Genomic DNA, 71,789 nt, shown 5'->3' with positions numbered 1-71,789 from the left:
GGACTGGAAAAGACGAAATCGTGGGCAACTGAGGCGGATTAGCAGGTAAGCTCCACTATTATGGGTGCCTCTGTATGCGTATTCATGGCATGGAATATTTATGTGGCATAGCCATTCATGCAGTCACGTGTGTTCAAATCGTCAGGCAGACAATTGTCAGACATGACATTTATTCATTGATGTTGTATTTGCTGTGTGTCAGCAGCAGTGTGGTGAGGCCCAAGTCCATTTAATGCTTCATGTGCAGCTAATAGGCAGACTGCTGCAGACGTGTATACAGCTGGGATTGCTGTGGTCAGAATGAAACCCTCGTGTTTGTGTGGTTGCTGATGTTTCAGCTGCAGCAGCTGGGATAAAGGCCACACCGACGCTGAGGCTGGCAGAGAGAAGCAGGAGCCTGCGTTTGGACTGGGTGGAGGTGTAGCCATGCGCTGCTCCACCTTGCTCGCCATCCTAACAGGGGTGCTTCTCTACTTGGTGCTGGGAGCGGTGGTGTTCCGTGCCTTGGAGACTTCACGAGAGGAGGGCAAGTACATGAAGCTGCAGGACAAGCGTCAGGAATTCTTGTTGAACTTCACGTGCATCGACCCAGACAACTTACAGGAATTTATAGAGGTACAGCAGAGCCACTCATCATCTAGCTTTAAGATTGTTAATTTTCAAGATTTTAACAGATAAACAACCACTTAACAGTGTAGTCTCTCTAGGACAGCTTACAATTTTCAGTGGGTGGGGCATATGGTGGATACATGAAAATGGGCTTGAGCATATTTGTGACACACCACAGCCATCTTTGTGTCACAGTGAGTTTCCTTATCAGATCATGTCATTTGAAAGATTTCTTCAGGTTAACACTTAATCATCTTGTGATACCATAGATTTATCCTCTATCCTCAGGTAGCGAGCCACTGAAAGTAAGCTAAATTAAGTTTTTGTGACGGACTATAATGCTGCAGTATTTCCTTCAAATATGCAATGTGACAGCTGTTTGATTTAGAGGTGACTTTGCAGGCTAAAAAGGTGCTTTTTAGTTACTTTTGTACTCTGCAAAAACAAAAAAAACCCTGAAATGCCATGAAATTAATATGTGAAAATTAAATTAAAGCTAATAATTGAGACTGGCATATGTGACAAGCGATCCAGACCATCACAGAAAACAACAGCAACAAAAGCAAGAGTGCCACCTTCATGTGTGAGGCCATGTTGCCAGGTGAACATTTTACATACACTTTGATCTCCTCAAGAAGAAGTCAGCTGTAAAGTTCACTTCACCACCAGAGGACTGGTCTCTGTCAGTATCCAAAGCTACTGGACCTGATAGCGTCCATGCATGGGTGTGAACTATAAGCATGTGCCAGCCAGCTAGTTGATGTCTTTAACATAAAACTGTCAAAGGTGGCTGTTCCCACCTGCTTCAAGACAGCCACCATTGCCTTAAAAGTCCGCAGTGTGTAGTCCAGATGACCACTGCCCTCTGCTCAGTTTTCACACACCATAAAAACATTTAGGCTTCAGCTCAACATTCTACACAATCTCCCTCTTGAAGCTGATTGGCAAACACTCTGAACACTCTGGGCTTGAGTACGACACTCTGCCACTGGATATTGGACTTCCTCATAAATCGACCACAGACAGTTTGGATTGCAGTCACACCTCCTCCACACTAGTGTTGAACATTTGAGTCCCCCAGGGCTGTGTGTTCAGCCCCCTCCTGTTTATGCTGTGTACACCTATGACTGCTGACATGGCGAGAACTGCCGTCGTCGGTCAGATTTCAAACAATGGTGTGACTTCATATCAGGAGGAAATCAACAGTGTTGCAGAGTGGTGCACAGAAAACAACCTACTGCCCAACAACAACAAAACCAAGGAGCTGATTGTTGATTTTATAAAAAAAAAGGGGGGAGGGGGGGGGGGGGGTAAAGAGGTACACCCCTGTTTACATCACTGGAGCTGAGGTGGAGCAAGCAACACTTTTAGCTTCCTGGAAATCAACATCACGAAGAACCTGTCACTCAAAAGAAGTTTCAGAAACACCTATATTTCTCAAGGAAACTTAAGAAGACAAACTTTCCGTACCAAGTTATCATTAACTTTTACAGAAATAGAACAAAACAGAAATAGAAAGCAACCTGTCAGGAAACATCACAAACTGGCATGATTTGTGCACAGTCCAGGACAGGAAGACTCTACAGTGGGTCATAAAAACTGCCCAGAACATCATTTGTACCGATCTTCTGAGCATCAGTGATATCAAGGAGGTGAGGAGCCTGTGCAGAGCCTAGAGGATACTAGAAGACAACACCCACCCAGCCTGTTCACCCTGCTGCTGTCTGGCGAGAGATGCAGAAGTATCCACTGTCATACAACCAGACTGAAGAGCAGCTTCTTCCAGACTGTGAGATTCCTCAATTTATCCTCAATACTCCACCATAAAAAATATGTTTTCTTGTGTAGCATTAAGGGACTGCAACTTGCACTGCATTAAGCAATCCTGTTTTCTAGAATGACAAATAGATGAAACTGGAATTTTATGGATATATTTATAATATCATAGGGAGGTGAAATTTTGTGTTAATTTATTTTTGGTTATCTGAATCTGTCCAACACACCACGGAGGAACTTGTACATGCAAAAGTGATTCTGCCAGTGTACAAAGTCACAGGTCAGGTTGTTGTGTATATATAAACAAACTCCAAAGAGGATCTGAAGCTTAGAGCCTGGCCACCTCTGGTAGCTAAAAATATATTTTGGCCTGGTGTCTGACAGATATGTCTCTGCTTCATATTTTATATACAGTGGGTTTTATATTAATTTGGAACTTGGTTGACTGACAGTACAATTTATCAAATACAATCAGCTGTGTGAGTCCTCAGAGTAACCTTTTAGATTTGTATACTGTTTGGGATTGGTCAGTGAAGCTCTCTGTGACCCTGTGGTGTAGTACAACACAACTATCAACTAGAGAACAGGTGTGGTCCGAGCAGCTATGTAAGGATGGGTCAGTCTGGACTAGTGTGTGTGTGTGTGTGTGTGTGTGTGTGTGTGTGTGTGTGTGTGTGTGTGTGTGTGTGTGTGTGCATGTGTGTAAATGTATGAAAGCTGATCCATGCATAGGTTGAATGTTACGAGCCGGGTTGGCACCCCTGCTGTGATCCTAAGATGTTTGTCCTCGCTCCAGAATGAAAGTTGTAAATTACTGTTTTAGCCTGCAAAGTGATCTATAGATGCAGTGGCTGGCATTTGCAAAAAGGTTACAGGGACCGAAGGACATGACAGAAGTAAATGGTGCATCCTGATTATTATTCAATCGTTGCTTATTAAATGAAAACACTGAAAGACTAATGAGGACTCGTGTATTATGGTTCAGAGTATCAGCAGTACATGGATAATTAATATAGGGTGTTCAATATTAAATAAGTTAAAAAGGCATGTATAAAATACTGTAAATGAACCAACAATTTGTAAAATAATGATGAAAACTGTTAGAGCACACCTCATTATTATGAAATGTTATTTCATAACTGAATTCTGTTGTCCATTTTTATTCAGTTATATTAATGAATTAGTAGTAGCTTTCTCACCTTTCAGCTAATCATGTACCCCAGCTGTTGACATCACTGCTGCATTGCATTGTGGGACATTTATGCCACTTATTGTCCAGTCCTTGCATACCACATTATTTCCCATAAAATAGTATGCACCTTGCACACTATTAATTTCATACTAACGATGGAATTTCAGACTCACTTCTGTATTTTTGGTTTTCTTTATAGAGTTGTGTTTCTCTCTCTGGGGAACATATTTAAGATTGAAAAACTGCCAAGGTATTTCTGAGTTAACCCGCTGATATTAGCTGCTGCAGTTAATTAGGGTGACCAGATTTCTGAAATGAAAAACCAGGGACATTTTCAGCTTGGCAGTCAATTCATCGTTAAAATATCTAAAGTTCAGGTATTTTGATCATGGTAACTGTTGTACTGTAATAAACTGTGGTGCAGGCTGACTGATAAAATTATGTCTTCCTTCTCGTCTCATTCTCGTTCTTCCTTTCCTTCCCTCTACCTTTCCACCTCACTCTTCTGAAGGAACCTCACTTCACTCTTTTTACTCCCTTCATTTTCCCTCACACTTTTTCTTCCTCCTCTCCAATCTTTAGTAATGAATAATACACTATTAAATAATTTACTTTTGATTCCCATTTCTGCTCTTATGTTTCTATTTTATCTCAAAAACATCGTTGTAATACCTGGGCAGCTACCCTTCCTCCTCTGTCTCCTTCACTCTTATTGAGCCTTCCTCCTCTTCTTCCTCTCCACTCTACATGTGGTGATGTTGGAGCTAGCAAGTGTCAGGTGGATTCACCTGACACTTGCTAGCTCCTGGCCAACTTTTCCGCTGCAGTTTTTCCTGAAATAAGCGCAAGAAAATACTTAATAGAGGAAGAAGATTGAGATGAAACTATTTTTAATGCGTGCTAAAAAAGGGGACATTTCCAGGGACAGCTTCAGCCAGGAACAGGCTACCAAAAAAAGGGACTGTTCCCAGAAAATATGGACGCCTGGTCACCCTATAATCAAGCTTATGACCCACCTAGCTAGTTATCCAGCTAGGCACTTAGCATGTGCTGTCCTGTAAAGCTAAATAAATAAAAGACAATGTTAGTTTCTGTGTCAGCGCTTATCTACAGCAGCAGCTGGATAGTTCAAAATAACTTTAACATTGTTGTTGCTCCAGCTAACAGAAGCTAACTAGCTAACTGTGGTAGCTGTTGTTGCACTTGCTGTCTTGCTGAGAGATGTGTGTGTGGCTAGCTGAAAGATGAGAAGTGGGAGGAAATGTCATTGTCATAAAAAATGACATTATAGAAAAAAAAGTGCTGTTATAAAAATGTGGGACGCAGTGAGAAAAATTTTATAGATTTTTTTTTTTTTTTTTGCATGTTACATTAAACAGCTATTTATGATTAAACAGCATTTAAACAGCATCCTAAGGTCTGTTATTTCTGTATAACGGACCACTGTTATAATAAACAGACCATTGCTGTGGACACATTTCTGATCATAAACTCTGGAGAAACAATAAAATCATTGTTAAATTACTAAATATCATTTTAAAGTTAATATTTTGTGTCAAATTAAAAAAAAAAAATACAAAGAATCTGTTGGCTTTGAAACAAAAGTTTCCAGTAGCAATTTTCCACATTATCATAATAATAGACATACACTCAGAGAATAAGCTCCCAGTCATTGGAATGTATCTATTGTTAGATCCAAACATAGAGGTCATTAGCATAGTTTATATGAGCTTGCACTATAGCACACTTATAAAAACTTGAACACATGTACACTTACTGACAGCTTGCATAAGAATTGAAGTCATTTATTTATGAGTGAATGAGGCAGCTGTTATAAAGTCATTCTTTAGATGTTCTGTTCAACAAGCAGCATTGTGGGTCCGGTTTCACTGCAGTGTGTCAGCTGATGTGTCAACAGGTCTTCAACAGATTCAAAGTTCCTTCCGACTACAGTGTGTTTTCAGCCTGGGGTACGTGAGACGTCACACGCCACATGATGCCACTTGTAACCCTTGTAACTTATCAGGAAATTATATTCATATGATTAAATAATTCATAAAAGTGACCTCAGAAAGACAATATAGAGCCACTGCAGCATGCAAGAGCATGTACAAAAGTCTTTCATACCAAACACAATAACTTTGCTAAATTCATAAACATCATTCACACTGAAACCTTGTCCATTATTGTTGTCTGTTCTGTGTATAATGTGTTGTTTATTATTGTATGTATTGTGATTTACTATGTTGTATTTGAACCTTTATCTGATAAGCCGAAGGCAAATTTCCACATTTGTAGACAATAAAGATTGTTTTTATGTTGCGATAGCTGTGACACAGCTGACATGCAGGTATGATTACGTCCTCTACCCAGTCTTCAGTGCTGGTCCTCCTGCTGTATGTCAGAGGATGATGCACAGTAGATACTTCAGACACTGATTAACTTACAACTGAAAGTGAAGATCAGTCTCACTCCTGTCATAAATAATTTTCTGTTTTGAAAAAATTGCTTTTTCATTTGTCCTTTTCTTTTACTTTCTAGTGTTTTTGTTCTTCGGTGTTCACTAAAAAACACTTACTTAGATTGAGATAATTAAATCTATAGTCACATGTGATGACTGTAGCTGCACAGTCAGGTATGTCAGTATATGTCCATGCAAACCTGAAGTGCACTGCTGTCATTCATGGCTAGTATTTCTTATTTTTTGAGTTGTTTGATAGTATTGTATCACTGAAATGCAGTCAAATGGTCAGACAGCATAGAATATGAGACAGTATTGGTTTTATTGGCTCCAAATATAAAATCCCCTCCTGTGGTGAACAGACTGCACTGAGGTGTGCAAGCTAACCTCATAATTTACCCTTTGACCCTGAATTCTTTTAATTTAACGTCTTTCAGCTGAGAAGTGAAAGTAGCTTTCGTTTCCACATTTCAAGCTGTTCTAGCCACAAAACCAAGGCCCTATTACCTAAAGTCTTTACCTACTAGTATTACAATCAATATGATCACTATGGCTGCCAGGTCCCACCCAGTAAAAATCAATGGATTACTCTTTTTTTGTTTGTTTGTTTGTTTCTCTGCATACTAATAGAAGTGCACTTTTAGCCATCTGCATTAAAGTGAAGTATATTTTTGATTAAACTTTATATGAGCAAGAACAATCTGAAAAACAATAAATTAAGCACTTTTCAAAGTTTAACAACTAAATTCACAAATCAAAATGGGCTAGAATTGGAAAAAAAACCCCAAACATTTGAAATGGATCGGTTTTCCCAAATGATCTGGGACAGGCAGATACAGTGGCACTGGTGCAACAGACAGCTTCAGCCAGACACAGTCGAGTCTCTGTGATCATAAACTTCTAATTCATTAGCAGTAATAATGTCTGCAGACATTCAATTAGCGCTTCATCATAGTCGGTTTTAAATTCAGAGCTAACCAATGTGTACAAGTAGCAACAGACACAAAACAGATAATTAGATCAGGGAATTAGATTATCTGTTCTGGCAGTGGTTCGATGCACTCGGGACAGAATGGAGCCGTCATGGTTTTTCGTCTTTGTCGCTGACTGCCTGTTACTGATGCAGTGACAATGCATTTTCTGCTCTACAGCATTTGCAATATTACTGGAGGGCCAAAAGCCCTGCAACCAACTGTAGAGTAATAAATAGATTGATATTTAATTAGATAATAAAAAGAAACTCTGAATCATGTAGTTGCATAATCGATGTGGTTAATTTGCTAATGTTTAAAGTTTTTCTGAGCCCTCTTGTTATGGTCAAATTTAATGTTGATTACTGAAGTGTGTCATAAACTGACCACTAAACTCTCCTCTTCTCTACCGTCCCATCCCAGGTAGTGGTGGAGGCCGTTGGCGCAGGTGTAGATCCCAGCAGTAATGTCACCTTTGTCAGCCAATGGGATCTGGCCAGTGCCTTTTTTTTCTCAGGGACAATCATCACAACCATCGGTGGGTGTCCGGTAAATCATTTAGACCACCAAAATCCAAATCCAAAAATCAAATTGGATCAAATATTTGTAACTTGAATCTGTTTGTCCATGTTTAGGTTTTGGAAACATCTCCCCAAAGACAGAGGGAGGGCAGCTGTTTTGCATTTTCTACGCACTGGTGGGAATCCCAATGTTTGGTATCCTGCTGGCCGGAGTCGGAGACCATCTGGGTACTGGGCTGAGGAAAACTGTTGCCAAAATAGAGACTCTCTTTCTGGTCAGACCCTAAACAGTGCTTTCAGTGTCTTCTTTGCTTGCACTATACACATGCTTCCCTTCATTTGTCTCATCTCACTGCATTGTTTGACAGAAATGGCGGGTCAGTCCGACCATCGTGCGGGTGATCTCAGCCGTCCTGTCCATCCTGCTGGGCTGCCTGCTCTTTGTTGCCGTGCCTATCCTGGTTTTCCAAGAGGTGGAGAAGTGGACTCTACTGGAGTCGGCCTACTTTGTCGTCATCACCCTGACAACAGTGGGCTTTGGAGACTATGTTGCAGGTATACGACAGTTAATCACCCACTAAAGGGGCCCATAACAATTACCCATAAATTACCCACCCAGTGTTTCTTAACATACCCTGACAGACAGAGGTGTGTACAGACTGTCTAAGGGAAACCTTTTGTTGCAAATGGGCTTCACTATCAAGCAAAGAAGGCAACTGTCTGATACCTTGAAATAAGAAGGCCCCTAATGGCTGAACTCCAGACCCTAATGCTGTGGATCACACCAGCTGCAACGCCCGTCATCATATTGACGTTCCAACCCATTACTACTCATTAGTAGTAATTATTACATGAGTACTCAACTGCGTGCCTGTAAACCTGCCAAAGTACATATTTAGCCATGGTGACACACACACACACACACACACACACACACACACACACACACACACACACACACACACAGATTCATAAGATAAAGTTTTACCTAATGTCTTAGAGTGGACGGGAATGACTAAAACTAGGATACTAGTGATTACAACAAATGTGGACCAGGGGCGTAAAGTGTTTCCTTCCTTCCACCTTTCTTCCACTGTCCCTCACTCGGGCCACACCCATCTTTGAACTCAGCCTTCACTTTGATCTCAAATACACGCTTGTAAAGTTTCGTGACTGCATCTTACACGATGGTGAAGCTATACTGTTGACAAAATCTGCCAGCAGACAGACGGATGTAAATTGTTTTCAAATATCATTGCTGTCCTGTGAAAACCACTTATCTCCAAAGGTGGCGATTTAAAATTTTTTAAAAACTGAAGGAAGGAGTTGAGAAAATTCTCCCATTTCTCAGCCATCATCTGAAAAATGCATTGCCACAAAGCTGACAACACTGCTGTTTTTCCGTAACTGCTGAAGAGTTGACATCTTGGATATAAGTGGTTTTCGCTGGACAGCAACCATATGCACTAAAAACTTTATCCTGAAGGACACTATGCAAATTTACCCTTTCACACATGCAGCATGCATTAGGAGATTGTCCGTGTCAGATGTGTTCTCCCATGTTGGACATTCTATGTGTAGTTAAGCATGAGGTAGCACCAACCACCGCAGAGTGGGAGGAGAACTCATCCATAATTAGGACAGTTTTTGCGTTTATATCAGCACAAACTGAGTCTCAAAAAGTGATGGAAGTGAAGAAGGGTTACTGACATGGAAATCAGCTGACTCCAGTCTTCCTGCCAGCAGGGGAGATGCTTTGTGGTGTGCTGCTTGCAGGATGCACATTTTTACTTCTTCGACTGTAACCTGGTGTTTTCACATTACAGATGACAAAAACAAGCACTAAAACATGAGATGAAAAAAAAAAAAACTCATGCAGGCAGGTAGTCTGACAGGAATAAAAATGAACTGAAACAAAATGGTCAGTAAAAGAGTGGAAAGTAATATAGAGGCAAGCAGAAAAGAGATGAGGCAGCAACACACTGTGCAACATCATCAACACGCCCACTCATGCACTGCAGACACTGAGCTGCCCTGTTCACACGTGGATGTCAGACTAGGAAGCTGCCACTGTTAAATTTGTTAGCGTTCACACATACAGCTCCTACAGGTCTAGATAAGTGCAGAGAGTGAGAGGGGACACACTCCTGGCAAAGTACTGAGAGTGTCTCCAGGAGCACACACACACACACACTCGTGCCTCAGTCCCAAAATCACTGAACCTGACCTTGTTCTGTCTGCATGCAGAGATGAGCATGGGGTTTATTTTTGCCCTGAGGTCACGTCAGAGTTGAACTTGAGCTGACGAGGGGCACAGCAGAGGCCAGGGTGCATAAAAAATGTCTAATAAGTGTACTGATACATCCCTGTTACATATACTGCAGTCCTTAACCCTGCACACACCTCTGACAGCTTGTTACCTTGTTTTAAAATACAGATCAATAATACTCAGCACATTTGCCTGTTTGTGCGTAAGGCAGCTGCAGTGAAAACACTCTTTCTGTTTCAGCCAATTTTGTTAATGTCTGACTGGTGCTTTTGCATATTTTTTGCTTTTTTGTTGAATTTATTGATCTGTAGATGAGTTTCTGGAACAAATTAATTAGTCATCCATAAATATACCTGTCAGTTTTAATGCATTAAGTTCACTTAGCACTGATAATTTTCATTTAACTCATAAATTATTCAGGATTTTGTTCTTATAACATATGAATTATTGATCATCTAATATGCTTTGTAGTATCTCCTATCTTAAATGTTTATTTACTCCATAGAAATGGATGGATGGATGGATGGTTGGTTGGATGGATGCATTCCCTTTTTCCACTGATACTATATCCTGTGTCTTTGTGTCTTCCCAAAGGTGACTCAGGTATCGAGGGGAGTGACCACTGGTACAAGCCTCTGGTGTGGTTCTGGATCTTACTGGGTCTTGCCTACTTTGCATCTATCCTGACGATGATTGGTAACTGGCTTCGGGTTCTGTCTAAGAAGACCAGAGCTGAGGTACTTCTTCTTCACTCGCTCAACTTTAAAGTTTATTGTAAACAGCTTGCACACAAAACTTTAAACGTGGACTATAAATAATTTTAAGCTGCATCAACCCAAAAATGTAAGATAACCTAACCCCTAAATAATTAGTTGAAATTCTGAAAATCAACTGAATTAAGTTAATTTAGCCTGAGAAAACATGTTCAATAATCTTAAAATATTCAGATTCAGTAACACTGATGAACGTTAAAAGCAAACTTGATTTGATCTGATCTCAGTCTTAAGAATCAGTTAACCCTCACCTAATGCATGCTGGGAAGTCTGCTAATATGCTGTGCCTGCACTTTAAAAAATAAACATTCAAGTGTGTATGTGTGTATGTGTAGAAAATAATAAGTTGTTAAAAACACAGGAAAATACTGCAGTTTTGTGTCAAGAAATAACATTTTTTGTTGTATTTTTGTGTTGCAACGCTTATTGTAATAATGTGTTGTTATATTAAGTAAACACAAATTAGTTGATTTATTGAACAAGGAAGTGACTACCTGTCATATGAAAATAAAAGCTTTTAAAACCTTTTCTTTTGTTCTTTTTGCTTCTTTTGTCCTAAACTTTTGTGTGCACTCTACACTAACATTTTTTCCTCTTCATCATCTCTCTTAGATGGAGGAACTTCGAGCTCACGCCACTGACTGGACTCAAAACATCCAGAATATGTCGGTGGACTTTCGCATTCCAGGAAAAATTGATGACCCCTTCAAACGGCGTCGGAGAAAGCGCCGTCACGGCCCTCGCAGCCATGGTCACAGCGTGTCAGCTAACGGGGAACCTGAGGGGAAAGAAGAGCAGCAAGAGAGCGGATCAGGGTCTGGATCTTACTCCTCTTCCTCCTCTAACGAATCAGAGTCAGGATCAGAAACAGACTCTCAGGCCACTCAGACGGACCGAGTGCCTGAAGAAAAAACTGTAGAGCCTGAGAAGGAGGAGGCTCCTCCTGATCCCCACCTGTCTCAGCCTCTGGACTACTTTGGGGAGAACCTTGCATTTATTGATGAGTCTTCAGATGCTCAGAGTGGAAAACTGCATCTGGATCCTCTGCTGGATGCATCACAACCCAGCTCTGGGCGCTCTCGTCAGCCCAAGAGGAGACGCTACAGGAGACCTGTCCCACAGAGAAGCCCCAAAGTGAACCGCTCCACCCCTAACAAGAGGGAACCCAACGGGAACCCAAAGCCAGTCCCAGCTCTACCAGTGAAGCCTTAAGATCAAAGCTGAGTAAAGAAACTGCACTGCTAGCACAAGTATCTACTTGAGAAAGACGCAATTTATTTGTGTATATGCACTGCTTGATAATGTTGCCGAAGCCTTAGCCACTTGTGGTTTGCATTTAATGCGCTTAGCATGTAAGTGTGTATGCCTCAATCACAAATGATAAGTGATTTCTATGCCAATCTTCCCATTACTCTCTGAGGAGTTGCTGCTCTCTGCTGGGCCAACACAGAAATGCACTACCACTCTCTCAACATGAGGACTCTCAGGCCTTTTACTAATCCAAATACTGCAGAGAAAGAGCAACCAAAAATCATGTGGTCAGAAACCTGCCACAGCAGCGTGGCGCTCATGTTGCAGAGAGGCTGCTTTGGTCTGAGACAGCCAGGCTGGGTCGCACCAACAAGGATTCATTTTTAAACCTGACTAACTTTAGATCATGTTGCAACTAAATTTAAAACTCCAATTCAAAACGTGGTCCAGTATTAACTTCAAACTTACACTTAAGGAGGTCTTTTTTTTAGATGAACTGAGCAAAATAATCAAGTTCCTGAAAGAAAGTTAGTTGACAAACTCAATCCAACTGAGTTTTAGTCTCTTCTTTCATTTGCAAGTTTACTTAAAAGGAGGAGAAATATGAACTTCTCTGCCAAGACATCATGAGTAAGCGAACTTACTTTTTTAGCTAGCTAGCACAATGTGACCATTTCTTTTCAAAAACTTTCTAGCTAGTTAGCAAACAATTTGACATTTTGATAACCTTTTAGCTAGCTAGCAAACAAAGTCCTGTTGTTGTTTTACTTTTTAGCTAGCTAGAAAACAATTTAACATTTTGTTACGTTCGTAGCTAGCTAGCAAACAAACAACATTTTATGAAGGACTATAGGACAGCTGAAAGTTGATGATTTTCCCTGTTTCATACTTTCTAGGTCCCAGTAGCACTTATATTTATTTATTTTTGTAAACCATTAAACTTGGATTTACTGAGATTGGTTTTTAATTGTGCAACAGATCTATGCTTAATTTAAGATCTTGATTTTACCAAATTTTTGTTGGTACAACCCAGTCATACTCTTGAATCCTGCCAACAACTAAACGGGTACTAAACAGGCTCTTATACATTTTTGGTATGTAACAAAACTTTTTTTAAACACTGTCTACAACAAGAATATTTGCATTTTGATGGCCAAATGCATTAATCCTACTGTACTGCATATATGTAATAAAGACTTTTTTAAGTGAAATCAGCACTGTAACATGTTTAAGAAACTTATTAAAAGAGGCTGTTCCAGCCCATGAGCTAATTTGAGAAATATGGTAATAGCTGTTAAGCAAACATGATTTTTTTTTAGTGTTCTGGTGAACTAAGACAGACACATTATCAATTTTCTGACATGTAGAGACCAAAATCAAATAACTGAAATCACTGAAAACCAGGATCTGGCAACAATATGTGTCCAAAGCAACAGTTTTCACAGCACCCAGCATACAGTGCCACTTCATAAGGATCATCTTTTGGAATATGGGATCAGGTTTCATACCATATTCAATTATTGATGTCAAATATCTTTTTTTTTCTGGTGGGTTGAAAATGTATTGCTCACAGAATGAGTCCCATTACTGAGCTTATAAGATATCCCACACCAGCGTGAAACCAAGGACCCTGTCTTTGTCATCATATCAATGTCCAAGTCACCACTTTTTATAAATGTTCAGTGTGTAAACTTTAGGGGAATCTAGTGGTGGAATATGACAGAAATGGAAGTATGTTTTCATTAGTGTATAATTACCTGAAAGTAAGAATCATGTTTTTGTTGTCTTACTGTGAACCATTTATATTGACAGAGGGCACGAGTCTTTTCACTAAAGATTTCCAACTAAAAACCACCTCAGTTGGTGATAGGGGAAGAGGAATCACTTTCTAATTTATTGAGTTGTTTTTAAAACATTATTGGTATTAAGAGTTGTTAAATTCAGACAAAAATCAATCACTTAATTAGAGTAAGAAGATGCTAACAAGTTCACACTGACCATGCACTACGCAAAGTCCAACTGAGGCAGATGGAAATGTTGTTAGTTTTGCAAGTATGGGAAGTATAAATATAAATTTTGATCTGATTATGGTACTAAAGAAAAAGTCAATAGATGTGCTGGAATATTTCAGCACATTGTTATGTAATTTTTCAGGTAAAATAAGTAAATATTAAAAGGCCCATAACTCATCTTTCTTTGAAAGTTTTTATTCTCAGATTAACTAAGATTTTACTGCATTTAATAACTGCAACTGTATTGTACCTGTAAATTCTTTGGTACTAACTAACTTTCATCTTTTTTCGTAATGTTTTCATTGTTTTGTGTTAACAAACAACCATGACTTGTCTTCAAATATACAAGAGACACACGGTAAGTTTTCATAATACATAACATTTTCTTCAAGCTATAAAAACAGGAAGGGCGTTGGCAGTTTTAACTCTTGCACGCAGTGTATGCTGGGAAGTACATTCATTCAACTCATAATTCCATTTCAAAAGACTTCAAGTTAGAAGAACTCATGTCTGTGATCTCTGATGTGTTCTGAAAATAAATATTAGAAATGTGAAGTCAAATTAACTTGAATGAATTAAACTTGTATATATTAGTTAATTCCACTGAAGTTCTGTATGATTTTTTACAGTGAAGATTCTATACTTTTGTTACTGACAGCCTAATTTATCCCATCATACAAAAGTGGCATATCTGTCACTCCCTCATCAGAAAAAGTGCAAATTTATTTATTTTATTGTCAATTAGAAAATGGTTGGAGAGCCACCCAGCACCAAACTGGGGGCCAGATTTGGTCCATGGGCTGCAAGTTGAGTACCACTGCCTTCTAGCCACGCCAACGCTGCTAAAAACGGCAGAACCAAGAAGCAAGTACCACGTTTAATGCAACTGATTCCAGGTTATAGTTGCTTTTAACTTCTCCAACATTTTATCATTAAACTGAAATACAGGCCTTCTGAGTTTAATGCTGACTGTAGACCAGCTGAAGTTGTTGCAGGCAAGTCAGACATGCGCTGCAGGGTTTGAATAGCATACATACTGTACTGTATTGTTTAGGTACCATATAAATGTCCTTCAAGATGTCAATATGGCTCCTCAGTTGATTCATGTAAGTGATACTCCTCTGGAAACTCTACCTTGGTGTTCCTATTTGAAAATGGCACCAAGGACAAATACGGTGCAGCAGCTAACTGTGGCTAGAGCTCTTTTGTTGTCTGTATTTTATTTTATTTTTAAGAAAAGCTGATGTGCATTAATGTCATAACATATTTGATACATTAAGGTTTTTTAATAATTTATAATAAGGACCCCCTGTTCTCTAAGCAAATTCTTCCCTCTTTGCAGACAACCAGCAGATGGCACACACTGACACATTTGTCTCCCTCTGACAGTCCAAGACCAACTTATACAGCATACATTGATACATATAAGGTCTCTGACTGCAACGGACTGGCATGTGCTTGTTAATGACCATCTGAATGAGCTGGAATGAGGCAAACTGCAGTCTGTATTTTGTCATCCTGCTATGATGTTTTTAGGGTGAATAAGCAAAATGTTTTAAAGGGGCAGAATGTAGGTGAATGTTAATCTGGCCTTTAGAAATGTGACACTTTCCTGCAGGATATGTAAAAAGAAAAGGCAGCACTGTGGCGTGGCGATCAGGAAGTCAGCAGGCAGTGATGATGAGCTGTGGCAGTGGGTGACCTTTTACTGGAGGACACACGCTCAGCTCTTATAACGTCATCGCTGCCGCTGCTGCAGTGTCCCTCTGCTGCCACTAGAGGGCAAATAGTGTGTAGTGTTTACAGCGCTGATGTAGGCTGCACTCCTGACCTGGAGTTAAAGGAAAAATACACCCTAAATCAGAATCCAAATATATAATTTCTGCAATTTTGCACATTCCAGGTTTGCTCAAGTATTTTGTTCAGCTGAATTACAGAGACACAGACTGCAGAGATTGTGTCATTTAAAGAGAAATCCTGCAGCTGCTCCATAATGAGGACATTTTATATTTCACAAATGGGTCTGTTGGATGAGACAGCTTAAACAAAACCTCAGAGTAAGTCAAATCAGTGGTCTGACACCCTGTTAAAGGGATTCTTTAAGTGGGGTTGTGTGAGGTATTTATCCAATGTCAGTGTAGAGTAGATGGAGGTCAGCACACCTGTGGTTTAGTGAAGCAGCAAGAGTACCAGTGTAGGAAGCTCAGCAATGTGCTGAGATTTTACCCACCTAAAAAAAGCTCCACATAAAAGAATCAATATCAGTTTTAGTGTTTGCTATATTTAGAATATATTCACTGTTTTACGTTGCACCAGACAGGAAACTGATTTTATATAAGCCACATACAGCTCACTCTCACTCAGCCAAACTCCACTGGTGAAATCAGTGATTCAGGAGGAAAAATTATTGATTTGGCCAGTGGAGTTTGGCTGACTCATAAAATTTCAGTTTGGAAAAGGCTGTCAGATGGCAAAGCAAAGCAATGAAAATTATCACATACAACCCCACTTCAAATAATCTGAAATATCCATTTTAGCGTAACCTGATGATGATATCAGGTAAAGATGATCTGATTTCTGTCTGAAACAACTGCCTGTAATTGTCCTTATTATTAAAGATCATTATCCATAGGATAAGATAATTTAAGATAAGAGAGAACTTTATTAATCCTGACAGAAACTCTTGAGCCAGAGATTGCTCAAAAATTACATTACACAGAATAATAAGTGAAACACAAATTACAGTGTATAAGGAGAAAATGCAAAAACAACAGTGCCTAATAAAAATAATAGAAGTAGGTTAAAATAAACTCAAATAGAAAAGTAATATTAACACGCACTATGAAAAGAAATTGCAAAAGCAATACTGCACCTGATAATAAATATGATATTGCACATCATATCAAACATAATAATATGCATGATAAAAATAATGAAAAATGAAAACTAACTTTGCACATGACAATATGTGTAATATTGCACATGATATTGACATGTATAGGCAAAATCAAATATCACAATATTTGTGACTAAATACTTCAATGAGATTTTTGATAAATAATGATCAGTAATGTGGATATAATGACTAAGTGTTTAAAGACAAAAAAAAGAACCATTACAATAGTCTGGTTAGTTGACTTTATTGTAAGGCAGCCTCTAAACCTAGGAACAGACAACACATATACGCAGTTTAATGGTACGCAAAATCTAAAACACTATAGTCTCGTATCACAGTATCCATGTAATGTTTGATGTCTTCCCCAGCCCTATAATATAATGCAATGTAAATCCTGTGAATTTTCTTGTCAGACTTAATATAACTTCAGTTAGTTATAATAAGAGCATGAATGTAACAACACAGATGCTTTTGTTAGAATTACATGGTCAAGTCATCTGATTGCTCAGCTGTGGACCAGGACAAATGACTGAAGACCACCGTGCAACACGCTGTTTATAAGGTAAATCCTGAAACCCACTCTGCATTCAGTCTACTGCAGGCTGCTATTACTGATTATATATTACCATTTTTATTGTGTCAATACATATCATTGATACATTTCCAGTTGTTTAAACGTTTTGACCCAATTGGTTTTTTTTACATTTTTGCTTTCAGAAATCCATCACCTGTACACAAAATAAGGTGCTTGCATAAATGATACATAATGCAAATAATACATAAATAATAAAATATGAAGATGCTGTTGGTCATAGTGTCACACCTAAATGACATATTATGAAATGTGTATGCATATTGCATCCCTCCATGTTATACAAATAATTTTACAAACAAAGACAGACAGACAGACGCAGAGAAAGAAAGGTCAAGCTTTAATGTTTCATTATAGTAATAGAGCTACTGCTGTTATAGTTTTCACTGATTATATGGTGATGAGGGTGTTTATAGTAAAGGTGGAGACTTTTCTCCATCAGTTGTGTTATCTATGACTCACTGATGCAGTGCCCGCTGCTATTTGTGTCCCACAGCCACCATAGTTTAGTATTCATGTAGCCTATCAGCTGACACCTGTCTGGGGTCATGACCTGCTGTAAGGAGCACCCCCAGGACCCCAGCTGGCATTCACAGTGTGTTCCTACTTCCTCAACTCCACAAAGCTCCCAACACACACATCCTCACCAACCGCACACTGTCACATGCAAGACAGCTGTGCTTATAACGTTATAACGCAGGGAAATCTCAAAACTTAAACCGTTTAAATGAAATTTCTCGGTGTTTTGCGCGGATCTAATGAATGTGGCATGACGGGCTTCGCCTGTGTAACAGGATGATAATGCAGACTCTGCAGCAGTATGATGCAGCCCCGCAGAATTGCAGTGTCTGCAGCACAGACTCAATGACCTTGATTCAAGGTCGCAATGACACTGCCGTCAGTTTTTCCTCTCATGCGCTGCTGTCCCGAGCCCCGAGCCCGCTGCATACATGTGACCACATCAAGACACACACACACACACACACACACACACACACACACACACACACACACATTGCTGTCCTGCACTTTTGACACCGACAATGTGGTTATTGGTTTAAACAGACTTACGTTTATATTGGGTTATAATTAGAGGCAGAAGCTGCTGGAGCCTTTACGGAAGCGCTCACTTTCCCAAACGTGTTCTACTAAATTTTCTTTTAATTCTTTATATTTTTGGTGAATTTGAGAACTCCTTTGTGGCACCTTCTCTCCTCTCTGTGCCAGCTGTTAGCAGGCATGTTGGAGAGTCTATTTCTAGCAGCAGCAGGATACAAAGTTAGACAGAAAAATCGTCTTATTGTTGCTACATTAAACATCAATAACACAGGAGATCTCTGGGTCAATGATATAATTTCATTGATAACGCATCTGGCAAACTGTACTACAGGATACTGTACTATCCCTTCATTATTTCCCTTTCTTATCCCATTGATCTCCTGCATGATCTCCTCTTCCTTGGCTCCAATCCAGATAGTGTAGTGGTGAAGAGAAGTGAGCCCGGTCAGTGTCACAAGACCGACAGCATGACTACATTTTCCATAGAGGTGTGCTGTAAGGGACTACAGCCTAATCTTTTGATGCCTTCTGCAGTCATCAGTTCTGTATATCTTGTGGCATAATTGAAACAAAAAAAATGACATAGCGTTAATCTAATATTGAATTGTGCGTTATTTTGGGTCCAAAATGCCACGACAAAATTGCTATATGCGGACAATAATGTATAATAGGGCCAATAGAGATCAACATTTCTACATTTAGTAATATTTAGGAAAATTTAGCAATTTACGTCCCTCTGGGAATATAATCCTTTTAAGAACATATCCAGATGTTGCCACCTGATTTGTAGACAGTTCGTGTGAAATCAACACTCTAAATAAACATACCTGGATACCACATTAGGATTATAAAAGTAGACTGGGTCATATCTTTTTTTCACGAGTTGCAGGCCCTCATTATAATGCCGATGACGCTAGTGGAAGGTGCGTGCGGACGTAACGGAGACACAGCGGACGCAAATTGGAGAGAGGGGAGGAGAAAAGGAAAAGGCACGGGATAGAGGCTACGTCACTGAGCTGCGTCAAGCTAGCGAGAAAAGGCACGGGAACAGGAAGTCACTTAGTTCGAGCACTACACAATAAAACCGCCATTTGCGTGCTACTGGCAGTAATCATTGGGGTGCAGCCCTCATTTACAATGACATCAAGACAATTACAAGAATAAAGAAAACAATAAAAAACAACAATTACGTATATTAACAGAGAAAATGCAAAACAATTAGATAATAGGTCAATTAAAACTTCCAAATTAGGGAAGATAGTCTTATGGCTAAATTAAAATAATTAACAGGAAAAATACAGTAAAAAGCCCTTTAATTCTAAAACAATTACAAGTAGAAGTTGGGAGGTTAAAGATACATTTAAAGTGTATTGATTTAAGGATGCGCTATTATGTTAGTCGGGTACACTTAAATTTAAAATGCTCTGGGAGTTTTATTTTGAAAGTTTTCTTACCGGATATTCAGCATTCCTCCTCGCTATAGCCTTGACGCTACAACCTCGGTTGTGGCAGCCCGAAGACGAGAATTTATAACACCAGTGTACGGTATCGAACAGGCGGATAAGACAGAGTGTCGCCGGTTGTCGTTATCACCTTATTACACGGTAACGTAGTGATGCGATGTGAGACACCCTGCGAGGCTCGGACAGCGCCGTTAAACCGGTTAAACCGACTGTGGACTTCCCAGCAGCCGCAAAGACTTGACTGACTTCAGATAGAAAAAAAAAAAAAACAACAACCCTGCGATGTTTGTACATTTCCCAGTAAGTAGCTGTCTTTACCTTACACTGCAGAAACAGACGTGGGTTTGATGAAGCTATTATTAATCCTTTTTATCTCATTATTAACCTATTTGTGGAGATGTCAGTTGCTGATGTGCATGCACGACTCGCCTGGCAGAGCTAAGTTCGTGTGGCCACGTTATTGGGGGTAGGGGGCACCGAGCTGCTGAATAAATATTTAGTACATTGTGTAATAATTTGCAGTACAAGCTTAATGTCCCGATTACAAGACACTCATAAACTCACCCTGACTAAATCACGCGTTAATAAATGCTATGAGACTCTTTGTAATGCTATAATATCCCACAAAATGTCTTAATAAAGGAATGCATGGTCTCTCATTAAGTAAATTGAGAATGCAGGGACACGTCTTAATGCAATGCAGTGAATAAATGTCCTCGTGTGGCTCACAGCAGGTCGTCCTGCGTGTCCAAATAACACCCCGCACTTCTTCAACTGTACAGTGCACACTTCAGCTTTTCTTTTAACCCTCCAGAGTTCTTCTTCTTCTTCTCCTCCTTCTTCTTCTTCTTCTTTCGGTCTTAACACACTGAACTATGCAAGACACCGAGCCTGCTGCTGGACCGGGATTGAGGTCACTGATCTTAAGGCATAATCCACTATGGCAATTAACCTTTCACCAGTCCGAGATCAGTAGGCAAGGTCACCCCTGGGTGCTGTTCTCGCCGCCTCCACAGTGCGCCGCATTTAAAAGCCTCAAACTGAGTTTTATGTACAGTACAGTCAGTGTGATGCATTATCAGTGTCAAAGACCGCCCGTGTCCCCTAAGAAAACTATGATAAGAGGACAGCTTTAAAACTATTAGAAGACCATGGTGGGACTGATTTATGAGCTGTATCATTTGACTTTATAGATTTATATGGAAAAGTATTCAGAAATAACATTTAGCAAATAACTATTTGAGTTGAGGCTTCCAGTTTGTTTAAAATGTAAATTTTAATTCATTGCCTTTTATTTTGATGTCACTTTTATCAAATAAAGTTGTCATTTCTGCTCACTTCCAAATAATGTGAATCATTTTGTTTCAGCAAAATACAGCCTCATTGCTCAAGTTTGATGTTGCTTAAAAAAAACCTCTTTGCTAGAAAATTTGGCACGTAATGTTGTCAGCTTTTTTCCAATGAGTCATATTTACACTGAACGTATGTACGTGACTCAAATGTATGTTCCCTGTATTGCTTTAGTTATTAATGTTCATTAAAACTGGGCTCTTTAATTATTTACAGAGAGTTATCACCAAACTTCAGCTTATGACTTTGTATGAGTGAAAGACAAGGTGTTGGCTTTACTCTGTCTGTCCTTCAAGCTTTCCTGTGACTGTGACCTTTGGAGTGTGTCACGCTGCGTAAGGGGGAGGGTACTGTAGCAGCATGCAGAAATCTGGATAGATACAGTGGAATATGTATCATAGGAAGGAGAGGTACGATTATAAACATTACTTGCCACAGAGGAAATAAAACTATGGCCAACATATATCTGTTTGGCACTTCTATTATTGTTAACATTCTTGTAATGATCAGATGTGCACCACTAGTTTGAGGCTGAACAGTATGTGGGGTTGTGACCAGTAAAATTACAAGTGGCAGGTGGGAAGATGAAAAATGACTTTGCTGTAAATTTTGTGATTGCACTCAAAAACCTTTTCTTACTTTGCAGGTGTCCTGAGAACTGCACACTTCAACTGGAAAGCAATAGCACTTCATTGAACCACCACTGGGAGTCACAAATATATAGGCTTCAAACTCCAGCTCAGCAGACAGGTAATCTGTTTTCACATCACTTTTTATGCTGATGAAATATTACTCTACGCTTCCGCCAGGGTTATGCCTGTTATTTGTGTTCTGTCGCCAAGTGCCTCGTCTGCCTCACAGTTCATCCTTGCGTGGCTGCGATGGACCTTTTAGCTGGAAATGTTAATGTCTTCTTCACAAAATACTCATAGACAATAGGGGGGTGTGGAGGGTGAAAAAGGGAACCGTTTTGAAGGTGATGGCTTCTCCTTTCACGTTCAGAATATTACGAGTGGCTGGTTATAGCATAGTTTGTGTCATTCTGTTACAATCAAGCATCTCAGAGGGCATGTTGAAAGGGTGGGCTGTGATGGCCCTGCAGATCTAAAAAGGATAAATGAAAGACAAGTAGTGTGTGGATGGGGCAGAAGATTGCTCTCTGTTGAAAACTGCTACAAAGAACTTTCACATTTTGTTAATTCTGCAGGCCCTTGGGAACAAAAGTAGTAGTGTTGCCATCATCATAACTTGAAAAACAAAATTATCTATATAGAAAATCTCCTCCTGCTTTTTTTTTTCAACTGGCTAGAAACTCCTCACTGCAAATTAGCCTGGGAAAATGTAAACATCGGCTGTTCTGACCTGCATGCCCACCCGGTGGCTGGCATCAGGAAGAACTATAAAGAAACAGCAGATCTTTCCACTGATGTTCTTGTTTGCTTATGTAGGTCATATAGAGGCATCAGTATTAAACTTAGACATTTTTATGAGCAGTTCTAAACTCATTGTAGTAAGTTTAAGTTGTATAAATCATTGTGAGAATTTCTGAAATCCTGTATAAGGAGAAAGGAGCAACAAAGACAGGCTGAGGGGCTCAGTAATGCCATAATTTTGACATCCTGTGTTTTTGGGACACTGTATGCAGCCTGGGGGAAAATAAAAGCTTTCTGCAGCAATTTTTGTTGACCAGGATTAAAATTTGTCCCACACACGATGTAAGGCCATATAAAGCGTGTCATTTCGTAATTTTCAGTACAAAACAAATGAAGACCAATAAAAGGACCAGTGTGTAGGATTTAGTGGCATCTAATAGTGAGCTTGCAGATTGCAAACGCCTTGACTCCATGCACTCTGTAGATAAGCCCCTCCGATATAAATGCTGTTTAAATAATTTGCTCACAGTAACCAAGCAGTCTGCTTACAGTCTTTATTTTGGGTCTTTTCACAAAGGACAACATATGGAAAACAATTTTAAAACTACCAAAGGCTAATTCTATGATTTTTACTTTACTCCCATGATACTTTGCCTCATGGTAACCCATTTACTTCTGCAGACAGAAAGCAATTTTCTCTCAGGGAAAAAACGTTCTGATAAACCACTAAAAACGAGACAATGACATGTAGCAGCAAAACTACAGCAGTACAGTTCTAGTACAGTAGTTTATAAACATTACTGTGCTGTATTAAAGTGTTTTACAGTGGAGTAATCGAACTTTTAGAGTAATTAAAAAATCAATCGAAATAGCTGCATTTTCAATAAAGCAATAAAATAAATAATGAAGATATTTAACAATTCATATTTTCAACTGATTATACCCTAATGAAAACATATTTCTGGATATTAAATAAAATTTCTGCCATATTCCATTAACAAATCCCTGTTAATCTGGACCTTTAAATTAACACCACTCGCTAGTAAATGTCATTCAAACTTTGCTGTGCATCATTAGTAATCTCATTTGTGTTGTGTTGGGTCATGTGAGTGGAGACTTTTGATTTGGGACTAATACACTGATACATAGTTCATTACTGATTTTGCCAGTCAAGTTTACAAAGAGGAATGAACATGTTTCTCCATTGTCCCTCTAAGGAGTGATGCTCCTCTATCATATGAAAGCAGTTTTTTCTCTAAAAATTTCTGTGTGGTGTAAAGTTAGTATATGACTAAGCCTATGTAAAAAAAAATAAAAAATAAAGATTTAGTTACATTTAGCAGTTAAATGATAATGAAAAGTGCTTTTGTCAGAGTGTATGAACAGTTCTTCCTAATGTGGTTTAGCTCCAGTCTATCCATCCATAATTATGTACCAGCTGTTAGAGAGCCGCCTGTAGCCCGGCCCATCTCTCCACTCACAGCCGACACACACGAGCTAGCAGCAGGCACTGCTGGCGGTCTGGACACCGACTCTCTGTCAGACCTGTGCCATGATATCACGCCGTGCAGAGACTTAAGTGCTATACTAGTCACCGTTATCAGGTAAGATGCAGCCTAGTCCGGGTTAGAGTGACAAAAATAAACCTCGGCCCCAGGAGGAGAGAGCTGGTCAGTCAGGATTAACGCTAGCTACTGCTAGCTGACTTAGCTAACTGTAGCTAACCCACAGTTATCTTAATGTGTTCGCTGTGCTTGAAGCTAATGCTAACGCTACTCAAAACATGCTGGTACATTAGTTTACAGTACACACGACACGTTTCAGTGACGAGATAAACAGATAAGAAACCACAGTAGCTCACATCTCCTGCTTTTATACTCAGTTTAATCTGCTTTAATCAAACTAATACTAACCATACTGCTATTTTAGGTTGGTGTTTAATGTTGTCTTTACTCAAACCCGTGTTTCTTATTTGCTAAAATAGATGTGGAGCTGACCAGCGGTGCAGACGGTAGACGGGATACTTGTTGGTCTGCGGCTCAAAGAGCAGAACTGAATTGCATTGTAGATTATCTGGGCTCATGTACTAGTCCTGATGTTATTGGCTGATCCATTCACAGGGATTGTAAAGTCAGTGCAAGTAAGCTAAACTTTAAACAGGCTCGGTTTGCTGTGACCCCCATGCTGCTTGCCAAACAGTGCTACAATCAGGTCCACAGGGGTCAAACTCCAAATAAGTGTGGACTGCCAGCTTCTATAGTAGTAGGTTATCTGCTGTTGATCTGCACTAAATATGATAAAGGTATACTTTGTTTGCAATGAGTGATATCTGGCACAATATTAAGTTATTAACTCAGTCTCTTGAACCTAGGACGCTGGGGGAAAGTTTTTATTTACAGCCATGCCTTACCTTACCTGTATTACACATTGTGTATATTTAAAGTACTAGACTTGTAATGATTAGTTGGTTAATTGATTAGTTGACATCTTTATTATTAATTACCAATTCTTTTGATAATTGATTAATTGGTCTTTAATTTTACATAATTTTATAAAGAAAGAAATGTCCACATGATCTGATTTCAACATAAATATTTTAGTATTAATATTGTCTCATTTCTTTAGTCCTCTGTGACAACAAATTGAGTGTTTTTGGGTTGTGAGCAAAAGAAGACATTTGAGGATGAAACACTTATCAACTTATTCACAATTTTCTAACATATTAATGAACAAACAACTAATTGATTAATTGAGAAAGTGACAGACAGATTAATCGATATTGAAAACAATTGTTAGTTGTAGCCCTATAAAGCACATACACTGAGATTTTTTTTGCAAGATGACATCCAGGATGTGACACCATCGTCATCAAAGTGTCAATGCTATGACAGCCAAATCAGTTTAGACATCTGATACAGAACAGCTTTGATCACCATTAAACTACATTTGCATATTCATGCACTGACTGAAGAATAGAGACTGAAGTATTTAACAGATAAGTTAGAAGATGTTTTCTTGTTAGTGTAATTATTATTTGTAATCCAACAAATGTACTCTGATGTGAAGTATATCTGCATTTAAAGTTGTCAGTAGTAGTTTGTTTATAAATGCCTATAAATAAGTAATATGTAATGTGTATGAATTGTCCTGCAGGTTGGCATCGACATACATGAGCACTTGTGGGTTAAATACCATGAAATATATTTTTGTAGTCAGGGTGCTAGTTAATGTTTCTGGAGACTGCATGTCAGTGCCTACTTTCAGTTATCTGTAGTGAACATTGCAAATACAGTATAGTTAATTAATTATCACTCAATTAATAAGGCCAATGACCTGTTCCAGTGTGTACAGAACATACAACTTCATGCAGTGTTGTCATTGTGGGCAGGGTGAGGGATTGGAGCATTGAAATGAACATAAGCACTGCATTTTAAATATTGCGACACTTAGTAAACATACAGGCTGCAACTGGATTATCAGCCCGGCTGATAAACGAGGATAAAATGGTAATTGCAGTGGACGCATTGCCAGTTTGTGCACATCAGAAAATCACAAGTCACTTTCAGGTCTTAACTGGATTTAGGCTATTTTGGCTGCAGAGATCTCATCTCATCATCCTCCTCACACAGTGATCTATTAAGTTAGATCGTTCAAGTAAGGCTCTGCAGAGACAGACGTAGCACACACTACAGTTCATGCCCCTGCCCTGTTGATCCCCGGTTCCCTTTTCACCCATTTTTCTGATTCCTGAATGACTGTTGAAGTTAATTTCGCAACGGTTGAATCTACATTTCTGTCATAATTTGCTAACAAGTGTCGTGTCAGACAGTATGAAGAAGCGTGAACAATTCGTCTTTGTGTGGTTATACAGTATACTGACTGCTGGGTCTATTTATACCAGCATAATTACAGTAGTAGTACACTCACAGTGCACGATTCTAAATGGATTATTATCATGTTTTAGGCAGGGCACTAGGGTTGTTCCAATACTAATACCAGTATTGGAAATGCAGCTGATACAGCCTTAAATACTCGCTTGGGTAACCGCCAGAATGTGAGTCTATGCTCTAATTTAGTGTCACTTAATTTAGCCTATTAGCCCCGAAATGGGACCCTATCTTCTCAACAGCATCCCACATCAAGGAGTGGGCAATTTCTACCTAATTAGCAAATGATGATGCCCACATTGAAATATGGCGATGGACGATGATATAGTTGTTGGAAACACACTTGCAGCAGCCTGCAGAAAAGAAACACCGCTGCCACCAATGTAACTGAGTGTCCTAGGTTCACCTCACTAGGCAGGTTTAATAAGAAAATCATAAACAGACATTGAGAATGTATTATAATTAACAGCAGCAACTGTTTTCTAAAATTTGTCCCTCCCACATGTCAAAAACGAACTTTGCCCACATCTCTGACAAACATACTACCTTAAATACTGAAGGTAGGGCTGAAAAAACTGACACTGCGATTTTTTTTTAACCCTGCGATACATATTGCGATATGGAAAAAAATACAGGCATTTTCACCAGATGACATAAATAGCACTTTATGTTATGCTGCATTGCTGCCATCTTGTGGACAATTAACCTGCACTGATCTTGCGACTCACTCCATATGCAGGGGCGTGGTCTGCTTTGGCAAACTGATTAAGAACGATTGTGATTGGTGGATCGCTGCACGCAGTGTGTGTCAGGAACCCTTGAACTTAGATGAGAACACGTTTAGTTCATTTACCTTCTACATCGCAGGACCTGCAATGTGACTATTGCGCACACGTACATTGCGATGACGATGCTCAAACAATATATTGTGCAGCTCTAACTGAGGGCTTTTAAATCATGATGTTAGGATGGTAGAAAGCTCAGAGGGAGGTGGGTGACTGTCAGCCATCACGATTGGGATGATCATCTATCGGTCCAACCCGTAATCCTGCACAACAAATTTCTTTAACCTGAACCATACAACACTGGTATAGGACCAGTATTTGCCAATATGCAAAGTTCAGGTATCATATCAGTATGGTATTTGAACCTGAGTAGTGGTCACCTCGCTCAGACAAATATTTACTGATGCAAAAACCCTCCTGAGTTCAGCACAGATGTCCATTTGATATTACTACATCGTGTCAAAAAGATCAGATTGCTTTTAGGCTAATTATCTTATTTACAATGAATGCAATGTATGATTGACATTGACAGCCTTCACATTTGGCATTAAAAGTAAGTTACTGGAAGGTCATGACTGCACAGTCACTTACGAAATTAAATCTCTTCTCTTAATTGTCATAACTTTTTTTTGTCATGCGGAGTTGTATTTCTCCCACAGTATATGTTTGGGCAGCATTTTGAATCAATTCAATTTAATCATGAAGTCTGTAAAATACTGTCTAGCAGTTTGATTTTTACATTTGTGGCAAGCTTGACCTTGGACAATCAGCTGAAACTGAGGAATCTATTGGAAGAGAGTGAATGTGTGCGGTGTTAAGAAGTATTTTCATGATTTTGGAGAGTATTTGTCAGTTGGTTTCACTCTTATTGAGATGGAGATGGAAACTCTTCTGGTTTACTAATTGAGTTACTGATAAACGGCAGTAATTCTGCCCCCTGCACTGCTGAAATTGTGCTACAGATGTTTATTATTGGCTACAATATATATTAACTATAATTTTACACTCATTAACCTTCTGTGTGCCTCTAATTAGATTCAGAAACACATTTCATCACAAGCTGGAAATATTTACCATGCTTGTTCCTGTAATGAAATTGGGAACTACAGACAGCCTTTGGCAGGCAGGTTGCTGCAGTACTCTTACTGCCATACTTGAACATAAGTTATGTGTCTGAATAGAGAAGAGCGGTCACTGTTCATGAGCATAGCGACCTTCATCCAGTCACCTTGGCTATTTTAATGTCTAGAAATGTCACACACAAAGGCTTCCCACTGTGGGGAGGATTCAACGGCTGTATAGTTTTATTTTAGGCATAGAAAGGTTCTGGTTTGGTGAATCTGAGGTGTTTTTGATGGCTTAAAGAGCCTTAAGGAGAGAGAAAAATAGCAGGATACAGGAACTAAGTGCTGCTAAAGAACGAAAGAGAACAAGCAGGTCTTTTGTGGTGTTAGCTTGCTGATAATGCAAAATTCACGCTTCCAAAAAAGAAAATTGACCATGAAATTCATGTTAAGTACCACTTGGTTATTAGTCACATTGGGAAGTTTGTGGGTCTAAATGCACAAGTACATTTAATTTCTTCTGGACTAAGTCAATAATTTACATTTTTGCCTGCAACCATTTTGTTTTTTGGATGCCTGTTTCCTCCCATTTCCTGTGTTCACACTCAAGCCATCCCACATAGATTATCTAAAGGCTTAGGTCTAATGCTTAGTGTAAAGGCTTGGAGACTGCGTTGTAGGTACTGGTACGGTCCTGTAGCCTATTATTGGACATTAATGGCACTTACAAGAAGATGGCAGTGATTGTGAAAATAAAAATCTGTGCTGCCTGTTCAAGATGCTCATAATCTGACCTGTACCCCATATGAGCCACAGCTCAATTTTTATCTTTTCTTTCTTTTTTTTCTTTTTTTTTACCTTGGCATGAAGGTAGTTTAAAACTCTGCTTCCCAACCTCGGGGTAGGGGTCTCCAAAGCTTCAGGGAGGGTTGCAAGGCCTTCTTGATTTTAAGGGATGTAGGAAAACTTAAAAAAAATATTCAGTAGGCCGATATCTCAGCTTTTCATCAATTTCTGTGAAGAAAACTAAATGAAATTATTTAAAATTTATATTATTACTTTTATTACTCACAGAGGATAAGAGGGTAGGGTAAAGACTTCACTCTTTGCTCAACATCCTTGTCCTGGATGAAAAAATTATATAGATATAATAACCAAAGAGCTAGAAGAATAGCCTATTAATTATGTATGGTTGTTAAAATGAGAGAGAACTGTGTAAAAAGTAGTAGCAGTTTTCAAAAGCAAGAAAAAAAAAAAATCCAAATAGCTTTACACTAACATCCTACAGTTATTGTGTTCTTTATTTGGGTTGATTGTACAGTTTGTCAGTTATTCTGTACTGTAATTGTTGTGCATTGAATATAATATGTAATATCCATAAAATATGTAATAAGTCAGGAGTTGTCATTTTACTATAGAAAAGGTGTCCCTTAAAGAAAAGGTTTGTGAACCACTGGTTTAAAAGACAAAGACGTGAGATGAATGGTTGTACGCCTTTACTTAGTTTGACCTTTCTTCCCTCCAGACATCATGTCTTCCAGGGAGCGTCGGTCAGACGTCTACATAAAGGCAGAACCGAGTAGTCCAGAGGGAGGTGGGGGAGGTCGGACCAGCCCCGGCGGAGCCTCCTCAGACTCTTCTCAAAGTGGAGGTGGAGGAACCAGAGGAGACGGCGCAAAACGGTACTCGCCACCGCTCTACACGCCAGCTCTACGCTGCCACTTCAAAGACGAGGGTGGCGAAGGGGCCGAGGAGGGCTCCACTGGAAACGGAGCGGGGCGATGCAAGTACGCCCTGAGCACACTGCCCAAGAGGCTGTGTTTAGTATGTGGAGATGTGGCCTCGGGTTACCATTATGGTGTGGCATCATGTGAGGCCTGCAAAGCGTTCTTCAAGAGAACCATCCAAGGTTTGTGTTATGGTGAAGTTTAAGTGTTTGTATAGCAGAACAACAGTTAATGTTTTCCTCTGACATGTTTAGAATTCTTAAATCATGTTAAAGCCTCTTGACATTTCACATGAAATAGTAACAGTGCATATGTGACATCAAAGTTTAGTGTGACCATTTGTCACGATTGTGTAAAGTGGGAGATGACATTTTGATTGATACCAGCACAGAAACTAAGCAGTGCACCACTGTGGACAGGGCAGCAACAAAATGTATTTTATCTATCTAAAAAAAAAAAAATATCAGTTTAAGAATGTGCTATTTTTAGAACAATTTCACTGCTTTACCTTGGCATCAGACAACCTTTTTCAACTGAAGCCACCATCTGTGGTCTCTTCAAAGCGACTCCTTTGACAAAAACAGTCATTTTACCTCGCAGATCACAGGTCTGCTGCTGCTTTGATCAGTTAGTTTGTTTGTGTTATTGTGTGACATTAGTTCAGATACAAACTAACATTACTTTCTGCAAATGAAGGCAGCAGCAGACCAGCAACTCGATTGTTGCTGAGGTAAAATGATTGTTTTTGTTAAAGGAGTTTGGTATGACTGCCTCAGTTACCATTGTTGAGTCAGCTCAGACTCAAACAGGCATATTAAGCGGAACCAACTGCGTAATTTTCAAAATAAATGTCCAAGCATGAGCATGTACAAATTACATGGAATATTAGGAAACTGTACAAGTGTGATAATATGTTGAGTTTGGATTAAAACTAATTTCTAACACTTTTTAGACTCTTATTCTTATGTGCTCAAGACCCTAAATTACATAGTTAGAAGGCTGTTGTGGATTTGGGTTTCCAGTGGCTTTGACGTGGAGCCTTTTGTATGACACTGACTGCTATTAACCACCACCTTTTGAGAAACAAATGAGCAAATATTTTAGAAAATTATCTGCTGTGTTGTTTTTCTATAAAGAGATTCACACTGTCACTGTTCTAGTATTTAACTAAAAGCTTTCATTTAACTTTTAAACATAAGAACAGAGTCAGTTAAACTAGGTTAAAAAAACAAAACAAAAAACAAACAAACAAACAGTAAAGTAAAAAAAAAATATCTTTGGACCAGAGGAGTCACTAAGGACCCATATTATATATTAATGGTGTTATTCCTTAACTTGCTTCGGTACAGTGCCACTAAAACCATCCCATCTGGTCTGTTAAACAAAAACCATGAACACATGGCAATTATTACATGCATGTTTTTTTGATTTCCACCCTGAGTAGATTGTGTATTTGAAAGATCAGAAAAGATGTTTTCATTCATATTTGTATTTCTTTAATCATCTTCTGCACATTAAAAGTTTCTGTACCTCCATAAAGGTAATATTGAATACAGCTGTCCAGCATCGAATGAGTGTGAGATCACCAAGAGGCGCAGAAAGGCTTGTCAGGCATGCCGCTTCACCAAGTGCCTCAAAGTAGGCATGCTGAAAGAGGGTGAGTGCTCACCATGTGCAAAAGCTTTCTGACTTTTTTTAAATTTATATTATGTGTGAGGATCTTTGTGCTGATATTTTAAGTATGGTGTATGTTTATTTTGTTATCCCAGCATAAAACTTAAAAGTTATTTCATTTTTCACAATGTAGGAGTTCGTCTTGATAGAGTCAGAGGTGGACGGCAGAAGTACAAAAGACGCCCAGAAGTAGAGAATGCTACATACCAGAGTGCCCCTCTACCGCTGACAAAGGAGAGTGAAAAAGGTGGGATTTATATTCTTGTCTTGTCAGTTTTTTACTCCACAACAAGCCACATGGTGCAATACTATGAAGAAAATCAATTTGTGCAAATGAGATGAAAAGCAGCCCAATAACACAGCTAATTTTTTTGTTTAATTATCACATGGCAGCTATCAGCCAGAGATAAAAGACTGTGGGTGCCACATTTCACTGTTTCAAACTGTAAGGGTGCAATAAGTCCACACAAACTGTGGGTTTTCATAAATGCCTGGGATTAGATTGTGCTTTTTTTGCAGCAAAAGGCGTCTTTCTGTTGGTAGGAAACACATTATCAGCTGTTGACTGATTGTGTGCTACCACTCTGCATGTAACTACCAAAGGCAGCTGTGTTCAGGCAATTAAAAACAGTAATCATAGACAAGCAATCTAAGCTTGGAGACAAAAGTTCAGTTTGAAGGTCCCCATGTGTTTTTCTCATTTTGAGGTACAGACAGAGCGTTCATCAGCTCAGAAACTTGAAACCTTAAACATCAGTGGCTCCAAGTGTTCCTCCAAAAAATGCAGGATGTCCAGAGTACACAAGCAACTCACAAAATGCTTCAAACCCATTGGGTTGATGAGAAAATAGCACCCTCTGCTGCTAAAACATGGTTCAGTGTGATTCCTTACTCTTTAAGTCGATACGAGAGTGAAAAAGAGGGTAATACTGGCACACTTGGACATTTACATTCTTGCATACCTATACCTGGCATGAATTTCCATTTCCATGTACTATTTATGTGATTTATTTATTGTTGATGTTGTCATTTTGTAGCCTGTCGTTATGGTAACCCTTGTATATTATTATGCATAACAAATTTCCTCCATGGGACAATAAAGATAACCTTGAAGCTACAGAGCAGCAGTGTTTAAAGCTCACTTTAATGTATTAGTTTAGGTAATGACAATGAGTTAACGTTTTGGGTATCAGTGTGTATATGAATGTACGTATCTTTTTTTTTATTTGTGCATCATATTAATCTATTTTGTTTGTGACGTAGGTTCCTCCAACATCATTGTGTCCCACCTTCTAGTGGCAGAGCCAGAAAAGTTATTTGCTATGCCTGACCCTCTGCAGCCCGACACAGCCCAGCGCACGCTCACCACCCTCTGTGACCTTGCTGACCGTGAGCTGGTCGTTATCATTGGCTGGGCCAAACACATTCCTGGTAAGGGATGAAGAGAGGATAAAATAGGGCAGGAGAGCTGGTGGTAGCAGTGGAAGAGATGTAATAATCCAATTTCACTGAGCAGAAAGAAACTTGCTGCGTCACTCAGGCCGTGACTTGTGCATTTATTTTTTTTACAGAAATAGAATACTGACTATTATAAAAGGCCTGTGATTCTGATGGCTGAACAGCCTAATTGAAAAGTACAATAAAATGTCTGGAACAAAATATCTGGTCCAAACAAATTTAATTTATTGGTGTGCTGAATTTCTGCTGACTAAATTCATCTGAACTGATGCCGTGCTAAACTGTATTACAAGCTAGAGTTAAGTCACCAGCTGCCTACAGTATGTAGCCCATTATTTGGCTACTGTACAGACATGGGACCTATTGCCAGTTTAAATTCCAGTCTTTCTCTCTCTCTCTCTCTCTCTCTCACTCTCGCACACACATACACACACACTCTCTCTCTCTCTGTGTTTCTTCCCTTGCAGGCTTCTTGTCACTGTCCCTAGCAGACCAGATGTCTGTGCTGCAGTCCGTGTGGCTGGAAGTGCTGGTGCTGGGTGTAGCGTACCGCTCGCTCAGTTGCGAGGACGAGGTGGTGTTCGCGGAGGATTTTGTCCTTGATGAGGAAATGTCACGTGTTGCTGGACTGACAGAGCTAAATGCAGCAATTAGTCAACTTGCTCGCCGTTTCCGTTCGCTAAACGTGGACCGGGAGGAGTTTGTAATGCTAAAAGCCATCGCACTCACTAACTCAGGTATTTATACTTGTGTAATTAAACATTTCTGCACACATATAGATACAAGATACAGACACAGAAAACATTAAGATGCATTAGATATTATAGAACAGTTAAAAGTGGTATTCTCTGGAAAGTTTTCATATCTCTTGCCATGATTAGACCAAACTGGAACTGCCTAAAAGTGTTCGCTAGTGGTGTTATTGAACACATCAGTTTCCAGCTTTCACGGTGGAGACACCCCATCTCCCCCAAGTTAATTAAGAGTGTCTCCGCTAATGTCACAGGAAATTATGTCATTTTTATGAAATATAATATTAGGCTTATTACCACTTCCCCTGACAAATGTCTTGGGGAAACCCTGCACATAACTAAGTGGAATATTCATACTGTATATCCAGGGTATCCCTGGGTTCTCCAAATTAAATTTAAAACTTAAAGTTCTCTTTATTACCACCTAGAATAAAATTTACTGCCAACTTTAGGGCCAGTCTGTCAAAGTATGAAGGATATAATGGAAAAATAATAATTTAACCAAGTACTTGATTTTAATAAGATATTTTATTTAAATATTTTTTTAATACTCTCATTTATATTTAATACACAAGAGCTTTGTGGGATGGGTGTGTGTACTCGTATAACAAAAAATTTTAAAAGATGCATATTTTGTCGTAGTATATTTGAACAGAAGCTAATCAAGGGCTCCACGGTGCCATTCTAGGCGCTGCTGTTGGTGAAGAGCTTTGCCATGTACAGAACTGTTCTATGGCACTTGAAGCACATTGTGCACTCTTTCTATAGAAGTCCAAAGCCATAAGTCAACATTGGTTCTGGATTCTGCTGTTAAAATGACACATGCCCATTCTGAAGCAAAATAGCCTTATTTTGAGAATATTCAATTCAGTGCTTCTTTAATCTTATGAAGACCCTACAAGTACCCTAATGACAAAAACTACACTCAGCATTCAGTTTATTAGGGACATTATTAGGTTGTTTATTTGCTAAACCAAATGCAGTCTATTATTGCAGTAATCCTTCAATAAATTCTACTTTGATGAATTCTGGAGGCTGCAGTTTGTGGTGCTGCTGAAATATTCTGTGTTACACTGAGAGGGGTCTCTCATATATATTGAGAAATTATTGTTATTAATGTAATCTCGTCATAACTCAATGCAATTCAAGAGCAACACAAACCCCATCCTTCAAAATGATGATAATGTTGTAAATAAGTCTTACAAGTTTACCAGTCATATCCTTTCTGTAGACCTGAGCTGCACCATAAAGATAGCTGATTGTTGAGTCTCATTCTCAGGACGTCAAATTGTGACGTTTTGGGCTGGTAAAGCGTCCTGAGCAGAGCAAAAACAATGAGAAATACAGGCAGAGGGCAGAGTATCTGCAAATACAATCACCAGTGCAGGAAAATGGGAAAATAGGAAAATGTTTGATTAAAGATTTATTTCTGTGGCAAAAGCCAAGGAAATTTAAACACCCTACTGTGTGTCTTAACATGTGCTCCCTGCTGTTCTGTCAGACTCTGTTTACATCGAGGACATGGAGGCTGTGCAGAAGCTGCGGGACCTCCTCCACCAAGCCCTGCTGGAGCTGGAATGTCAGCGGCGCCCAGACGACCCCCAGCGGGCAGGGCGCCTCCTTTTAACATTGCCTCTCCTCCGACAGACTGCCGGCCGTGCTCTCACCACCTTCTACAGCATCAAGACCCGCGGTGGCGTACCCATGCACAAACTATTCTTGGAGATGCTGGAAGCCATGATGGACTCTCCTTAAAGCGGAAAGCAGCAGACGTGAAGTGGACGCAGAGAAAGACCCAACAGAGACCTAGTCTTCAAGAGTGGATGAGTGCTTTGTGAGACATGAAAGATTTTAATAGAGAATTAATAATGAGGAAAATGGTCCTTTTTCCCATGAACAGAGGAAAAGAATATGAGAAAAGAAAAAACTTATATGGGTGAAATGGTTATTTACAGTAAGATGTAACTGCCAAACTTCAGTAAATGGCTCAGAGTGAAAACATTTAACATAATTGCCAGAAAACTTCTCAGTTTCAACTATTTTCATGGCGTTTTCCATCACAGCATTGATCTGCAGTTGCATAACCACTGAAGAACATTTAGGTACCCACAAACAGACTGCAATCATGTGGCTTTTGAACTTTTTTTAGAAATAATGCAACATCTGCTCATGAAAGCCATAATAACATATCGGGCAAAAGGCTTAAGCGGTCCAGTATAGGGTCTGATTGACATGCACATGAAGTGCTTGTATTTACTATAGTTTAGTGTGCCGTTGTAGGCAAATTAATAGGAATTACTTGCAATATGTTAAAAGCAATATAATGACTTGATTATTGTCTGTCACATTTAAAATGTGGATAAAATGGTGAGACATCTAGCTGTGCGTGTATGTCAGTAGTGCTCTGCTCTCAGGACCCCAAAGTGTTGATTCTTTTAAAAATCTAGCTTCAAGTAGAGACTGATTTGAGTAGATTTAAAAGTCTGGTAAGAGAAAGCCACCAGCACTTACGGGGGTCAAACACTGGAGTTGGGAACCACTGATGTACATAATAGCTGCAGGATTCTTTTTAATAGGTTGTGCAATGGATTTGTAGTCCAGGAGACGTGCATATGAAGATTGTGTGCTCATGATATGCTCCACTTGGAGGGTACTCTATTCAGTGTTGTATGTAAATCCTATCGGCACACAAAAAACTGGCTTCCGTACAAGCAAGCGTGTGCGTCCGTGTGCAGTCTGAAACCAATGAGCTACACTGCGATCAGGGAAGAACACGACTCTTTGACATTAAAGCCAGTGTGGCAACGGCAGTGGTTAGAAAAGAAATGCATATGCCTCATCTGCTTTTTTTTATACTCTCCTCCTCCACTAGATCTAACCACTATTTTTGACTTCAGAAATAATAGTCTGACCTGTTTGATTTGTGGGCTGTAATGTCTAACACTAACCCATGTGACTGATAGGTATACGATGAGATTTTGCTGCATTTTCTGCGGCAGCGAGGAGCGGTGCATAAAAGATCTCAATGTGAGATCCCTCCTTTGTGTATGTGCATCTGTTGAACTTAAAGTGGCCGTAATGGGCTCAGGACAAGAAACGCATATGCAACATCTTCCTTTTTGATGTTGAAACCTTGAGTGACAACATCCTGAAGGTCTGACTCATTGTTCAGCAGGTTTGTATACTTATGATAGAAATGATCATTGTACGAAGCTTCACATGCAATGCATATCTGATGTCAAAATCAGATCAGTAAATATAATATTTAGTGGCCAAATGGCCATTAATCTCTTAGCCATGTACAGTTCCATTTAAATAAACAGAAACATGCAATTTATAGAGAATAAAGCCAGCAAATGTGATAAAATTCCCCATTACAATTATATTTGTGCAGCTTACAGTGTTCTGAGATTTGTAAAGACTTGAAACTTGCTTTTTTCATACATTTTCCTTTCTAGGATTTAAGGGTATTTTATTTACATTGTAACACTGTTGTGGGTTTGGTATTGAAATGAAGCTTTCCATTCAGGATATTATGAATACTAATTGTTTTTTTTTTTAATGTACGCAGTGGTGTGTTTTCTGCAGCTGATTGTGATTTTAGGGATCAATTCTACATGGCTCTATAGATTTAGCAGCATGGTGAGGCTACAGAGGGCTACCTCAGGAGGCACAGTAAGCCAGACGGCCAAATAACTGTGGAGACAAATGTAATCGTTGATCTTATGATTTGTCAGTTTGGATATTGGGTTTATTGAATGTCTTGCAGTTGCGCAAACACCTGAGATCATTTTTCTTTTTTGCTTTCATCACTTTAAGGTGTATATGGCTCATTTATCATGCTTTATAAGATGCCCCATGGTACAAGGTGTCACACTGGGCAGCAAGCCTACAGTTGGTATGATTCACAGGAATAACTGGAGGTCATTCACAGCAGTTCAGTTTGAAAATGGTTCAACTTGTAACACAGGTACAAGCTACTGTAGAGCAGGTACTGATGTCTTTGACTCTCTGATTCACCTGTTTGGTGATTCTTAGGTTACAGCTTACATATTCCTGTTACCTTAAAAAAAAGGTGTTTTGGTCTCTGATTTGTTTACTAACCTAACCTAGTAATCTGAATTCTGAAGCAAACAAATAAAAATATAGATGCCTGGGTCAAATTAGAGCTGTTAAAGTATCTTCAAACACAAAGGTAGATTTTTTTCATTAGCATACAAAAACATGTTTTAGGTACGGTGGGTTAGGGTGAAGGCAAGGTCATTTTCAGTGTCAATGTTAAAATTAATACAGTCATTTGTAGTTTTATTAAATATGTGCGCATTAATATAAATGAGCAATACAATAAATTACCAAACCTCACACATTTCCTTGTATAGCCACAGTGTACATTTAACATTGCCAGTTATAATGAAGAATAGCAACTAAACGTTATATTATTTAGAAGTTCAAATCAATGTTTGTATTTTGAAAGACTATTTAAATGATTAAATTCTATTTTTTACTCAATTTACCGTTGTTTGTTGACACTGCTTTATTTTTGTGTGTGATATTGGCTGTGAATTTCTCTGTGTGTAGGCTATTTTTTTTTTGTTTTGTTTCATTTAGATAAAAACAGTTTGATGTCCTTGTCTAAACATGTCCACATTAAGAATCACTGTGAAAAAAGTGAGATCTTCCACTGCCTGACGCAACAGGGAGTGGATTATTGTAGGTGCTTTGTGTTGTGTAATAAATGGACACACCACCACCACATATCATTGGTCTCATCTCTCCCTGTGTACGTATATTTACAGTATGTCTGTGTATTTGTGTGTGTGTGTGTCTACATTAGATGGGGGTATTGTTTTTTTTTTTGTTTGTTTGTTTTGACCATGAAGTGCACATGTCACATTTGGACACATTCTTAAAAGGAAAATTTGGCACTTTTTATGTGGATGCCCAGACAGTATTGATGGTAAATGTAGTCAAAGCAAAAAAAATCCAATATAGCATGCATTTAGGAATTTATTGCTTCAACTGTCTACATTTACCATCAGCACTGTCTGGGCATTCATAAGAAAAGTGCCAAATTTTCCCTTAAACTGATGATTGGGGACAGTCCCTCAAAGACTGTGCTAAACACTTAATGCCAGATGAACTTCTCATGCAGTGGTCTGAGCATAAAAAAATAATCCTTAAGAATATATTGTAGTAGTTGATTGTATATAGACCATACTACTATTACAAACAGTCTACCTCCATGTGTTTGTGTATTAATTGCAGCTCAGCTTAATTTCTGGTGTCAGTTTTGTTAAACAACACTAAAAGCTTTTTCCTCTCTGGCTACATTATCCTGTCAGGTCTGTGTAGGACTGCCTACAGTATAAATGTGCTTCAGCTAAGGTATTAAATAATCTAAAGGTTTGTATCTAGCACTAACTTGACAACCTAAAAATCTGGCAATATACACTCAACAAAAATACAAACGCAACACTTGATTTCGCTTAGAGTTTCACGAGTTGGAGTAAAAGATTTTAAGACTTCTGTGTACACAAAATGTTCATTTCTCTCAAATTTTGAACACAGATTTGTTAAAATATGTGTTGCTGAGCACTTCTTTGCCACCTAACAGGTGTGGCATATACAGATTCTGATTAAACAGGTGTCCCTGTTTATAAATTAAAAAAAATACTAAAAGGTCACTCTAACACGTTCATTTTTAGCACAGAAAAAATGTTCCCAAGGTAAGTCATAATTATGAGATAAAAAAGTCAAAATTATCAGATAAAAAGTTACTTTAACAACAGTTACAGTAGCAGCTCTTCGGTATTAGATCTCCTATTCAATTTGACACAGAGGTGGATTGTGAGAACGGTGTTTGTTTGCTTGCTTGCTTTGCATTTTTCTGAGAACCAGCCTGAGACAGACAGTCACCTTTGGTCCAAGAACTGGAAACCAGCACATTGAACAATGGTGGCTGATCCTGCGAAGTGAGTGTGTTCAGTTTTGGACAGATCTATTTGACAAACTGAGAGGAGATGGCTACTACTCAAACAAGGTCTTGGACAAGTCCTTGATTCCGTTTTGCTTCCTTCATACAAGACTGCCCATTAATATTTTAGGAGCCACAATGTGTGGACCATGTGTAAAAAAAAAATAAGTAATTGTCTATGTTCTGTGGATAGAATGAGTAAAACATAAATTGTTTCTGGCTGGAAAAAAAAGTCCTAAATTCAACTTTTAAAATTAAAGTAATTTTTAAAAAACTTGGATATTTGCTTAAATTATAAAATCATAACTTTGTGACAAAAACCTTGGAAAAATAGTTTTTGTTACTGTACAAGATTTTGATTCAACCTTAGTAGTTCTTGATATCACCTCATCCAAATAGGAATGTTATATGCAAAACAACAAACTGATATGGATGAGGTGGTATCACAAACTACTAAAAACCTCAAAACCTGGCACAGTGACAAAATCACAGCTCTGCATCAAATTATTAGACATCATACTAGAATTGTCCTGTATAATAAATGGCATGACACATGATGTGAAATATCCCTTTTTATTTTTGGGTTCTTCCACCACACTGAAAGCTGTGAAAACATGGACCTGGAAAAGGTTCAACTCTGCGTGTTCAAGGACTTCCCATGTGATGAAGATGTGTTCAATATGGACAGAATGCAATCTGAAACTAACAAATGATGTGTATGAGACAGTCAACCTCTATATTTAACTCCTAAACAATGAACTAGAGCTAAATCATTAACTTTCATTGGCCTGTGTGACATTTTATATTTTAGACATGATATTTTCCAGTGTCATTCCAGAACAATTTGAAATTTACATAGTGATTGCAATTATTGTCAAAATCGTATGTTTTAACCTATGATGAATTTAAATATATTTGTGGCTATTTTAGTAACATCAAAGATATTCCAAATAGTTTGAATTCTAATAAAATATGTACTTTGTTGTCCATTTCATTGTGTATTTGTAAGAACTGAATAAAAATTCTAAATCCACACCTGTATGACTGAATTATTTATTAAAATATTTAAACAATCACACCATACAAACATTTCTTTTCTTTCAGTGGAGGAAATGGGATTCCACAGATACCAGTGATTTTTTCCCAGGAGGGCAAAGTCATGACCCGTCATACTCTGCCTTTATTGACTTACCCTGATATTCTTACCATAACAAATCACTCCTCATGGCTAAACCTAACCAACCCAACCAACGAGGGCACGAGTATTAACCAATCAGAGGCAGAGTATGGTGTGTCATGACTTCGCCCTCCTGGGAAAAAAATACACTGGTATCTGTAGCTTTCTGAAATAGCCATAGTTCATTGCCTAACAAATTACTTTTTTTAAAGCTAAAGCTGCACACTTTAGATTGTCCTTTTATTATGACAGCTCTATGACACACATGAGTAATTATTATGATGTTAAATCAGCATCTCTGTATGTCACACCTGTGATGCAGTGGGTGGATTTTCGTGGCACAGATGTTTAACAATTTTGTGAGAAATGTAATGTAATTTGAGAGAAATAAACCTTTTGTGTGCTAGAAGTTTAATTTACTCTTTCTTTGTTCTTCAACTCATGAAACATGAGTGTTGGGTATATAATTTTGTTGAGTGTATTTTTTTTTTCCCATTTCCTCCATGTGGGTGTAGGTTTCCCATGCCTTTAATATGTGGATAAATAAACTTTTAAAGTTAATTTTCTCTCACAGAAGTGTCATATCTGTTTTAACCTCTGACAACAAATGCCTCAAGTCCAAAAAAATATTACATTAAGACACACGGCTTCTTGCTAGCAGATGGCGCAGTAAATAAAGATTTAGCAGGCCCAAATCTGGCAGCCAAGTTAAGTCTTAACAGTCAAACTCGATGTGGGACCGCAGTACTGGAGGTAACAGTGTAGTAAGTTAGAGTGACAGCACCGCTAAGTCAGGTCGAGGTGTGTCTGGCAGCAGGAACGCAACACAAGAAGACACACCACCTCACCCAGAGGAGCTAACGTTGGCTAACATATTACTTAACGCTAGCAAGACACAGCGAGCTACAATGCTTTCTCTCACAGGCACTCTCATCAGGAGCACTCGTGTCGTCCAGCGCGTGAGGCTGCTACATACATCTCCCATCGTCAAAATGCCAATACAGGTAAGGCTCGCGTGCTAACGTTAGCTGTATATGCTGCATAGCTTATGTAAAGACGCGAGGTTGCACTTGTTTTTGACCGAGAATTAACTAAAGTAATGAAGTAGCGGTCACATCGTTCGTCTTCCTCTTTGTAGCTCACTATGCTAACGGTCCCTCTAAAATCCGTCGCCATGACAGCCGTTCGCTTAGATTGATAGAATTTGTTCTTCACGAGAATGTCCTTTAGCTACTTTACCGCAACTTCCTCCACACCTGCGGGGCGATACTTGAACGCAGCATAATGCAATGGTTACACCAGCTGTCGACTGACTGATCCGGTGCATTTAATAACGTTACATACACACTCTGAAAAATATATCCTTTTTTAAAGACGTGTAGCTATCAGTAAACTTTCGTTGCTCTGTTATATATTCTTTGTTTAATAAAGCGTCAGTTCGTGTGCTATACGTAGAATTTGCAACTTGGAGGTAAACTTAGAGCTATCTGAAAGCGTGCCTATAACTTACTTAACAGCTGTCCTGCGTGCAAACACTATTTTATTAAAATATCTTTAAGGGCATGGGATTGTTGAAGTGCAACGTCTGTTTATTAACGCTTTTTGAAAAAAAAAAAATTAAGCGGTGTTATAAAGTGTGTCCCTTTATAGTCCGTCACTGTCAGTTCTTATTTAGGGCATTCAGCCATTTTAACTACAGTCTTTAATAAGTATGTGGTGTTTTGTCGCCCTCCAGTGGCCACCAGCCCACGTGTGCGCCTATTAATTCAAATTTCAGTCCTGTAAAGATCATCCACTTTACATAAAATCTGAACCACCAGGCTCTGATCCAGGCCTATTCAGTAACTTTTTTAGAGGGCTAGATTTGAAAAAAAAAAAAAAAAAAAGCCAATGGGCTGGACATTTACATTTCTTTTATCTGAACTATGAAGTTGGTAATTTAAATATGTAAAGCTGTGTACCCCTTCATTTTTTTTCTCCACTCAATTCATTTTCATAGGTGGAAAAGAAACATTGTGTGCACAAGTACAGAATTACTTTGCTACATTATTGCACCTTTGTAATCCTTAGATGCACTTTGTTAAATAAACACAATGTTGCAATGTCACATCTTTTTCCATCCAGTTTAACTCTTCTAAATTCCCTCTACTTAAAGAGGTTGAGTTAAAACTTAAATACAACCAATGAATAGGCTGATTAGCCCCCGTCTTTCATTTTTTGTGCTTTTTTTCCATATTTATAATTGATCAAGGGGCCCGATTGAGGTTGTTAAAGGGCCTGATTTGGCCCACAGTCCCCCAGTTGAATAGGCCTGCTCTGATTTAAGTGTCAGAGAGGCTTAAGGTTTATTGTAATAATCCCTGTTATGATTAAGTTGAATAAAGTGCTTATTTGCCCTTTTGTATATGTTTCTGCATATTTCTTCCTATGCATTCATCAACATATGTGTGACTATACATAATAAAACAACTATAAACATTATTCTGTTTTCTACAAAAATCTTCAGCCAGAAAGCAATGACATATAAACACATCTCTAGAGTTATATTTTTTTATTGGTGTCTGTACTAAAAGTGCTCTTACAGTATGTGTATACAGAGTTAGTAGCATTTAAAAAATCCAAAGCATGAAGCAGTGTCTACAGGAAATATTTGCATCTCTTATCTGTACTGTATACTCAGGCAGGGCCAGTGCTTTTCTGTGTGGAGTTGTGCGTTTTCTCCCTGTGCTTGTGTGGGTTTCCATTAGATTCTCCAGCTCCCCCCATCATCAAAAACATAGATGCAAGTGTCCTGCAAGAGTCCCAGATTCTACTTTCACTGTCCCACCCTTTACAACCTTTGTCCAAAATTGAAGTTATTTTTTCATTCTACATAATAACAGGTATAGTTGAATAGTTCAATACCTTTGTTTCAGTAACAGACACCCCTTCATCGACTCATTCTGGTCCGCCCTGGAAGTTCTGCTAGTTGTTCCCTGCACTTATCTATTAATAAAAAAATGCAATGTTTGGATACAATAAGTTTTTGTTCTTTTAGTTGTTGGTGGAGTTACTGTTCTTGTTCATATCCAATATCAGAACAAGTCAGCTATCATCTAATGACAATTCACAGTATCAGCATTTGTATGCAAGTATATGTTTGTAGAGCCTGGATTATTTCTCATGCTTTGATCAATAAATACATCACTGCAAAGTGCATTGCAAATGAAAACCTGTTCCTTATTGGTATCTGGCGTTGGAAATTTACACACACACTTTGAATGCATGCCATAGTAACCATTTTATTTTAAACACAGCAACAGTGTGTAAGCATGTGTGTGACCTAGCCAAGAGCTCGTGCTGGTGCCACCACATATTTTTCAAGCTTTAACACCTGATAACCAAAATGATATGTATTCCCTGATACAAAAATGCAATAAGTTCATTTGTAATAAATTTCTCTACTGTCCCAGACACTGTATGTTTGTGTGCAATTATTATTGTCCCTGGGACAGCAAGATATCCTTAATTGTAATCAGTTTTTTGTATATGTGACAACAATGTTGACATCTACCTTCACTGTACATACACACTGTCTATGCTGTATTAGTTTTTCGACACTTTCTTAACATAAGGAAATAACAGACTGTATGGTAATTTGAGAAAGTGAATATTGTCGTCTCAATCCGCTACAGGTTGGAGAATCTCTCCCCGCAGTGGAGGTTCAGGAGGGAGAGCCAGGAAATAAGGTGTCTATGGACCAGCTCTTCAAGGGGAAGAAGGGAGTCCTCTTCGCTGTACCTGGAGCTTTTACCCCGGGTTGTTCTAAGGTTGAGTCCACACTCTCACCTCTGTTTGCTGCATCTTGTGCACAATCTTCATTGCATCAGCTGACGTTGTATTTCTCTTGTTGCTTTCAGACTCACCTCCCAGGTTTTGTGGAGCAGGCTGGGGACTTGAAGAGCAAAGGAATACAGGAGGTCGCTTGCATTTCTGTCAATGATGCTTTTGTCATGGCTGCCTGGGGGAAGGAGCATGGAACAGATGGGAAGGTATGGACTACATGTTTTGTGATGAGTGATTCCTGTGACAGCCTGTAGCAGGTCAAATTGTAAGATATTGTCTACATTCAGAGGATAATAATATCCTTAATTTAAAATCTTAGATGAGTGAGAGTTTTAGACAATTCAGTCATACATTTTTTTATGTGTAAAGTAAATGTGGAATTTCTGTTTTTCCAGTTGTTAATCCCAGCAATCTGCTTAACATCATCATAGTGCACTGGCCTGTGTGCATAATAGAGGCTTTTTAGAAGTTTTAACTAACCACAGATGACATTTTGGTCCTTCTGACAATAATATGCTCACAACAGATACCGCATGAATCTACTGCTACATAAGCTCACTGACATTATCCTCATGTCTTGTAAAGTTAGTTTGTCAGTTTCCTTACATCATAGTTTCTTAGTGGTCTTGTTTAAGAATAGAGAGATTTAAGATACAGCAAACAAATGCTCACTGATATTTTTCACGCTCACTGCTACTTTTCTCCTGCAGGTTCGAATGCTGGCTGATCCCACTGGAGCTTTTACAAAGGTATAATTAAATGTCTGGTATGTTTAAGTTTAGTTCCACTTAATGTGACTGTGTACTCATCTGTCTTCTTCTTTCTGCCTGTTAGGCAGTTGACCTGTTACTCGACAGTGATCAGATTGTGGCCGTACTTGGGAACAAGCGATCCAAGAGGTGATGATTCTTTTGCTTTTTACACCTTGCAATAACAGATTGATTGCATGTGTTTTTGATCTTTTTTTTTTTTATCAGTTAAAACTAACATGGATTCCGGCTACATCCTTTAATAGTGCACAGTATTAACTGTCCACTGTTTTATTTGAGTAACAGAATTGGATAATGTAGGCTCTATGTAGAGCCCTCAAAAATTTCTGCAGTGGTACAAAGTTAAGTCTATTGTGTGCACTCTACTGTTTGCAAAGAATAGTACTATGCACTATGCTGCATTTTATAGATGCAAGAAAACATGATTCATAAGTACCTGAAATCCCAATCTTCTGCTTACTATAAAGTCAAGTATTTAGTGTCTAATACATAGGGAGTAGTGAGGGAGTGATTTTAAACAGCCACAGTCTTGGAACCTTGTTTTTTTTTTTTTTTTAATTAGATTTAAAGCTATAGTGTGTGAGATTTATGAGTATTTATTGACAAAATATGGCAAAAATTTAATATAACAGTCATATGTATGTTTTCATTCATATGTAATCACCTGAAATGAGAAGCATTGTGTATTTCTTACCTCAGAATGAGCCCTTAATTTCTAAGGAGGGCACAGGTCCTTTTTCACCGTCTGTTATTTTGCAGTGCCATGTTTCTACTGTAGCCCAGAATGGACAAACCAACCTCTAGATATGACCTTATGGGGTTTTTGCAAATTTCAAAGCCACTGTACATACTCCTACGTGTTAGAAGGGAAGGGTGAGACGAGTGGTATTCAGTTGGTTGCTAGATGCCACTGAATCCAACACACTGGTCCTTTATGAGTTAGACACACATGGATACAGATTCATTTAACAATGTGAGAATTCTTGAACCTCTGCCATCGGACTCTCTGTGGTGCAGGCAAAATGCAGCCAGTGAAAAGTTCAGTATTCCTAGAATAATACTAAGAAAACTAGGACTGCTAAGGTATTTTTTGTTGACAGTTAATCTCTCCATTATTTTCTCGATTAATGGATTAGTTGTTTGGTCATTCAAATGTCAGAAAATATGAGCCCAATATGATGTCCTCAAATGTCTTGTTTTGTCCACAACTCAAAGATATTCAGTTTACAGTTACAAAGGGGTAAGGAAACCAGACAATATTCACATTTAGAAGCTGGAATCAGAGAATTCTGACTTTTTTCTTAATAAAAAAATTATCCAAATCATGTTCATGACATAATATCACTCCTTTAATTTAGTTTTCCTAAACCGATTCACTGTGTTATTGTTCTTTTTTAAAATTCTATTAAGATTTTTTTCTTTAAGGTGCTTACTAAATTACAGTAATGATTATGCTAGAAAAATAAGTTTCCCCTCAGTCTTTCAAGTAAGTGCATTCCAGTCTGTCTGTCTTTTACTGGTAAATCTGAAGTTCTAAAGTTATAAGTCAGTGTATGCTTCATCTGTTTTTTTCAGATATTCCATGTTGGTGGAAGATGGAGTTGTGAAGAAGATCAATGTGGAGCCTGATGGCACTGGGCTGACTTGCACCCTGGCTTCCAATATTCTGTCCGATCTGTAGGCTTATTTAGAGCTTATCAACCCCAGCTGCAAGCACTGAGTTACTGTAAAAGTTGCACTTACAAAGCCCTTCACCAACCTGTTAAAGCTTCCTCCTTTTCCTAATGACGGATGCAAATTTCACATGGATGCTTATGTCAGAAACAGAGCAGGAAAGTAATTAATGCGCACAACTTTGACAAATGGCAATCCAAAGGAACATGCATCATCCTGTTACATGTTACATCTCCTGTGAGTTCACTACATCTGTGAGTAAATAAAATCCACCCTGAAAGCAATAACCAGTTTTCCTTTATTGTGCATTGTGTAAGTACTTTAGTCTGGTAATCATTTTTCTCACAGCTGTGATCTTCTAGACATGAACAGTGCAAGATGATGAAATGCCCAGTGTTATGTTTTCATCATGTCAGGATTTACAGTATAAAATGAGACATTTTCAATCAAAGTAAGCATGCAAAGGAGATAGTCCAAGTGAGACAAAGGTGGCCAGCATTTGCAAACTAAAACTAGGCCAACGAAGCTCACTGTATGAACATATTACATGAACAATCTTTATAAAGATTTTAGCCTGTCTGACACCCATGCAAAATCCAATTTTTTAGAACCATTACTTGAATTATTTATACAAACTTTGTATGTACTGCTGTGTCTCTGTCACTGCATATCGGACTTTAAGGTCTTTGAACTTATGTGCTGAAATTTATGTTGCAAATTTACAGTACTGCAGATGTATATGCACCAATGTGTGGTGGAACAGAAATCAGCTAATTGTATATAGCTAAATGGCACTGATTTACAAAAACGTTTGATAGATCAGTGGCAAGGAAGTGGTATCTGAATGTTATGCCCCCCAAAAAGTGGAAGAGGTATTAATTTTCACACATATCTATGAGAAATTGAGGTATTGTATGAGACCAAGATATAGATATTGAGCTTCCTAAAATGGACAGTGTGTTTGGAGTTTAGTCTGCAAGGTAGCTACTGTATATATAAAACTTTTCATTGAAGTTCCTTTTAATAACCCAATATAACTTGTAGACTTTTTAGTTACTTGTATTGCAAGTAACGAATTCTTGAAATAAGGCTGGATCGATGCCAGTCTACTTGGATTATCAGAAGAAATCATAAGTTGCTGGCAGTGCCCCGGCAGTCTTTGCCCTCTGCACCATTGCATTATTCTTGTTACAGTTTACAGAAACAGTGAGATAGATCATGAGATTATTAGATAGACAGACATAGTACTTTTATGCATATTATGTACTTGTCTATTTGCTGCCCTTGTTTATAGCTAAATATCTATTTCTGTTTTTTGGGTTTTTTTCTGAGAATTGTTGTTTGAACTGTGTGGAAAATTGAGCAACTTAAAACCACAGTCTAATTCCTTATATGTGTACACATACTTAGTCAACATAGCCAAGTAATGTTGAAATGTTCTAAAGTTACACTGCAAGTCTGTTCAAAGGGCTGATTTATCCTGTGAGTCAACAATCGGGGAAAAACACAGAACTGAACTTTACCCCGTGACGTAAGGCTGAAAGAGGAGGGCGGCTGGCGCATTGCATTGTGGTCGCCGGTGCCTGACAGAAATAGAAAAAGAAAGAAAAAGAAGAAACAGAAAGCACACGACTCTCTTGTGAACTACACTGATATACAGCCTGAACAGAACATTAAACGGTGAGCTGATACTGAAACATATCATTTTGTTGCGGCCAGAGGCTCAGATATGCTGTAAACAAAAGTAGCATGAGATGATACAAGCAGACAGCCGTTGAAGCTACGTTAGCGCTAACTAAGTTCATTTGAAGGCGCCTAAAATTTTGCGCTGTTAATGTTACACTGTAACTTCAGAGTGCTAACTTCTTACGCTACGACAAGGATTGTTCCAGGATCACGTAGCATTAAAAAATAAGCGAACACCCCTTGTTAACCAACAATGGCGATTCGAAGAGCTATGAACATTAGCTCGTTGCGCTAAAGCTGTTAGCATCGAAGTGTTTAGCGCGCGCAATTCAACACCGGTGGTGTACTAACCCTAATGTTGCTAGTCAGTGTATAAAAAAAGTGTGAATTCATACATGGATATGTAGTTTAGTGTGTCTAGCTGTAAAATCGTTTTAATAGTGGGAAAACATTGCATTATTCTTTATGACCCAAATATTTTTTACTCATTCTGCGGTTTTCAGGTTGCCCGTCCAGGTACCGGGCCTTTCATGCCAACGAAAAGCGGTCGTGATTAACAAGGAAGACTTGTTTTGCGAAACCCTCGCGAGATTACATGTGTCAGCTCTTCTTTGTGCGCGATGTCCGAATTAATTAGGTTTTATAACGTCACACAGCTGTGATTAAATAGTTGTGTGTATTTCGGGGCATAAAGTACTCGGTGAGGATTAGGGAAAGATCATGGTGTGGGTTAAAAAAAAAAACCTCACTCTCGCGAGATCGGTCGTTGGTCTGGGGTTCCCATTTAGACACGACAATGAAAAAAAAACACCATACACTGTTAAAATTAGCTACTGCGGTTGAATTAACGTTAAAGTTGTTATACTTATTTTATACCTTATTTTTTTCAACTCCTTGCACAATTATTTAAAATTGTGTGTTGAATTGATTGAAATATGCCCATCGGGGATATAACAATTCATCATACTGCACTGATCTCTTGCATAGCTTCTCAATCCAGTGCACATGGTGTATCCTACAGTGCTGTCGATTGTTAAGACAGTAATATGCCTATATTTTTATTGTGTATTATTAGCACATTGGGCTTGAAATGAAACAGACTCTGAGCTTAAAGAATTGACTTTCATCTTCTAAGAACAACTAATCACCCAGTTGACTTCTTTGTAAGTGTATTTCAGTAAAACTGGGCAAGCCTCCTAAGCTAACAGACAAGACATCTGTAATCAAGTGAAGATTGCCTCAGAACAACCCTGATAATAGTCTGCTGAGGTTTGTGGGTTGTAAACGTATTTGATAAATAAGGTGTCTTAGGCTTAGGTTACCATATTTTTCCAATGACTGTGTATATAGCTACATTTGCTATAGGACTGCAACTAAAGATTATTCTCACAATGAATCCATTAATTATTTAGTCTCTGATAAACAGTTGTGAAAAATGCTCATCAGATTTGTTTGTTTTGTTCAACAAACAGTCCAAAACCCTAAGACTTTTCATTTACTATCATGGACGACAAAGGAAGACAACAAATCCTCACATTTAAGACGGTTAACTACCAAGTATTTGATATATTTGCTTGAGAAGTGAGTATGGCTGCAACTAAGTTATGTTTATCATCAGTTAATATGTTGATTAATTTCTCCATTAACTGATCAGTAGGTCAACTTGTAAAAGAAAATGGTGAAAAATGTTGATAAAATTTTCAAAGCCAAAGTTGATGTCTTCAGATGTCCATAACCCACTGGTATTCAGTTTGTCATAGGAGGAGTAAAGAAACCAGTAAATATTCACAGTTGGGAAGTGGAAATCAGAATTTGTAATTTTTTTTATGGAAAAATAATTCAAAATTAAAAAAATCAAATAGATTATCAAAATTGTTGCCAATTAATTTAATAATCGGTTAATAATAAGCTCTAAAAGTGATTGAAATGATAAATAATCGGCAAATATTAACAACTTTCTTTTGATTGGCTCAGCTCTAATAAGATGAATTTTACTGTATTTTAATTTTCATGGTGTTCTTTGTGTTACATTTCAGTAGTTGGTGATCTGTGACCGCCTACAAAGCAGCCATGTCGTCAACATCCCAAAAGCATAAAGATTTTGTGGCTGAGCCCATGGGTGAGAAGCCAGTGATGGCTCTTGCTGGCATTGGAGACGTCCTCGGCAAAAGACTGGAGGATAAAGGTTTCGACAAGGTGATTTGATTACATCACATGTTTGATGCAGTATTTTGTATGTACACATGTTAAATGCAGAGTCCATAGCTGGTGCTTACCTTCACTGTGACAGTGGTATCCTCACAGAAATTTAAATCATTGTATTTCAATCAATAAAACAAATGAATGTTTGAAAATTTGGGCTAGAATAGTGTATAAAATTCAGTCATTTTAGTTAAGTAATTATTTTGCTTTCAGCCCATCATTTTCACCCAATTTTATCTGCTTTGTCAAATTTACATGAAAGTTCCGGTTTATGTAATGATAATGAAAAATATAAGGAGCAGAAAAATCATTGTGTAAAAAGCAGCTCTTACTGTGTTTTGAGTACAAACCAATGCAGTTATATTCACATATTCAATGTATTTATTTTTACAGTTGTATCTATGATTTTTTATAGATAATTTAGTAAAATGAAATTAAAATAAAAAACGAAATTTCACTCCAACTTGAAGCAGGTTCCCTGATTTTTAAATTATGTATTTTTCTTGTTATCTAATAGGCTACTGCATGTCTGTCTCTGTATCATTTTGGTGTCTTTGACATTTGTGGGTGTGAAATGTCTTGCTATTGTCTATCCTCATTGTACTACTGTAAGGTGTCAAACCATCCCTTTTCCAGACACCAGTTGTTTATTCAGGTTATCATCACCATAGAGCTATAAAGAAATATTCACTTGTGTTTATTAAACATCAAGTACTTGACAACAGGGCTGTACTGCCCTGGGAAATCCTTCAACACTTGTAGGGCTGCACCTAGAAATTATTTTCATTGTTGATTAATTTGTTGATATTTTTTCTCAATTAATCAGTTAGTTGTTAGGGCCATAAAATGTCAGGAAATTGTGATTAGTGTTTTCCCTAAGCCCAGCATGACATCTTCAAGTATCATTCTTTTTGTCCACAACTCAGAGATATTCAATTTACTGTCACAGTGGACTAAAGAAAGCATGTAATATTCACATTTGATAAGTTGAAACCAGAGAATTTGGACATGTTTTTAGTGAGTAATTTAATATTTGACAACTAATCAGTTATTCAAGTAATCATTGCAGCTCTAAACACATCATCCCTTTCTTATTTTGACTTTCTGTGTATTCATCTCCATTCACAGGCGTATGTTGTCCTTGGGCAGTTTCTGGTGCTGAAGAAAGAGGAGGAGCTCTTCCGGGACTGGCTGAAGGACACTTGCGGGGCAAACGCTAAACAACAAGGTGACTGCTATGGCTGTCTCAAAGAATGGTGTGATGCCTTCCTATAAATCATTCAGTCGCTGTTTTCTACTTCTAAAGTCCAAACTGTACATTACCTCTTCAGTGATCTTGATTCAATTCAGCTACAACACACATGTGAACTGACACTGCACCCACTAATGAGGTTTATTGAAGTCAGCTTGTTTTTAAATTATTCTTAAAGCTGTTGGTGTTATTTCTGAAATCGTTTGCCCCAAAATAGAATTCACATATGTCCTTCTCATGGCCTTGACAGCTGGAGACTCTTAGTCTAGATCTACATGTCATTCTATAAATTGCCAATAAATTGATATGTTGGATGGATAATTGCAAAATGTGACAATTATATTTTGACTTGTGAAATATGAAATAGTTGCAACTAATAACGCTGATGATGCTCCTTTCAATAAGGGTTTATCAGTAAGTCATGTCACAGAGCCTGCATGTTCACCAGCAGGATTGTGATGTTTGTAAAGCTTAATTAAATGTAGCCTTTATTAATGATGGGGCACCTCTGTTTGACAAGTCAAAATGTCTGTTTAAACAATTTATAGATGAGCTTGAAACTGAATGTAGTGTTTCCAGTTTTGGGAAAGAGCTGCTCAATTTAACGTTAAGTTTGCGCAGGATAACTTATGCATGTACTTTCTATTAAAGGTTGAAGTTTTAATCATCCTTTGTTGGTCATGTTCTGAGATTTTACTGTTTTAAGCTAAACATGGCTAGTTTGTTCTATGTTTAAACTCACCACAGGTTTTTGTTCTGTTTAATTTAATTACCAGTACAATCCAGAATAATATTTGTACTCCCATTTAATTCTTGAGCTCTTGGCCCCATTTGCCTGTTTTCAAAGCCGCTACAAAGTTGATGTGAGCTGTTTTCTTCTTTTCTTTTTCTTTTTTTTTTAGCACATCATATCACTGTTTTGTATCATGTACTGCTCACAAATAATATTTAAACAATTTCTTGAAGAGGTTGATTGTCTTAAGCATCTTGCTGAGGTTGTGACTAATTTCTGTGACACAAAAAAACTAAACCTCAAAACTGATGTGACACTGGTCTTTGAAGAGAACATTTCTTTTTTATTGCAAAAACTTTTAACTTTTGACGCCCAGACTACCACATCTGGCCTGCTCAGAGCTTGTTTGAACCTGAAGATGGAAATGTGTGTTAAATAAAGATGCCGATGCAACAAACTCAAACATTGTCAAAAACGTGTCAGTCTATTGCTGATGAGCAGGCTGCAGCATTTACATTAAAATTAAATTGTTTTTTATTGAGGGTTTTATATCATTCTCTAACTTCGTAGTAGTGTCACTTATGCATTCAAGTCCAAACATTCAAAATATGATTGGAGCCACATATGTTTTAGCTATTGCTATTTCCAGTGCTTTTTTTCCCCAAGCTCTTCTAAAAACAGTTTCCCATGGGACCAGATGTAGGTTTCTTTATGACATTGCTACATATGAACCCTCAGGTTGAGGGAGGTTTCACCACTTTTTGCTAATTTCTGAGTGCGAGTTTCCATTTGAAAGACCTGGAAAACAACTCGTATGGAGTCTTTAAAGACTTAACAAGTATTTGTCTACTAGATTAACCAGACAATATTGCTAATTTAGCAGCAAACAACTCATTCTGTAGCTTTCTGAAGTGCTGCGGGTTGGGACAAATGAGCAGAACTCATTCAGACTGATAAGACTTGTTGCTTAAATGGCCGACATGATATCCACTGTTATGATTAAACATTGTCAAGATCACACAACAAATCAAAACCAATAACTATACAGTAAATCAATCAGCGTTCTGTTTGTTCATCAACAGTTTAGAAGCTAAAGTAGCTGGTCTGCTGTGATAGAATGTATTTGAAGCTTCAACAGAAGTTGATCTTGTTTCTTATTCTGCAAATCAAAAGCCCAACAAGGCTGGGGAAAAACCCATCCAGTATCTTACGTGACTTGTCTTTTAATTACCTCAAAACCCCAGAAAAGGGAAAGGATAAATCACTGATGTGAGTTTCCAGAATACTACCTATAGCGTGTATTTTTTTGGCCAGACATTCATAACTGAGCTTGATGTTGTCTTTGACTGTCTTTCTAAACATGAGATGCCTTAATGCATGTTAGTTTAAAAGTTAGTTTTATTCAGTCAGATGAAGTATAAGATCTGCAGTAGTGCATGTCCACGCTGTGTCACGTACGTAATCTTCCACACATCACCAGCGTTTTGAAGATGTAACCGTTGTCTATATCACAGCTTTTTGTTAAAGCACACTGGCTGATGTGTTTGACTGTGAACACTCTTCAGTTTTTATATTGCTGTTATTTTAAAACAATAAAAGGCAAAGTATCAGATTTGGACATGCCTGTTTTTCTTTTTTTTTAATCTGTTCATTAAAGATTTCATTTTTACCTGATAAATAAAATCACAAATGAGAGAATGTCTTTGATAACAGGATGTTTTATTTCAATGCCTGATATTCCATGGTTACCTTTTCGCCAACCTCCAAATTGGACATTTGCAAGATACTGAAAATACATTGGTTAATTTTTGAAACAATCCAGAGCAGGGGGTTCCCAAAAGTTTTATCATGTTGGACATTGCCGTGGAGATCATGTGATGGGATCATGTCTGAGGGAACTCCAAATGAGCAGTTTTCTTTTGTGGATATGATTTAACAGAACTAAATCACTGCATTTACTATAGATGGAGAAATAACCATGGAAAAATTGAAACTCTCAATTGAAACAGGAATTCCTAACTTGCTCACAGCAGTCCTCACATTACGTGAATGAGTAGAGACGTCAGAGTTTTCTGGAAACCGCTGAAGGACCCCTCTGCTCTGGAGAACCTCTCAGATGACGATGTACACCTGTCTTTAAAAGTACATTATAACTGCTGTATTTATTTTTTGCCTCAAAGAAATAGAAAATTATTCATGTGACACACTCATAATAATAACTGAATAGCTGATTTTGCTTTCATGGCTTACATTGTACTATATACTGAATATGTCCATAACCCCTGGAATGTTCTTTTTTTGGGTCGGTGTGCTATTATTGAACTATAAAATCTCGATTCGACAGTGATCAAATGCTCAGAATTGTTGCTTAAGTTTCACAGTTAGCACCTATGCACACACACACACACGTCCACATCCACACTACAGCAACAGTATATAAATGAGCAAAATGCTAAAATCTTAAAACCTTGAAATAAATATATATGATTATAATCCACTCAGAAACAGCTGTTTTCCTTGGTAGATACAAGTAACTGCCAAAACAAGAAAAGCCTAAGTGAATGAGGAATACAAAATATATTGACAGTAAATGTGAAGGACAATCTAAATGTTGAGGGAGAACAAAACATTCTGTGTTGAAACCTCAACCTGTAAGTAAAGTGTTCATCTGAGGAGGAGCGTTATGTCGCCAGCAGATGGAAATTGGCGATTATTACCCAGCATAAGCTTGTCTTTTTGTCAGATGCCGGATGGACGATTTATATGAGGAGCCCTGACCTGATCAGAGCAGCATCTGACACACGTAGCACCACCATAATCCAGATTTAATGTGGAAATTTAGCAACAGATGCAGCAGAATTTATATGAATCTGTTCCTGTGATTAAGACACTTAATGCTCAGACTGTTTCCTGTTTTAGCAGTTACCTGTAAATATATATGAGCATGAAATGTCTGTGTTTTCAACCAGATGATAGCTGTTTTTTAAAATTTCTTCTCTTTAAACTTCTAGTCTTCTTTTTAATAGCGAGAATTTCGACTCTTTATCGATTGAATCTTAAGTTTTGTTTCAAATTCCCCTCTAACACTGAGACAGACGTTAGCAGTTAAAGAATTTAGTTTGAGACGATTTTGTAGTTTGATTATGTACTGTACATCGGCAGCTTTTATGCAAGGTTACTATAGTACATTGATGTCTTATTTAGATTGGAAGTACATGTACACACTGTACATACATGTACATACTGTACAGTTGTACTTTTTAATCACAACAATCCCTGATTGGTCTCAAAGCAGAGCGCAGAAGAACTTCTTCTCCCTGAAGGGGTTCTCTGAGGTGGGCACGGGGGTGATCAGGGGGTCGTCGCAGGAGTGTGCGTCACAGTACGCCATCAGGTCAGCCGCTGCCTTTGATACCTGGAGAGGAGGAGGGTCACATTCAGGTCAGCTCACGGATATCTTTACATTAGATTATAACAGTGGCGCTCAAACTTTTTTTTGCATGCCCCTAGTCAGAAGCTGAAAAAAGCGCACACAACACTCCCCTACGCTCTTTTTTGTATCAGTCATTAACAATAATTGGGGAAGCAACTTGTTTGTTTATTTTTGTTACATGAATCATAACCATTTAATTTAGTTTCACTCTATTTTGCCTCTGGTCATCCATGGCCCTCATGCAGTGGTTCTGTGCGCCACCAGCGGGGCCCACCCCACAGTTTGAGAACCACTCGATTATACTACTTTCAACCATTGCACAGTTGAAATTAAAAAAAAGCAAAGTTAATTCTTTGATTTTATTAATTGTGCCTTTTGTTGTCATTGATTTCATTAATCTGTCTCAGGTCAGAGGTCGTGGTGCGTTCAGAGACTACAAGAAATTCTTCATTGGAAAACTTGTGCAATATTTAACAGTCAACAGTTTCCCTCTTAATAGGGATAAATTGGAGATATTATAACACTCATTTTGGTTGTATTTGTGCTCTTAAGTCTAACTAGGACATCATTTTTGTTAAGACTATGTATGATGCTTTTTTTTTGTCCTCCTGTTCTGTCCACAGACTACAGGTAGCAGCACTAACAGTCTACAGAGAGACGTTCTGTTTGTATGACCCTCATGAAGACCAGTAGAGTTTTGTCTTACAGCTCTGGTAATGATGGGTATTAATTCACAGTTTTTGAACTCTGCCCTTTAGATCTTTTCATCAGCATCTTTTAGCACCCAAATGACTTGAGCACATGTGTTCAGTCCATAGTTTCTGCCTGAGGTCCATTCATTTCATCGTATACATATGACAGTCTCCTTTTACAGCCTCTCACCAGCTCTTTTTTCACAGTCTTCGGGTTTTAAGCCTGAAAGTCTGAACATTTTAGCTCATATTTGGCTAATGAAGACTCAATATATCAGTCAAAACTGAAAATTTGAACTGTATCAAGTATTTTTCTACCAAAACTGGGGGAAAAAAATGATAATGATGGGTAAACTACCATTAACAATACTAGTGGGGTGAACAGATGTAACATATTGATTCATTTGAAGAAAACCGGATGTTTGCATTAACAAAGATATCAGGATACAGCAGTGAACACAAAAATAGACAATCAAACAATACAGAATCAATAAGAGCAGAAAACAGAATGGAGTGAAAAGGCATCAGTTTTATATTTTCAGTTTATGTGGATTTGTGTATGAAATATGTGAAGATATAAAAGTTAAAAATCTCAATTGAATCCTCATTTAGTTGTAGAATACCACTTAATTTTGCTCTACGGATTTATGGATGAATAAAAACAATTTAAAGGGTTCGAGCCTAATCATGTATTGGCTGCATATTTTTATTTTAGTGTTGCAAAGTTTTGGAGAAAAGAGATGGAAGCACCTCTGGTTCAGACTGTCATGTTTTTCACTCTCAAAGGTGACAGCAGCTGAAAACGGTCTTTAAAACACAACATTATTAGTGTTACATATTAAGTTTGCCCCTACTTAATTTCCAAGGTGCCTCTGCGAGGTGTTTTTGACGCCATCAGGAACATGAGAGAAGTCAATACCATTTGGAAACTCTCCAACAGGAACCATTGACTTAAAGTGCATTTGAGAAGGTCACCGGTCACCTTTTGTTCATCTGTGAACCAACGTGGATGATGAAATTGTGTTAATTCTTCAGTGCTGTGCTGTCAGCTTTGGTTTGAGGATTTAGATGTGCCAAAGAGAATTGACAGCAAAGACAAACTGTATTTTTTAAATATGAGGGCAGGGTTTTTTTTTTCTGTATTAATCACTTAACAACAAAGTGGTGGTGTTGTGATTTTTATGGGTAATATTACCGCTGTTCTTGACCTACTGCAGCATAGCAACATAACACAAGATTTCAGTGTAATATCTGGACTTTTTTCTTTTTTAGCTTCTCAAAAAAGTCAAATAAGAATTGAAAACAGGTTTTGATCTACTGTATTGTTTTTAGTTATCAGTTGCCTCTATTTCCTCCTTTTGTGTCTCACGTGTTTTGGCTTATTACACCATCATGATTCATATCTGAGGTGTTCAGATTGTCTTACCTTTATCCTGCAGAAACTAGCCTCTATCTTCAGTTGCTCCACCAGCTTCCTGGCTTGGCCGACACTCATGGTGCTGTTCACTGGGGTGTCTCCTTTCATCCTGGCCACAAACACAGCAAAATTTTAAGATTCATGGAACTGAATTGGATAGAAGAACATTACAAAAATATTGTTGTTGGGTTTTTGTTTTTGTTTTGTTTTTATTACATTTTTTCTATTGAAGTAGTGTCCCTACAGCCCTGCTTCCCCAGAAATGATTGATCCAGAAATCCTACATGCTTCACTATATTGTATTTCTAAAAACACTAAAAATGTATTAATGATGTTTATGGGTGGCAATAAATTCTGATTAAAATGGTTATTTCTTATCCACACAGCTGGGTATATCAATAGCAAAATTAGCTTTTTAATACAACATTCTATGTGGCAGATCAAATAAATTAAACTGTATGTTTGAACTGAGACAAACACATTATATCGCACTATATATGATAAAACCTATGTCCATAAAATTATAGTATTTGACTAGTTTTTTGTAGGCTATGGCAGCTTTGGATGCAAAGCAAGCAAGCATGAAACCAGTCAGTCTCCAGCAGAAGTCTAAATATCCGTCAATACTGTGTCATAGAATTGGCACAGCTGCTACATTATGTCATCTTATATGGCAACAAAATCATATATGTTTTAACAAACGCAAACCAAACATGTAAACTGGGCCAAATGGTCAGATTTATTCACCATGGCCCACAGATTCTCCCACTACGAGCAGGAATAACCACAGAAATATCAAATGTGGAATGAAATAAGCACTGCAGCTACACAGACATGTATGAAATCATGAATAAATGTGCTGAAAATAAATGTGTCACAGGTGGAAAAAGGAATCAAGCAGGATGGATTGTCAACAGGAAAGGAAAGAAAAAACAGCAGCAAAGGAGCGAATCTATTTGAACCATTCTGGACCTTTCCCCATTGTCTTTTTCCTTCTCCCTCCATCCACCCCCTTTTCTCCTTACCCGTATTATATTCCTCTTCAGGTGCAATCTTCCCCCCTCTTCTCTCTCTTTTTTCCTCTCTTTTTTTCTGCCTCTCTGTGTCCCCTCTGTGAGCTTATGTTTGGTGGTATCAGTGTAGCCGGACCCCACCCCTCACAGACAACAGCCTGGATGGTACCCTGCTCTGTACAGTCCAGTGCACTGCAATTCTGCCACAATGAGCACTAGATTTGTGGTGGATGGATAGGATCACCCCCTCGGCAGTGAGTGGTACCTGCCAGACGGAGGGAGGGGGAAGCCTTTGGTGATGGTTTTCTTATGAGGGGTGGAACGTACCATGTCTGTGCCTGGAAAATTGGGGCCAAGTGGATATTTTCTTAGGTTTCAATCTCTGACATGGAGCAGGGTGTTTAATGTGGTGTGTGGTTTTGGTTTGTAGTGCTAAAAGATTATATATATTACATCCTGGGATGTGAACTCCAGAAGCCTGATTCACCATGTATCTCTATGCCTTTTGTGATGCCCACCCTCTCCTCTGTTGCTATGGGGACTGCTGCAGTCAGTCTAGTGTAGTGGTTTACATCACAGTTCAAATTGTGAAATTAAGGCTGGTATTTAAATGTGACAGTGTGTGTGCTGCAAATGAAAAAAAAATCTTTCTATTATGAATGATGGTATAAACATAAAGAAATGGACGGTGGGTAGTGTATTTTTATAGCTGTTAACGTTTCTTGTGACGCTCTCAGATGAAAGACACGGTCGTCTCTAGAATAGAACCTCAGACTCGTGGAAAATCTCGCGAGAGTGACCATTTTCACCCACACCATGAGCCTTCACTGAAGCTAACTAACCGTTTTCTGCCTCTAAACCTACTCAGCATTGAACCCACAGCGTTGCAACACTGTATAACCCAATTAGTTTGCACAGAGTCCACAAAGATGAAACAAGACGTACAAGTCTCGCGAGTTTCACAAATAAAGGGTTGCGTTCTAGTCAAAACCCTTATAGACCCTGTGGAGGAAATAGCCCCATTAGCACGACGTCTACAACGGCTACGTCTAGGTCGTACAGCGGCTTGAATGAATAGCATGTAACTGCTAAATAAAAATTTATTTATTTGTTTTACAAAATAGCATTGCAATAAATCTGACAAATCTTCTGTATGGCGAGAAATAATAGGATACTCGAGCAGACTCGCAGTTTGCAATCCGCAACTGAATCTTGAATATCGTGTGTCTAGAAGCAACCCCAGACCGGCGAGCGATCTCGCGAGAGTCATTTTTTCCCCCTCAAACCATAATCTGTCCCTAACTTTAACCAAGTATTTTGTCCATAACCCTCTTCAGATTTTAACATTATTCATTATAAAACCTGAAATTTGCCAGAATGCATAATGACGAAACAGCGCGTCCAAATCTCACGAGAGTTTCACAAATCAAGAGTTCCCTTCTAGACACGACCAAACTACCCGACACCATCTTTGCTAAGCTAGTGTTGCCTCGGCTTTAATGGCGCCAAAGCTTCTGTGCCCCACACTTATCTTTGCCGACAGCGACCAATCTATCGATGTTACTATTTCTGACAGCTAGGAGGCAATTACGCGTTCTTGCTTGTTTGTCCTTCATAATTGCCGTCGTGTGCGCCGCAGTAGCTCACTGGGGCAAGACCAAAATACTACACATAATTGAAGAAAATGAGAAAAACACTCAAAGTAGCATTTCTTGCTCTCTTCTTTCATCTTAAAGTCAAATAACAAGCGGAGGTGACTGAAATCGTGATTATAATATCTCTATATATTTGAGTATATTTATAATATATTTTATCAGGGGCCATTTACAAAATACAGTAATGTCAAAAAGAAAAAAAGTTGCTGTGTACCATGTGTAGTTTCTTAGCTAATATTAATCTGTAGTCCTCTGTGCAGGTGAAAGGAAACAAACAGGAGGTGTTGATGAGTGCACTAAACCAGTGGTTCTCAAATAGGGGTTTGTGGACCCACAACAGTTTGTGGCACTCTGCCAGGGGGTCCGTGAAAAGTTTTCAGATTCATTCACTTAAATAATCATGATATAAAAAATCATTTCTTCCTGGCTTGTTACAAAATGCTTCTTAGTTTATTTCATCATATAACATTTTATTATATTTTATTTTTATACATACAGTAGTTCACTGATTAAGTTCTAATCTAACAACCTGTTTTTGTTCTTTTTTATTTTTTATCATGACAATTTTCTGTTATTTATTATTTATTATTTATATTGTATATTAATCAGAATCAGAATGTGCATTTTCTTTTATGTATGCACTATGTGAAACACTCTCTTGATGTGTGTGTATGTGTGTTTGAGTATTTGTGCAAATATTTCTAATACATGTAAAATGTATTTCTAGTGCATTTTTCTTGTGTTGTTTCATATAACTAAGTAGAAGAGTAAAAAATAAGCTGCATCAAATTATTTGAAGGGACATACACAAGAGGTCCCTGGTATATATTATATCTTGAAGGGGTCCTTGGCTTTGGCAAAATTGAGAACCACTGCACAAAGCAACTGTAAACTATATTTCTTTTATTTATTCATTATTTTATGTTTTGTAGAATTCTGTAATGTTGGATATAGCAGATATCATCACTCTCTCTTTGTACTTACTAATTTTGACTATAACTCCTGCAAATTAAACAACATATGTTAAATGTAATAGAATGATGTTAAAGAAAGAAAATGAAAAGAAACATCTTTTTTCTGCATGTTTGAAGCTCAAATGAAATGACTGTCTTCTAGGAAACTGTACCTGCACACACATTGTGTCCAAACTCTTTATTTGAGTTCAACATTTCCCTTTTTATTGTGTTGAAATGTTGAAATTTTATTTTTCTTCACACTGTCAGGTGCTGCAGACGAACCTCTTGAGGGTGAGCAGCAGTTTATTTGGATTTAAAAGCCGCAGCTGCAGTTTAAGGACTCCATCTGCTGGATGATGCTGGCAGGTTTGACTGCATCACTGATCGCAGTAACAACAAGCTTGTTCCTAATGAATCAGCCAGGAGATCCGTGAACCACCGACTTCTTTTGAGGTAAATAGTGAAATTAAATGATCCAAATTCGAATTATAAGTTGGATTATAGAAACAGCAATTAATGCAATTGACAGGAAATATAAGGAAAGTAATCAAGGATAAAAACCCACCAGAATCACGTGTACCTCACCTTGTTTCTGGAGCAAATCTTAGTTCATTGTCAGAGATGAATTATCTCATTCATTTTAATTATAGTGAAATGTTAGTATCAGTTTCAAGAACTAAACAAGCTTTTCAGGAAAGACAATTAAGTGCCAAATTAAGTTTATGTATAAGATTATACCTCGGTGGTTTGATCACATCAACTGATTAACAGGTTGAAGAAGGGGGTTTTCTGAAAAAGTGACTTTGGATTTTAGAGCAAGTTGCAAATTGAGCAAATATGTTATTAAATAAACAGAAGTCCCTCTGCACAGCCAGTTCCAGGGATCAGGGGCTGGTCAGTCACAGGAACATTTCAGCTAAAAACATCAACATAAACTTCTGCACACTGAACTGAAATACTGTGATTTTATACTGAAGCGAACAACGCATGAGCAAATTGCACCTACAGTATTTTGGTCATGGTTCATAACCAAAGAGCTCAAAACATCTGCAGTTGTAAGAGAGTATTTACTTTTATAGTAATATATATTTTAAAGATTTAAAGATAAACTAACAAGTCAAAATTAGCTTCTTTTTTCAGTTAGCTGGAGCAGTAAAAAAAAAAATAAATCAGAAAACTATCAATTTAACTCCTTATTTAGCATTTATAATAAATATTTAAACAATTAATAAATGGTTTTAACATGCTATAATGGAACTGTAAGCAGATATGAAGTATTTTCATTTATGTATTTGCAAATACATTTCTCAACAACTTTAACTCCTCTAATAAAAATGTATGCAAGTATTTGAATGCTAAATAAAACAAAACAACACTTGCTTTAAATAATGACATATCAAAATAAGTTGTTAACACATGTATAAAGAATAACAGGCAGTAATAAAAAAAAAAAAATCCTAACTCAAGGTTCACATGGTAGCTTTTTCTGGAGCTTTAACCACGTTCCTCCTCATGATAGTTTTTGCTCTGTTGTCACAGCAGAAATAGTTGAAAGTTCTAGAAAAATCAAGAAATTGGACCTTAAAATTTTAAGTCTCAGTCTGAGTCAAAATGGTCTGATTCCAGCTTAATACATGGGAATATTTTCTGATTCTTTACTTTTTCTTTATGACACAAAACTGAGTACCTTAAGGTTGTGGACAAAACTACACATTTAAAAATGTCATCTTGGGCTTTAGGAAACACTAATCAACATTTTATAGACCAAACAATTAATCGATTAATCAAGAAAACAGTCAACATATTAATCAACAATGAAAATAATCATTAGATGTTGCTCTAAATGCAGATAATTATTAATATGTTAATCTGATTTATTACACAATTATTCCCTGTTAATAAGAAGCGGTGTATGCATCACAGGAGGGGTTATAGTTGTTGAAAAATAGATGAATAGCCAAATAAAACTCTTTATTTCTGCTTACACTTTCATTACAGTGTGATATAAACCATGTGTCAGTGGTTTTATGCTGCTGCACTGATATCACTTGCAGAAAGGTACAATATACAATATATTCCCCTGTATCTCAGTTTCTCACTGAGATGAGAACAGAATAATAATGTTTTCTCTCAGGGAAAGAGATATTATTTTGAGTAGCAGCTTTCCGTCACTGGTTCCGTCACAAATTCTAAACTGGTTTGAGGCAACCCGTCTACATTTCACAGCAATGTTTTAATTCAGCAAGGACTTGGCGACATTGCTTGTAATTTGAGGACCAGTTTAAATCCTTGTGAACCTTTTTTTTTCTCTTCTGGCACAAACTCTGAAAAACAGTGACAGCAGGTACAAACCAGTACATGACTGCAAGGGCTGTGTCTAAAATGCTCAGCAGATGGTCCTCGAGAGCTCCTGTTTCATCTCTGCAGACTGTGCTCTGTTGTAATTAGTGTGGGTGTGTGCCATCATCCAGCAAAGAAGTCATTTAATAACACGCTGCCGTAATGGTAATAACGTCACATTTAGAAGTGTGTATGATGACGCAACACACGAGTGAGCTGGGGAAACTTATCTCTTATATAAGTAAACATTAAATCTCTTTTCAAAATAAGAGCGCAAAATGCTTCACACATAAATCCAGCGATGTTTTGAGCAAAGAATAGTTTCAGTAAACTCACTTGTATGTTTAATTATCTATCATGCTATAAATACGACATTTAATTAACTCTTCATACTTTTCTTTTCATTTAATACATCTTAATTAAGTTGAACTTAATTACTGTCGTGGCACACTGGAGCCCTCAAGTCTGGAGACCTCAAAGCTGAGACAGCCTGAGTTTCCTCATTTGATTTCATCTGTGATGCAAATACAGATTTATACAGAACATTTGACAGGTTTTAGTGAGTGCTTTTTAGTGAAAGACTACTAAAATAACAGGAAATCAGAGTGAGACCTTTAAGTTGTTTTTTTATCTACTTGTGTAAGCAAGAGTGGATGTTTCATGTTACGGTTGGTTGGTGGTCACTACATTACAACTATACTATAATAGCTAATAAACAAATCACTAGAGTGAATTAATTTAGCTACACTAAAATAATATAGCTATGTGTGTATTAGCGGATATTTTAAAGCAATGCAAAGGTTACTTTCTGTAGTAACTAATTACTTTAAAATGCAGTAATTGGTAAAGTAATTCAGTTTATTTTGAGAGATGTAACTAGTATCTGGAATTAATTACTAAATTAAAGTGACTTGTCCAACACTAGTCTCCTGCCTGAGGTGCACAGCAGGACAGGGGAGATGAAGAGACGCTGTCCTGCTGCCAGAGGAGTGCTGACTAAAATATTACAGCATGTATGGGAATAAATGAGAAAATAATAGGTATGTGTATATTTCCCTCTTTTCCCCGGATGGTCAAATAACTCAGTAAATCTGTTGCTAGTCACCTGATTTATATATTAAATATTCTGTCAATAAAGTGAGACTAAAGGCTAAAGGTAGACAGTCCAAACCAAGGTAATGCAGTGTGTTTCAAAACTTTAAAAGTAAGACTGTCTAGACACTGACAGACACCAGTGGTTATATTTGAACTTTTTGATCACAGTTATTGGTAGTGATGTGTCCCTACTGTCCCTATCCAATTACCATGCCCTTTTGTGTAACACTGTCAGACTATCATTGCCCCCTCAAACGTACTGCTGCTGTTTCAAATAAAATTTTCGTGACCCGGTCAATGCTTTGTTGACATTTTGATTTGAATTCAGCAGCAGATAGTGCAGCTCTCTGCCTCGAGGTTGATGTCAATAAAATATTGAAACAATGTTGGTAAATGATTTTCATTTCAACCCATTTGGCCCATTGATTCCACGACTGGACCGACGGACACTGAAACGCTGGAACTGATCCAAGCTCGCCGCTCGCTGTGGTGTTGATATATTGAAGAACAAAATGCATGATGCATTATCTGTCTGACTCTGCACATTAATGTCCGATGACTAGGGGCTTTGTAACACAGCTGCTGCATCTAAATGTTCTCCTGAATCGAACATGGCCTATGCAGCCATAACGTCCACTATAACCACTGAGTGACATAATGCTGCTGACAATCATTGCTAACTCAAAGCTGATGAGCTGAGGTGTAAAATGCCTGAATTGTGTTTGTGCAGTAGACTGCTGATGATAGTGTGACATTTATTTTTTATGTGTGAAGTCTTCTAGTGAATAAATAATTCACACCAGACCATATACTGTATTAGAGGTGACAACAGATTTTGCTAGTAATTGGGACTGACAAAAAATGATTATGGAAACGTTCAGGATGATTTCTACCAGGTAAATATATCAGTAATTGAGATATACTGTACTATTTAATTAGGTGAATCAAAAGGCCAAAATATAAATAAGAAAATGTCACCTTCAAATTTCTCATTCAGTTTGTTTCCTTCAAACTAAATGGTTTAGTCTAATATATTTTGGAGAAAATATCACTGCAGTTTACAGATATGTTCAGGGTTTTGCATCTTTGTAGGTACATTTATTTAAAAGGTTTTCTTTACCATATTAAAAATAATCCAGGCGGCACTATTTTCTTTCAATTTACTTGCTTTTACAAATTAGTTTCATATAAATATATCACTGACTCACTTATGCAGATACACTATAGCTGCCTTTGACCTGCCAGCTGGGCTAACTGTCAAAAATGATGGTGCCAGTGTGGTGTCATCACTGGTTTTGAATCAATACATTTCATTCAGTACATAAGCCAGGCTTTAAACTAAATGCTAATATGTCCACAATGCCAACGTTAACACCAGCAAGTCATGTTTTGTTGAAGTAATATTTACCATCTTCACCATATTGTAGTAGTTAAATGCTAAACACCAGCAGGCTATCATGCTCACAATGTTCACTTTGGCAGGTAACATTCAGTTTGGTTTATATTTGGTCATAAATCAGAATTGGTATGATTTTAGGATCTTAGTATTGGTCAAATACAAATTTTGACCTGATGATGGTGCTTGATGAAAACAGCTCATCCCGAAAGAGGAATGATTATCTGTATCAAATTTCATGGCAATCCATCCAACAGTTGTTGAGATATTTCAGTCTGATGGACCTGAGCAACACTGCCGCCCCTCGAGCAACATCGCTAAAACTGAAAAAAGGTTTAAACAAACTTGAGATTACATTACATTACAATTGTCAGCAAGTCAATCACATCACATCTCCAAACCGCACATACTTTTTATTTGCAGTAGTCATTGCCAGGTTGACAGCGAGTTTGTTTTAACCTCTTTCACTGATTGATCTGCCCCGAGTGCTCACATAGCCGTGAATCCCAAACCAGCTCTTATGCAATGATGGGTGGGGCGATCATCTGAATCATCAATTGCAATTGGCCGTTTGTATTGACAGTAATGTAAGTGATCAATACTTTCCAAATAGACACTCCTGACTTCATTCACAGAGTGCTGCTGATGAGTCGACTGGCAGAGCGAGCCTCAGCCTATCACACTGCATGATTTTATTGGATGTTTGTTTTCACTCATTGAAAAAAAATTGCAATAAATGAAAAAAGAGACTCACGAAAAGTATTTTTTCTCTTTTTTTTTTAATGAAAAGAGCCAGTTCCAGTGTGTTTACTAGAAATTAACATGGAGAACAACTTCACAATCCAGCCATCAGGTTTTTGTACTGCACACTTTAGGATGCTATTAAGGTAACATTATCATATTCATCTAGAACCAACAAAAGAGAAGACAAGACAGTAATTAAATCACTTGATGGGAAATCTTCAGTCATGTCACCAACACAGGAACCAGAATGATCCGAGCTGCTGCTAATCAAACATGTCAGAAATGGAAGAGAAGGTACATGTGTGAACTAACACAGAGCAGCCGCTGTCCAGAGAAAGACTGTGTTCCTCAAACCTCTTTACGCAGCGACTGTGCCTATGTATTGCACAACTGTTCTCTCTGGATGGGAGTTTGACGTCATGCCAACAAAGTATAGTGACACACATCTAAACCAGTGATCAATTTCCACACACATCGCTTTTCTTCAGCTGCATCCTTGTGTAGATGCTGCTGTCACAACTGTTTGTACAAGTTTCTAAAGTTCAAACTCATAAACTTCTTTCCTCTCTGGGAAGCCATGGATGCATGGAAGGCCCGTGTATATTTGAGATAATAATCTTGACACTGGCTGACTTATTAGTTACGGGTTCTCTGAACCACATTTCAGTGACTTTTTGCATATTATTTTGTGCTACAGGGTGATTTATAGATGCATGTTTTTTGGACTTTTACATCTGAGATCTACTTAAGATTCTCAAAGTTTCTAAGCCCCAAAGCCCATGTACTCTAGGAATATATTTCATTTAACGAGGCAAATTAAATCAGGTCCAAACATCTTCTAAATGTTTTTCATACGCTGTAACTTCAGGCATTTTATCTCAAAAGCAAACACATAAAATGCAAAAGGTCACGAATTATCTGTCTCTAGCGTATGGATGTGTGTTTATAACTTTGTCTGTATTACTGACATTGTAATAGGAATTGCTGCTGTTCAGTATTGATTTTGTCTATCAATTCTATTGAAGTACTTGACATCACATCATAACATGAGATCAGTTACATATACTGTTTACTGTATATAGGTGCTACTGAATTTAAACAAGATATTATTGTCATTCACACCAAAGATTTACTTCTGGCAGATTGTTGATAACTCAACCTGTCAAAAAACAATCATGACAAGCAGTTTTATCTCATAGAGCTTAAATCAACTGAATGTTAATGTTAATATGTGCAGAAAAATTTACTTGACAGACACATTTCACTGTAATGTAATGAGATGCTAGCAGCTGAAGCACAACAGTACTTTGAGCTAAAAGCTAATGTCAGCATGCTAACATGTTCACAACGAATATATGCAAGCATGTTGATGTTTAGCAGATATACAGCATGTTTTTCTTAGTTTTGCATGTTAGCATGCTAACATTTGTGATTTAGCATCAGACACAAAGTACAGCTGAGGCTCGTAGGAATGACATTAGTTTCACAGGTATTTGGTCATGAAGTATTGGATAAACAGAAAATTAGACCTGCAGGTGGCGCTAGATAAAAAGTCAGGGGACTTTTTATGAATCATCCTCTGGGGACCATGAATGTCTGAACCAAATTTCATGGCAATCTAAACCAATCCATTTTCAATAAAATAAAAAAAACAGTGCCAACCTCATGGTTTCACTACAGGAGAAGTGCGGGGATCATAAAAATAGAAGGATATATCACCTGGGAACTGAGGCTGAACTTAAATTAAACTTTTATCAAAATTACAATTTTTGAACCACAGGAGGCAGAGATGTCTTGGCTTACACATCATTACAGATCCATAACCATTTAAATATGTTTTTCAATGAAAATGAGAATAAAGATGTAAAAGTTTTTAAATTCGTCTGACAATCATATAGCAATTGCGGTATCAGTCAAAATAATCATAATTAAATATTTTTTCAAAACTTCAGCCCTAATGGGAACCATGAATGTCTGTGCACAGTTTAATAGCGATTAAAAAACAGTTGTTGAGACGTATCAACCAGGAGGAAAATAATGGACCAACATACCAGCCAACACTGTCATTCCAAGAGCCGTGCCACTAGCCTGGCAAAAGAAATATTTTGAAATCTATTCCTGTTTATTCTTGTCATGCTTATTTCTGATTTCGCCCAAATCATAAATTAAACATTAAAGTAAATCTTAATATCCTGCACATGTCAACACTGCAGCACACACATGTTCACTTTAATTCTATATAAAGTCACAACATGTGATACAAATATGCATCTTGTTAGGTACTGAATGTAAATTTCAGTTAGAGGACGTTTAAACTCGACAGGTTTGAAGTCATTTGAGGACAGAGTCTAGATTGTTTTGACATTTTTCTCATATACTGTAACTAAAGTCATGCATAAAACTATATGGGCATTTTTTTTTTGCCAAAATTAAAAGTGTTGCAGAAAAAAAAAATCACAGTTTTATTGAACCACAGTGATAATGAGATGGGCCCTTAAAAACATTTTACTGCTACATTTGACTGTCTCTTTTCCTTCTATCATGCTTGTAAAGGAAGACCAACGGGAACAGCTACAGATCCTACGGTTGTGCACACAGTCACTCTGAGATTAATACACTGCACGAGGCAGCACAATGAAGCCTGGATTGAGTTGGAACAATGAAAGCAGGGCCTCCGTGTTCGAGCCCACTTTGTATCAGTCACCTTTAGCGATATTCGCCACTTTGCATCGGCTAAATGTGACATACAAAAGAAAAGTCTTTGTGATATAGCAGCATTGTATTAGTCACAGTGCATGAAGGTAAAAACATTGTCTAAATACAAGGACCAGTTACTACAATATGAAAATATTACATTTGCTTAAACAATCCATTAAAAGGAGGAGGAGGAGGGCGACAGAAGAGCATCACAGGTTAGATAACATGAGTTTTTGGGTCTCTGGAGGAGGAGGAGGTGGTGGGTCGGCGGGTTGAAACAGCACAGCGTTACTATGATAGTCATACCTGAAGAGTTCTTACCCCCGCAAGGAAGGGAGGAGGTGATCTGCCTTTTTCTTGAATCATCGCATCATCGTCAATGTCCTTAAATTCAATATTTGGTACAGGGAATAACACAATGCTTTCAAATGAGCAATAAAATACAAACAGGAATAATTAAGTTCCCACTAATAAGCAATGCACGCATATACAATGTCCTCAAAAAGTTATCATACATACAGTAACAGCTTTCCTCTCTTCAACAGAAGATTTGTACACACACTGACACTCACAGAGACACTGGCCCTTCAGTTTGTATGAATCAAAGAGAAAATGTTCAGTTTCCTTCGACGTGTCTCTTGAGTGCAAACGCCTTGAGGTCCGCATCGACTCAACTGCACAGCAAGTCCATACAGCGTGGAGTTAAACAAATTGCTTCGACAGCCATTTTGCATATAAAGTCTGTATAAAAATCAAGGAGCAGTAGCAACAGGCCCTCTTCAAAAGGTTAAATACTACACCTACTGTGAGCTGAGCTGGAGAGACCGGAGGAGGAGTGAACAGCATGTTTGGTTGAAGTCTCTCCAGCTGAAATAAAGGCGAGAGGTAAAAACAGGAATACGGTATGCTGACCCATGTTTACTGAGGTCTGATAACAGTGAAACTGGAATACTGCAACGCAAAGCACAGCTGGAGAACCTTATTGTCACTGCAGAGTTGGAAGATGTCATTCTGCCCAAAAGGCCTTTCATATAAAACAAAGATTCATGTAAAAAACTGTAAATACACAGTTACGGTATATGTGCATACCTTACACGATGAAGAAGTTTGACTGTAGAAAAATATAATATAGCCTATATCAAA

At 38.0% G+C, this 71,789-nt stretch overlaps 5 protein-coding genes across 8 annotated transcripts in view; 4 read left to right on the top strand and 1 right to left on the bottom strand.

The window, feature by feature from the left end:
• kcnk4b (potassium channel, subfamily K, member 4b) overlaps positions 1-12,255 on the top strand; it is a 13,847-nt gene extending 1,592 nt beyond the window's left edge. For both annotated transcript variants that reach the window (XM_084730834.1, XM_084730836.1), the window contains exons 2-8: positions 1-45; positions 339-615; positions 7,433-7,547; positions 7,645-7,805; positions 7,899-8,085; positions 10,394-10,536; positions 11,185-12,255. The exon at positions 1-45 is cut by the window's left edge and continues 82 nt beyond it. In XM_084730834.1, coding sequence (XP_084586960.1) covers positions 427-615; positions 7,433-7,547; positions 7,645-7,805; positions 7,899-8,085; positions 10,394-10,536; positions 11,185-11,784 — 1,395 coding nt within the window. In that variant the 5' untranslated portion in view covers positions 1-45; positions 339-426 and the 3' untranslated portion in view covers positions 11,785-12,255. The remainder of the gene's footprint in view (positions 46-338; positions 616-7,432; positions 7,548-7,644; positions 7,806-7,898; positions 8,086-10,393; positions 10,537-11,184) is intronic.
• A 7,624-nt stretch (positions 12,256-19,879) lies between these two features.
• esrra (estrogen-related receptor alpha) lies at positions 19,880-38,670 on the top strand. 2 transcript variants are annotated; one of them, XM_084730832.1, is made up of 8 exons: positions 19,880-20,145; positions 21,842-21,945; positions 29,830-30,213; positions 31,572-31,688; positions 31,839-31,952; positions 32,969-33,136; positions 33,631-33,900; positions 35,417-38,670. In XM_084730832.1, exons 3-8 carry the CDS (start codon positions 29,835-29,837, stop codon positions 35,668-35,670), a joined length of 1,302 nt encoding a protein of 433 aa, XP_084586958.1. In that variant the 5' UTR covers positions 19,880-20,145; positions 21,842-21,945; positions 29,830-29,834; the 3' UTR covers positions 35,671-38,670. The 2 variants fall into 2 exon arrangements, with proteins under 2 accessions (XP_084586958.1, XP_084586959.1); XM_084730833.1 differs by lacking the exons at positions 19,880-20,145; positions 21,842-21,945 and adding an exon at positions 24,023-24,172.
• A 3,053-nt stretch (positions 38,671-41,723) lies between these two features.
• prdx5 (peroxiredoxin 5) lies at positions 41,724-47,622 on the top strand. Its single transcript, XM_084730827.1, has 6 exons — positions 41,724-42,070; positions 44,741-44,875; positions 44,966-45,097; positions 45,602-45,640; positions 45,726-45,790; positions 47,237-47,622. Exons 1-6 carry the CDS (start codon positions 41,975-41,977, stop codon positions 47,340-47,342), a joined length of 573 nt encoding a protein of 190 aa, XP_084586953.1. The 5' UTR covers positions 41,724-41,974; the 3' UTR covers positions 47,343-47,622.
• A 1,235-nt stretch (positions 47,623-48,857) lies between these two features.
• Positions 48,858-53,671, top strand: banf1 (barrier to autointegration nuclear assembly factor 1). 2 transcript variants are annotated; one of them, XM_084730828.1, is made up of 3 exons: positions 48,858-49,015; positions 51,058-51,217; positions 52,352-53,671. In XM_084730828.1, the coding sequence occupies exons 2-3, from the start codon at positions 51,092-51,094 to the stop codon at positions 52,496-52,498; spliced, it is 273 nt and encodes a 90-aa protein (XP_084586954.1). In that variant the 5' UTR covers positions 48,858-49,015; positions 51,058-51,091; the 3' UTR covers positions 52,499-53,671. The 2 variants fall into 2 exon arrangements, with proteins under 2 accessions (XP_084586954.1, XP_084586955.1); XM_084730829.1 differs by having other exon boundaries at positions 48,859-49,015; positions 51,061-51,217.
• A 1,237-nt stretch (positions 53,672-54,908) lies between these two features.
• Positions 54,909-59,982, bottom strand: gng3 (guanine nucleotide binding protein (G protein), gamma 3). The gene is made up of 3 exons (XM_084730831.1): positions 59,776-59,982; positions 58,760-58,859; positions 54,909-56,623 (listed from the first exon to the last, which is right to left on the bottom strand). The coding sequence occupies exons 2-3, from the start codon at positions 58,856-58,858 to the stop codon at positions 56,495-56,497; spliced, it is 228 nt and encodes a 75-aa protein (XP_084586957.1). The 5' UTR covers position 58,859; positions 59,776-59,982; the 3' UTR covers positions 54,909-56,494.
• Between the last annotated feature and the right edge of the window lie 11,807 nt (positions 59,983-71,789).

Source organism: Lutjanus erythropterus, chromosome 11 (genome assembly GCF_056507025.1).
Source record: "Lutjanus erythropterus isolate fLutEry1 chromosome 11, fLutEry1.hap2, whole genome shotgun sequence".
In the NCBI taxonomy this organism is placed as follows: domain Eukaryota; kingdom Metazoa; phylum Chordata; class Actinopteri; order Lutjaniformes; family Lutjanidae; genus Lutjanus; species Lutjanus erythropterus.
Note: the sequence above shows the minus strand (reverse complement) of the source record. Positions and strands in the feature narration are given on the sequence as shown.

Coding starts and splice junctions, on each gene's coding strand:
- esrra (XM_084730832.1), top strand. CDS start 29,835: ATGTCTTCCAGGGAGCGTCGGTCAGACGTCTACATAAAGGCAGAACCG. Junction 30,214..31,571: donor CTTCAAGAGAACCATCCAAG/GTTTGTGTTATG, acceptor ACCTCCATAAAG/GTAATATTGAATACAGCTGT. Junction 31,953..32,968: donor GACAAAGGAGAGTGAAAAAG/GTGGGATTTATA, acceptor TTTGTGACGTAG/GTTCCTCCAACATCATTGTG.
- prdx5 (XM_084730827.1), top strand. CDS start 41,975: ATGCTTTCTCTCACAGGCACTCTCATCAGGAGCACTCGTGTCGTCCAG. Junction 42,071..44,740: donor TCGTCAAAATGCCAATACAG/GTAAGGCTCGCG, acceptor AATCCGCTACAG/GTTGGAGAATCTCTCCCCGC. Junction 45,098..45,601: donor AGCATGGAACAGATGGGAAG/GTATGGACTACA, acceptor TTTCTCCTGCAG/GTTCGAATGCTGGCTGATCC.
- banf1 (XM_084730828.1), top strand. CDS start 51,092: ATGTCGTCAACATCCCAAAAGCATAAAGATTTTGTGGCTGAGCCCATG. Junction 51,218..52,351: donor AGGATAAAGGTTTCGACAAG/GTGATTTGATTA, acceptor CTCCATTCACAG/GCGTATGTTGTCCTTGGGCA.
- gng3 (XM_084730831.1), bottom strand. CDS start 58,858: ATGAAAGGAGACACCCCAGTGAACAGCACCATGAGTGTCGGCCAAGCC. Junction 56,624..58,759: donor CTAGTTTCTGCAGGATAAAG/GTAAGACAATCT, acceptor CCTCCTCTCCAG/GTATCAAAGGCAGCGGCTGA.